This window comes from Pelobates fuscus, chromosome 3, assembly GCF_036172605.1.
Source record: "Pelobates fuscus isolate aPelFus1 chromosome 3, aPelFus1.pri, whole genome shotgun sequence".
Classification (NCBI taxonomy): domain Eukaryota; kingdom Metazoa; phylum Chordata; class Amphibia; order Anura; family Pelobatidae; genus Pelobates; species Pelobates fuscus.
Window position 1 is genome coordinate 377,327,104 of NC_086319.1, and position 72,089 is coordinate 377,399,192.

Consider the following 72,089-nt stretch of genomic DNA (forward strand, 5'->3'; position numbering starts at 1 on the left):
ATTTTATCATCTTCTCCAAGTCTCAGTCTAGCTATTTCCTCTTACCATCTTGTCCCAGTCTGTATCTAGCCATTTCCTCTTACCATCTTCTCCCAGTCTGTATCTAGCTATTTCCTCTTACCATCTCCTCCCAGTCTTGGTCTAGCTATTCCCTTCTACCATCTTCTGCAAGTCTCGGTCTAGCTATTTCCTCTTACCATCTTCTCCCTGTCTGTATCTAGCTATTTCCTCTTACCATCTTTTCCCAGTCTGTATCTAGCTATTTCCTTCTACCATCTTCTCCAAGTCTCAGTCTAGCTATTCCCTCTTACCATCTTCTCCCAGTCTGTATCTAGCTATTCCCTCTTACCATCTTCTCCCAGTCTGTATCTAGCTATTTCCTCTTACCATCTTTTCCCAGTCTGTATCTAGCTATTTCCTTCTACCATCTTCTCCAAGTCTCAGTCTAGCTATTTCCTCTTACCATCTTCTCCCAGTCTGTATCTAGCTGTTTCCTCTTACCATCTTTTCCCAGTCTGTATCTAGCTATTTCCTTCTACCATCTTCTCCAAGTCTCAGTCTAGCTATTTCCTCTTACCATCTTCTCCCAGTCTGTATCTAGCTATTTCCTCTTACCATTTTTTCCAAGTCTCAGTCTAGCTATTCCCTCTTACCATCTTCTCTCAGTCTCAGTCTAGCTATTTCCTCTTATCATCTCCTCACAGTCTTGGTCTAGTCATTCCCTATAACCATCCTCTCTGTCTCAGTCTAGCTTTTCCCTCTCAACATCTTTTCACAATCTTGGACTAGCTATTCACTCTTACCATCTTCTCCCAGTCTGTATCTAGCTATTTCCTCTTACCATCTCCTCCCAGTCTTGGTCTAGCTATTCCCTTCTACCATCTTCTGCAAGTCTCAGTCTAGCTATTTCTTCTTACCATCTTCTCCCAGTCTGTATCTAGCTATTCCCTCTTACCATCTCCTCCCAGTCTTGGTCTAGCTATTCCCTTCTACCATCTTCTCCAAGTCTCGGTCTAGCTATTTCATCTTACCATCTTTTCCCTGTCTGTATCTAGCTATTTCCTCTTACCATCTTTTCCCAGTCTGTATCTAGCTATTTCCTTCTACCATCTTCTCCAAGTCTCAGTCTAGCTATTCCCTCTTACCATCTTCTCCCAGTCTGTATCTAGCTATTCCCTCTTACCATCTTCTCCCAGTCTGTATCTAGCTATTTCCTCTTACCATCTTTTCCCAGTCTGTATCTAGCTATTTCCTTCTACCATCTTCTCCAAGTCTCAGTCTAGCTATTTCCTCTTACCATCTTCTCCCAGTCTGTATCTAGCTATTTCCTCTTACCATCTTCACCCAATCTGTATCTAGCTATTCACTCTTACCATCTCCTCCCAGTCTTGGTCTAGCTATTCCCTTCTACCATCTTCTCCAAGTCTCAGTCTAGCTATTTCCTCTTACCATCTTCTCCCAGTCTGTATCTAGCTGTTTCCTCTTACCATCTTTTCCCAGTCTGTATCTAGCTATTTCCTTCTACCATCTTCTCCAAGTCTCAGTCTAGCTATTTCCTCTTACCATCTTCTCCCAGTCTGTATCTAGCTATTTCCTCTTACCATTTTATCCCAGTCTGTATCTAGCTATTTCCTTCTACCATCTTTTCCAAGTCTCAGTCTAGCTATTCCCTCTTACCATCTTCTCTCAGTCTCAGTCTAGCTATTTCCTCTTATCATCTCCTCACAGTCTTGGTCTAGTCATTCCCTATAACCATCCTCTCTGTCTCAGTCTAGCTTTTCCCTCTCAACATCTTTTCACAATCTTGGACTAGCTATTCACTCTTACCATAGTCTCCCAGTCTGTATCTAGCTATTTCCTCTTATCATCTTCTCACAATCTTGGTCTAGCTATTCCGTCTTACCATCTTCTCCAAGTCTCAGTCTAGCTATTCCCTCTTACCATCTTCTCTCAGTCTAGCTATTCCCTCTAACCATCTTCCCGCAGTCTCAGTCTAGCTATTTCCTCTTATCATCTTCTCCCAGTCTTGGTCTAGCTATTCCCTCTTACCATCTCCTCATAGTCTTGGTCTAGCCATTCCCTATAACCATCCTCTCTGTCTCAGTCTAGCTTTTCCCTCTTACCATCTTCTCCCAGTCTTGGTCTAGCTATTCCCTCTTACCATCTTTTCCCAGTCTTGGACTAGCTATTCCCTCTTACCATCTACTCCTAGTCTCAGTCTAGCTATTTCCTCTTATCATCTTCTCACAGTCTTGGTCTAGCTATTCCGTCTTACCATCTTCTCCCAGTCTCAGTCTAGTTATTCCCTCTAACCATCTTCTCCCAGTCTCAGTCTAGCTATTCCCTCTTACCATCTTCTCCCAGTCTTGGTCTAGCTATTCCCTTTTATCACCTCCTCACAGTCTGTATCTAGCTATTCCCTCTTACCATCTCCTCCCAGTCTTGGTCTAGCTATTCCCTCCTACCATGTTCTCCCAGTCTAACTATTCCCTAATACACTCTTCCCCCAGTCTAGCTATTCCCTATTCACCTGTTCTTTCATCCTTTATCCAACTATTCCTTAATCCCCTCTTCTCCCAGTCACTTTTAGTGATGTCGCGAACATAAAATTTTCCGTTCGTGAACGGCGAACGCGAACTTCCGCAAATGTTCGCGAACGGACGAACCCGGCGAACCGCCATAGACTTCAATAGGCAGGCGAATTTTAAAACCCACAGGGACTCTTTCTGGCCACAATAGTGATGGAAAGGTTGTTTCAAGGGGACTAACATCTGGACTGTGGCATGCCGAGGGGGATCGATGGCAAAACTACCATGGAAAATTACATAGTTGATGCAGAGTCTCGTTTTAATCCATAAAGGGCATAAATCACCTAACATTCCTAAATTGTTTGGAATAACATGCTTTAAAACATCAGGTATGATGTTGTATCGATCAGGTAGTGTAAGGGTTACGCCCGCTTCACAGTGACAGACCAAACTCCCCGTTTAACGCACCGCAAACAACCGCAAACAGTCCATTTGCACAACCACAAACTCCCCATTTGCACAAGGTTGGATACCAAGCTAGCCATGTCCCGTTCCTTGTCCTCACTGATGTAATTGAAGGTCTCTTACTCCACCCAGCCATGTACAACACCAAGGGTCCCCGAAAGGTGACAACAAGCCCCCTGTATTTTTTTTGTAAATGTACACTACTGTTACACCAGATATGAGTTGCACTGGTGTGACACTGTGCCCTGGCAGGCCCTGAAACGCACACGTGTGAAGGAAAATGACTGCTATTATTTCACAGTCAAATTTCTAGTTTTTTTTTTTAATGTACACTACTGTTACACCAGATATGAGTTGCACTGGTGTGACACTGTGCCCCGGCAGGCCCTGAAACGCACACGTGTGAAGGAAACTGACTGCTATTATATTACAGTCAAAAAAGTTTTTGGTTTTTTTAAATGCAAGCTATTGTGACACCAGATATGAGTGGTGGCACTGGGACCACCTTAAAAATATTGGATATCGCTAAAAATCATGATCACTATATACTTTCTCTACAAACCTCTAAAACGAACCCAACTAATCCATCCGCTATACCACTTTATCCCACCTAGAACTAGTGCCCAGTTAAAATACTTGACTCTTACTTACTGTCAGGATCGGGACAGGGATCCAACACGCAGAGTACAAACAGTAGCCAGATACGTATACCGGACCTTAGAATGGCCGGACTAACGTAAGTAGTACAGTATAGAATGGTCAAAGACAAGCCGAGGTCGAGGGTAACAGAAGACAGGTAAGCGAGAGACAAGCCGAATCAAGGGTAACAGAGATAAGCAGAGTAAGGTAAACAAGCCGGGTCAAAACCAAAAGGGATAATAGAATACACAAGCACTGAGTGACTAGAACAAGCTAGAACCACGACAGGGCAATGAGCTAATGAAAGAAGCTCTGTTAAATACCCTGTTCAGAGCAGTAACCACGCCTCCAAGGCGTCCTGATTGGTCCTGCAGCCATTGACTGACAGGTTGTTCCGGGGGAGTGTCCTGATGACTACTTCCTGCCTAGATGCTGTAAAAGGCAGTCACTCCCTCGCGGCCGGCCTAGCATGACCGGATAGACTGCGGGGAAGGGAGCCATCAGACCGTCTGGATGGAGGAACAGCTAAGTCTCTACCTCTTTCGGAGGTAGAGACCACAGGTACCCTGACAGTACCCCCCCTCTCAGATACGCCCACCGGGCGGAATGAACCGGGACGAGATGGGAAGCGAGAGTGATACGCCCTGCGGAGACGGGGAGCATGAACATCCTCCTGAGGTACCCAACTCCTCTCCTCAGGACCATATCCCTTCCAATCAACCAGATATTGTACTCTCCCCCGGGAGATTCGAGAATCAATAATAGAGTTAACCTCATACTCCTCCTGACCCTCCACCTGAACGGGGCGAGGAGGGGCTATTGTGGAGGAAAATCTGTTACATATGAGTGGTTTCAGCAATGAAACGTGAAACGAGTTCGGGATGCGTAAGGTATTAGGAAGAGCTAAACGATACGCAACTGGATTGATACGGGTCAGCACCCTGTAGGGTCCAATATAACGAGGAGCGAACTTCATGGAGGGCACTTTTAAACGGATGTTCCTCGTGCTCAGCCATACCCTATCACCTGGAACAAAGACCGGAGCCGCCCTTCTACGTTTATCAGCGTGTTTCTTGACCAACATAGAGTTGTGCACAAGGATTTGTCGAGTTTGATCCCACAACTTCCTCAAATTGGCAACATGAACATCAACCGACGGCACCCCCTGGGAAGGGGAATCCGAAGGAAGAATAGACGGATGAAAACCATAATTCATGAAGAAGGGGCTTGAATGAGTAGAATCGCAAACGAGATTGTTGTGTGCAAACTCCGCCCAAGGAATCAAACCGACCCAATCATCCTGGTGTTCAGAAACAAAGCATCGTAAATATTGTTCAATTTTCTGGTTGGTACGTTCAGCAGCTCCGTTAGACTGAGGATGATAGGCAGAAGAAAAGTTTAATTTAATACCAAGTTGAGAGCAGAAGGACCTCCAAAAGCGGGAAACAAATTGGGAGCCTCTGTCCGATACAATTTGAGAGGGTATCCCATGTAGGCGAAAAATCTCCTTAGCGAATATCTCTGCCAATTCGGGAGAAGACGGGAGTTTAGGCAGGGGAATGAAGTGTGCCATCTTAGTAAACCTGTCAACCACGGTGAGGATAACAGTCTGTCTTTTAGAGATAGGTAGATCGACAATAAAGTCCATGGCCAAACAGGACCATGGTTTCTCTGGAACCTCCAAGGGTTGCAGGAATCCACATGGAAGCGTATGGGGTTGTTTGGTTTTAGTACAAACTTCACATGCAGCGATGAACTCCTCAATATCCCTCCGTAAAGCAGGCCACCAGAAGTCCTTAGAGATCAACGCGTAAGTTTTGCGAATACCAGGATGTCCCGCCATCTTGCTATTATGTAAACACTGTAAAAGTTCCAGTTGAAGAGCAGGAGGAACGAAATGACGGCCCGCAGGAGTCTGTTTAGGTGCTAGATGTTGCAACTTAATGATCTCGGCCAGTAATGGAGAATGAATCCTGAGATTCGTATTAGCAATGATATTGCATTTCGGAACTATAGAAGAAAGAACTGGTTCAGGTACAGTAGAAGGTTCATATTGGCGAGATAATGCATCGGCTTTAGAGTTTTTAGAACCAGGTCTGTAAGTCAGTACATAATTGAAGTGAGTCAGGAATAAGGACCAACGAGCTTGTCTAGAGGATAAGCGCTTAGCCTCCCCAATATAGGACAAGTTTTTGTGGTCCGTCAAAATCGTAATAGGGTGTAGGGTCCCCTCCAACAAATGTCTCCACTCCTTTAAGGCTTTAATGACTGCTAACAGTTCCCTTTCCCCGATGTCATATCTGCTCTCAGGCCCAGAAAATTTCTTAGAGAAGAAACCACAAGGGTGTAACGGTTTATCCACCCCTAACCTTTGAGACAGAACAGCCCCAACTGCTGTCTCAGAGGCATCGACCTCGAGCAAGAAAGGCAGAGTCGTATCAGGATGGACTAGAATGGGAGCCGAGGCAAAAAGTTCCTTGAGAGTCTTGAAAGCACCCAGAGCTTCCTTAGACCAGAACTTAGTATCAGCCCCTTGTTTGGTCATATTGGTAATAGGCGCAATGATAGAGGAGTATCCTTTAATGAAGCGCCTATAGTAGTTGGAAAAACCAATAAACCTTTGGATAGCCTTGAGTCCTTTGGGCAAGGGCCAGTCTAAAATAGATTGGAGTTTTACAGGATCCATTTTAAAACCCTCCCCAGAAATCACGTATCCAAGAAAGTCTACCTGAGACTGATCAAAACTGCACTTCTCCAATTTGCAATATAGACCATGTTGCAGCAGCTTGTGTAATACCTTTCTGACCTGTCTATGGTGAGTCTCAATCTCCTTAGAGTGTATTAGTATGTCGTCCAGGTAAACAATAACACAATCATGCTGAAACTCCCTAAGTACCTCATTAATCAAATCTTGAAATACTGCAGGAGCATTGCATAGTCCAAATGGCATAACAGTGTATTCGTAATGGCCATACCGGGTATTGAATGCCGTCATTCACTCATGACCTTGCTGGATTCTCACCAAATTGTAAGCCCCTCTGAGATCTAACTTGGTGAAGATTTTGGAGCCCTTAAGACGATCAAATAACTCGGTAATCAGTGGGATAGGATAGGCATTTCTGACAGTTATTTTATTCAAGCCTCGGTAATCGATACAAGGTCTCAGCGTGCCATCCTTCTTCTTAATGAAAAAGAACCCAGCCCCGGCCGGAGAAGAAGACCTTCTGATGAATCCCTTTTCTAAATTCTCCCGAATATACTCCTCTAGAACCGAGTTTTCCTGAACAGACAAAGGATATACATGGCCCCTCGGAGGCATAGTGCCGGGTAGAAGCTTAATCTTACAGTCAAATGACCTGTGTGGAGGCAAAGAATCGGCATTCTTCTTGTCAAACACTGCCCTTAAGTCTAGGTAAAGGTCTGGTATTTGTCTTTCTGTGGACTGAGTAGGATTCTCCGGTATGTTAATATTAGCTAATGGAGAAACCTTGCACAAACACCGATCCTGGCAGCCCTGGCCCCACGAGAGTATCTCTCCTAACTCCCAATCGATAATAGGGTTATGTTTTTTCAACCATGGGTACCCCAGAACTATGGGAACGGAAGGAGACGAAATGAGCAGAAGAGATAAATTCTCCACGTGTAGGATACCCACATTTAAATTAATGGGTATGGTCTCACGAAAGATAACAGGGTCTAGTAGTGGTCTACCATCTATGGCCTCAACGGCCAAAGGTGTCTCCCTTAGCTGGGATGGGAAATTGTTCTTACTAGCAAAGGCTTGGTCGATAAAATTCTCAGCAGCACCGGAATCTATCAATGCCATAGCCCTTACTACTTCCTTCCCCCAAGTTAAGGAAACTGGTAGCAGAAGCCTGTGATCTTTATAATCAGGAGTAGAGGACAAAATAGAAACACCCAAGGCCTGTCCTCTAGAGAGACTTAGGTGCGAGCGTTTCCCGGGCGGTTAGAACAGTTCGAGAGTAAATGACCCTTGGCTCCACAATACATACACAAACCCTCTCTTCTCCTGTGCTGTCTTTCCTCCTCAGAGAGGCGGGTATACCCTATCTGCATAGGTTCAGTAAGCAAAGATATCGTGGAGTCAGGACTTGGAACAGCGGGAGCTAACCTAAAAGAAGGTCTCTGGTTCCTCTCTCGAGTGTTCTGTCTCTCTCTTAGACGTTCATCTATACGAGAGATGAACGAAATTAAATCCTCTAAATTCTCAGGGAGTTCTCTGGTAGCAACCTCATCAAGGATTACATCAGATAGGCCATTCAAAAATACATCCATATACGCCTGCTCATTCCACTTGATTTCTGCCGCCAGAGACCTGAACTCTAGTGCATAATCCACCAGTGTTTGGTTCTCCTGTCTCAGGCGCAACAGTAATCTGGCTGCATTAACCTTTCTACCTGGAGGGTCAAATGTTCTTCTAAAAGCAGCTACAAATGCGTTATAGTTATAAACTAATGGATTATCGTTCTCCCATAGTGGGTTGGCTCATCTCAGAGCTTTCTCAATGAGTAGGGTGATAATAAATCCTACTTTTGCCCTATCTGTAGGATAAGATCGAGGTTGCAATTCAAAGTGGATACTAATTTGGTTTAAAAAACCACGACACTTCTCAGGAGCCCCACCATAGCGTACTGGGGGGGTAATGTGAGAAGAAGCACCCACTGTGGCTACCTCTAGACCTGAACCGACAGGAGAAACAGGGGTATCACGTATCTCCTCTGGTGGGTTATTGGCACAAGCTAATAGAGCCTGTAGCGCAAGCGCCATCTGATCCATTCTGTGATCCATGGCTTCAAACCTAGGATCAGGAGCAGCCAGCTGACTGTTTGTACTTGCAGGATCCATTGGCCCTGTCGTAATGTCAGGATCGGGACAGGGATCCAACACGCAGAGTACAAACAGTAGCCAGATACGTATACCGGACCTTAGAATGGCCGGACTAACGTAAGTAGTACAGTATAGAATGGTCAAAGACAAGCCGAGGTCGAGGGTAACAGAAGACAGGTAAGCGAGAGACAAGCCGAATCAAGGGTAACAGAGATAAGCAGAGTAAGGTAAACAAGCCGGGTCAAAACCAAAAGGGATAATAGAATACACAAGCACTGAGTGACTAGAACAAGCTAGAACCACGACAGGGCAATGAGCTAATGAAAGAAGCTCTGTTAAATACCCTGTTCAGAGCAGTAACCACGCCTCCAAGGCGTCCTGATTGGTCCTGCAGCCATTGACTGACAGGTTGTTCCGGGGGAGTGTCCTGATGACTACTTCCTGCCTAGATGCTGTAAAAGGCAGTCACTCCCTCGCGGCCGGCCTAGCATGACCGGATAGACTGCGGGGAAGGGAGCCATCAGACCGTCTGGATGGAGGAACAGCTAAGTCTCTACCTCTTTCGGAGGTAGAGACCACAGGTACCCTGACACTTACCCACACTCATGCCACACACATTTCACCACTTCTCTCACTGAATCCCTCTGACTACGGCTAAATTCATCTTCTACATCAGAACACTACTCCTAAGATTGGGTTGTATCCAGGGCCGGTGCTAGGATTTTTGCCGCCCTAGGCAAAAAAATTTTTTTCGCCCTAGGCAAAAAAAAAAAATATGAAACTCTATGGGGACCATTCAGCAATTTCACGGAGACAGGGCTGTATCTACCGTGAGGCAAACAAGGCATTTGCCTTGGGCGGCACTTTCCAGGGGGCAGCAAAAAACACCATCCCCATTTGCCCAGGCTAATGCCTTGTTTGACTTCTTTTATGGGGGCACAAGAATTGGCCGGCTGGCCACCTTTGGGCCGCCCCCCCCCCAAGGCAGCCAGCTGTTTCCCAGGCGGGCGGCGAGGAAGCACTTTCCCCTGAGCTCAGCTCCCTCGCGCGACCCACAGTAATGCTCCCGGCATCACTCTGCGGCGAGCGAGGGAGCTGAGCAGGGAGATCACAGCTCCCTCGCTGATAGCTTAGTGGAGCCACCCGCCAGTCTGCCTGCACATCCGCCACCTTCCTGCTCAGCAGACCCCCTGGACCCCAGGTGAAAAATCCACCCAGCTCTCCCAAAAGTAGGGAGACTGGGTGGATTTGAATAAAAAAAACAAAAACAATTGTGTTTGGGGAAAACGTGTGTGTGTATGTTTTTCAGTGAGTGTGTGTGTGTCAGTGAATGTAAGTGTGTGTGTCTGTCAGTGAGTGTCTGTGAGTGTGTGTGTCTGAGTGATTGTGCATGTCTGTCAGTAAGTGGGCGCGTCTGTCAGTGCTTATGTGTATCTGTCAGTGCTTATGTGTGTCTGTCAGTGAGTGTATGCGTCTGTCAGTGTGTGTCTGAATGATTGTATGTGTCTGTCAGATTGTGTCAAATCAGTGAGTGTATGACTGTCTGCCAGTCTGCATTCCTGTATGCATGCCTGTCTGCCTGTATGTCTGTCTGTATGCCAGTATGAATGTGCATGTGTCTGTGTATATATATGTGTCTGTATGTATGTCAGTGTGTATGTTTGTATGCATGTGTGTGTGTCTGTATGTTAGTATGCGTCTGTGTGTCACTATGTATGTCTCTGTGTCTGTACATTATACACTATGTATGTCTCTGTTTATGTGTGTGTGTATCTGTATCCTTTTGTATCAGTACGTGTGTTTGTGTCTGTGTGTGTATTCCTATGGGCGAGATTTGGAGGCGGGCCCTGGGGGCGGGGTTTGGGGCCGGCCCTGGGGGTGGGATTTGGAGGCTCTGCTGGCCTCTGACCACCAAGCACAGATAGCCCCACAACTGGGAGCAAGGGAGATCCGGCTAAAGTGCCAACAGCGCAGCAGAGTATTACTAATCTCTGCCCTCAGGTCGTGGTGATGCTGGGCAGTCGAATGGCGGTCACCGGGGCTGTCAATCCCCCATCAGCGAAAGTGCTGGCATCAGGGCAGAGTGCCGCTGGCCTCTGCCTTCCCTCATCAAAAGCTTGGGAGGGACTGTACAGACCCAGCATTGAGGGACTTTTGCCCAATACAAGTGGATGAACTGTGGTCACCACCTGTGGTCCCCGGGGATGCTGGACAGCTGGCCCTGAATCACTACACTTGGCTAAAGTGAGCACCTGGCTTTGGCAGAGTGTTTGGTATCAGGCCCTAGTTCCAAACTCTGCAGGGCCGTTTGTTGATTATGGGTGGGCAACTGGGGGCAACCAACGGGTCCCACTCTTGCAAAGCACAGAGGGCTTAAAGTGGATAAAGGGGTCCTCATACAAGCTGGGGAAGAAAAAAACTGTTGAATTGCTGGATTACCCACAGACTACGGGCCAGTCCTCTGGGCAGCCTCTTACCCCAACAGTCTATGTGGACACCCAGGACAGCCTCTAACGAACCCGTTGGGGTCACGAGGGGTCTGCTGCATTTGATTTGGGGGGGAATGTGTGACGGAACGCTGGTACGCTGTCACTTGGGCATATAGGGCTCCTTTGTTTGGGTGGGCTCTGGTGGGAAGTGGACATTTAGACCGCACAGTCTTAGACCTAGCCACAACATGGAGAGACTAAATGGCGCAAACAAGAGACTGTATGAACTCGTGGGTGAGGTTGGGACATTCCCCTTTGTGACTCAGGGAGCTGAGTCACCTATTGTTGAATGTGTGTTAATCCCTTTACCTAATGCATAATGTTTTCCTGTGTATGCAAAATAGGTGTTCTGTGATGGTGTGTCCTATTGGTTATTAATGGGTTTAGTGTGATTGGCTGTTTGTTTAGGCCCAGTCTGATTGGTTGCGGTTCCAAACCTTTGTGTGTTTACTAATGAGTTTACTTGTATACAAATACCTGGGTGTGTCTAATAAAGATGAGTTCCTGTTCTACCCTAAAGCTGTGTGTTTCTTCTGTTCTTGGGGGAGAGGTGTTAGCTAACTGGATCTTCATGAACGGGCTGACATCTGTGGTTTAGCGGCGGGAAGAAGCTGTTAGGACGGGTGTGCTCAGTCGGGCACAGGGGAACCGTCACACTGCTCAACTGGCTGAAACCCACCACTCCCCCGATAAACATGGTCCTTCAAAAGCTTGGGGAAAGTTCTCATGGACAAACTGACGGCGCACATTCGGGGGTCCATGAAGGCTTTCTCTAGGGTTTGGGAGCCATGGGAAGACTATAAGAATAACTAATAACCACACCCCCGACATTGCAACTAAGGCTACTTTTGCTCACTCTACCTCCCACCAGCCCCCCCCCCCACTCGCCTAACTTTAGATAATACTGATTCCGTCATAGCCATAACTTCTCTCTCTTCTTACCCGAAACCCACTCTTGGGTTTCTTAAAAAGTAAAATCCTGGGGCGGGGCGTTTTCACCCTGAAATTTTGTTTTTACGTAAAGGATGTAACTGTACTTGTATGTATACTGTCTGTACGCCCCTAACGTCTATACGATATATTACAATGGGGTAACACAACTCTGTCTGTAAACTGCAATGCATGTCATATTGTAACCCCAAAGTCTGTTGTCTATGAGAAAAATAAAGAATGAAAAAAAGCAGTATATAAATTCAATTTGGTTGCCCTCAAAAGTGCAAATATGGCATGTGTTAACACACAAGTGCAAACAAAAAGTGTGTTTACCTTGAGGATACAACTACTAGCATAATGCATATATAGGGAAATGGAGAGGAAAAAAAAGAAATACAAGAACACTTGTAGTGTAGTTTTTAATACAACATAATAATCAAAACAAAAGATGAGACGAGCACTTACTGTCAGGACAGTCCTGTGGCCCAAGAAACCGAATTAAGTCAAACACTGAAAAATAATAAACTAAGGAAAAACATATTACTGGACCTTAGAATGGCCGGAATCAGAGTCGTAACTAGAAACCACGGGACCCCGGTACAAAGTGAATATGTGCCATAAGAGAACTGGGAGCAGATATTTGCCTCTTTTGTGATTTAAAATACTTACAAGAGGAATTTATTTAATTAAGCATTCTAAATTAGCTATAAATTATCGTTTACCTAAGATCCAGAAAAATAAAAAAGTAATCCTCCAGGATGTCCCATTGTAAGTGGTATCAATTCCCTTACATGTACTATGTCTGAGCACGTGGATAATTTTTTACATAAATATGCCCAACAAGCCCCTCGTATCTTAAAGGAGTACTATAGTGCCAGGAAAACAAACCGGTTTTCCTGGCACTATAGGATTATTAGGTCCCCCTCTCCCTCTGGGCTGAAGGGGTTAAAACCCCTTAAGCCACTTACCTTAATCTAGCGCCAGGCTCCCTCGGCGCTGATGACCTCTCCTCCCGAGAGGAGCCGAATGTGCATGCGTGGCCAGAGCCGCGCGCGGATTCAAACCACCCATAGGAAAGCATTACTCAATGCTTTCCTATGGGGATCTGAACTAATGCTGCGTGACTTCAATGCGATTTTCACACTGAGAATCGCGGAAGAGGCCTCTAGTGGCTGTCAGGGAGGCAGCCACTAGAGGCTGGATTAACCCTGCAGTGTAAACAAAGCGGTTTCTCTGAAACTGCTATGTTTTCAGCTGCAGGGTTGAAACTAGGGGGACCTGGCACCCCGACCACTTCATTAAGCTGAAGTGGTTTGGGTGCCTATAGTGGTCCTTTAAAGGCTTGTCCCAGGTCATGAGAGAATTGTTGTGTATCCCCTGAGTCTGGAATAGATGTGGTTCACGATGGATGTTACTTCGTAAAAAACATCTGGAGTAATAACATCTGTCCCATAACCTAGTGCTTTGGAGTTACATTGATGAAGTCGTCATGATCTGGAGGGGAGATGAAGAGAAATTGGAAGAGCTTTTATCTATCAGTAATAAGAATGCGTATGGTTTTCACATTTTCATCTAAAATAAATGAGAATACTATATTTTTTTTTAGATATTACTTTTTTTTTAATAGAAGATTTTATTCTAAATTATTAAATAATATTTTCAAAAAACAATTTGCCAGAATAAAACGCAATTGTTCTAAACAGGTTGATTTTTAATAAACAAGACAAGATTTTAGTGGATAGGTTTATTAAGAAAAATTATCCTAAAGATTTATTAGAGAGGCCAACAAACAAAATGGCCGTAATAAAAAGGGAACATATACTAATACCAAAAAAAGGGTAAGAAAAGAAGCCTTAGTAAGTAAATATAATAAAGAAGCCCATTTAATGAAGCAAACTATGATAAAATATTGGCCTATATTATTACAGGGCCCTTTTTTAGACAAAGCTTTAACGTCAGTTTTTTAAATGAGCTAATATTTAAAAAAAAAAAAAAATTGTCCCCTAGTGCTCTACCTAAGATGAAGAAAAAGATTAATCAATGCAATACTTTGAATACATTTTTTTTTTTTATAATTTTTTATTTTTGCGTGCATAAAGTGTACAAACATGCGGGTGATGCCACAACAGCAGACACCAGCAACATATGGCTAACATAGGTTGAAACTGCACATTTATTTTTTTTGGTATAACATTTAGGTTTGTCAAAGGCTACATGGTGGACATGTCGGCAGTTAGGCAACATCTACCCTTAGATTTACGCCATTACAGCTTGGATACTGTCATTCTAGTATAATGTTGCATATTTACTATTCTAAATACAAGCTTATATTGTCTGACATGTCACAGCTTCAAAGGGTTTAGGTGCACGGGTAAGGGGACCCGCTTGCGTGGATGCTTAAGTGAGTAAGCGTAAGGCTTTAGCAATAGGTGTACCTCCGTGGACATAGTGTACATATGTTTAACTATGTATAACCTCGGCCGTCCAGGCAGTAAGCAGAGCTGTTCTAACAGTGAGTTAGTCAGGGATTGGCGGGATCGCTAACTGGTGGAACATATTGCATATATAGGTGATACGATATGTGTCACAGTGCTAGCCGGGTTTACTTTGGTGTGTGACAGGTGTGTATGCGGTAGCTTATCCAGCTTAGGGAGTCTGATGGTCGGTTAAGTTGTTTTGTTTTGGCATATTAAAAGGGCCGAGCTTTGTGTCAAGGAGCATGTTCATAAAACTTGCAAGTTTGCATCATCGGTTTGGGTCATCAGAGCTTATGTGCCACCGTCTATGTTTCTGGGCAGCGTCCGTGCACTGTTCAAATGCTAATAAATGATTTCCATGTACTATGCATAGTATAACAAGTGGATAGACGCATCTCAACAAACCAGGAACACACCTCTTTTATTTAAGTTTATTATAACATTTTACCATTTCCATTGAGTGACCCATATGTGATGCACAGTGAGAGCTCATAGTAAAACCCCCAGGGGACAGAAAAAGAAGACAATAGAAAAGAAAAAATATTTATGATGTTATGTTAGATATTGATAGGACAGCAGCAAAGGGGGAGGGGGGGGGGGGGGGGGGGGGTTGCCTTAAGCCACCTCAAGGATGCCACAGATTAACTTCAGGACAGTAATATGTTTAATGCATCCCCAGTGTCATAGTGTCGGTGTGTCTGAGTGTATAACAGAGCTCCACAGCAATAATACTCCCAGTAATGTGTCTGAGTGTATAACAGAGCTCCACAGCAATAATACTCCCAGTAATGTGTCTGAGTGTATAACAGAGCTCCACAGCAATAATACTCCCAGTAATGTGTCTGAGTGTATAACAGAGCTCCACAGCAATAATACTCCCAGTAATGTGTCTGAGTGTATAACAGAGCTCCACAGCAATAATACTCCCAGTAATGTGTCTGAGTGTATAACAGATCTCCACAGCAATAATACTCCAAGTAATGTGTCTTTAAACTGCAATAAATGTGTTTGGAAATCAGTCTGTGTGAATAAGATACATTGTTCTACTAAATTACATTTTACTTTTATAAATTGTTATTAGTAAGTCACCTAAAATGTCTCAGTACAGACCCGCCCTGGCCACATCCCCACCCACACCCCTAAGATTAAAGTATCCCTCCTTGTCCATTTGAAATGTTGATTGGTATGCTGGTGCTTTTTTAATAAGTGTAGACATTAAAAGTGAAAATTCCTATCTGAGTTAATACAAATTAAACGCTGTCTCTTTACTTTAGTAAGTATCTTTCTTCAAGGAAATGCGACATTCATAAACTGCAAATAATAGTATTAAAAAGACACTATAGTCACCAAAACAACTTTAGCTTAATAAAGCAGTTTTGGTGAAAAGATTATGCCCCTCTTAGTTTCACTGCTCAACTCTCTGTCATTTAGGAGTTAAATCCCTTTGTTTATGCAGCCTTAGTCACACCTCCCTGCATGTGACTTGCACAGCCTTCCATAAACACTTCCTGTAAAGAGTCATCTAGTGTTTACACTTCCTTTATTGCAGGCCCGGACTGGCCATCAGGCACACCGGGCAAATGCCCGGTGGGCCGCGGTGGCCATGGGCCGAGGCCGGCAGGGGAAGGTCCCAGGATCTCCCCTGCCGGTCTATGCAGGGCCGGCACTATCTGAGCGCCGGCCCTGCTGTTTTCAATGAAGGGCCGGTGAGGAGATAAAAGATCTCCCTCACCGGCCCACTTGGAAAGACATGCGGCTGGGGAGGGAGGGAGAGGACCCGGCGGAGTTCTATCTTGCAGCTCCACCGGGTTCCTCTCGCGAGATCCGGCGCGTTGCCATGGCAACGACCGGATCTCGCGAGAGTGAACTCTAGCCTCGCAGGCTAGAGTTCACTCACCCACTGGACCGCCAGGGAAGATACCAGCGTGCCGGTCCCCCCCTCTCACTCACCAGCGTGCTGCCCCCCCACCTCCCAGGCTACAGGTAAGAAGGGAGGGGGGGCATAATGCTACATTTTATTTTACCCCCCCAACACTCAATCCCTTCTAACATGCACACACAGCACTATCACACACAGCACTATCACTCCCATCACACACAGCACTCTCACTCCCATCACTCTCACTCCCATCACACACAGCACTCTCACTCCCATCACACACAGCACTCTCACTCCCATCACTCTCATCACACACAGCACTCTCACTCCCATCACTCTCACTCCCATCACACACAGCACTCTCACTCCCATCATTCTCACTACCATCACACACAGCACTCTCAAACCCATCACACTCAGCACTCACACACATCACACTCAGCACTCACACACATCATCCACAGCACTATCACACTCAGCACTCTCACACACATCACACTCAGGACTCACACACACATCACACTCAGCACTATCACAAAACACATCACACTCAGCACTATCACAAAACACATCACACACAGCACTCTCACACACAGCACTCTCACACATCATCCACAGCACTATCACACTCGGCACTCTCACACGCATTACCCTCAGCACTCACACACACATCATCCACAGCACTATCACACTCAGGACTCACACACATCACACTCAGCACTATCACAAAACACATCATACACAGCACTCTCACACAGCACCCTCACACACATCATACACAGCATCCATCATACACACATACTGCATCCCTCACATACACACAGAACCTCCCCAACACATTGCACCACACACATACACAATACTTCCAAATAAATATATATATATATATATATATATATATATATATATATATATATATATACGCACACACACACTACATTCCTGACATACGCACTCTGGATCCCCTATACACACACTAGATTCCTTGTAAGCAAACGCATACTACACCCCTAAACACACACTCTCTACAAACACTACATCACATATATACACACACACACACTATAGCCTGTATGCACACACTTGCTACATCCCATATACACACATTCTCTACAGCCCCTAGCCACATATGCATTACATTACACCACAAACACAACACGACTAAAACCGACCTTATTACACAATACCACACAACAATCAGCTTACTCTATACACACACACACACACAATCCCACAAGCAGGCTCCAAACACAGCACAATACTCTTTCCTGGCATGTTTGTCTCCTGGTATCCATTTATAGAGACACCAGAGACAAGTTGCAAGGAAACACAGTGCAAGCATGTTATTAAATTTGCTTGCACTGTGCAGAACAAATACAGGGCTTTTTTCTCATGCTAGAGATCTTTAGCAGAGCTCTGCGCATGGTCTGCCCTGGCCTGCACTTTGAGAAGGGGGCGTGTTTGTCGTTAGTGACGACAAAACACACCCTCTCTGCCCCGCCCCTTCTTAGTGGGCCACTCTGATAAAAAAATGCCCGGGACGAATTTTTATCCCAGTCCGGCCCTGCTTTATTGCAAGTTCTGTTTAATTTGGGATTTCTTGTTTACTGATCCGTTAATAGCTTGCTAAACCCTGCAAGAGCCTCCTGTATGTAATTCAAGTTCAATTTATAGAACAGGAGATAAAAACTTTTAAAGTAAATCACATCTGATTGAAAATTAAACCATTTCGTTCTTATGCAGGCTGTGTCAATCACAGCCAGGGGAGGTGTGGCTAAGGTTGAATTAAAGGGACACTATAGTCACCTGAACAACTTCAGCTTAATGAGGTTGTTCAGGTGAGAACTATAGCTCCTTGCAGACTCTCATGTAAACACTGTATTTTCTGAGAAAATACAGTGTTTACATTGAAAGCTAGTAACACCTCCAGTTGCAGTCACTCAGAGTGAACTAGAGGAATAATATGCCTCCATCCACTCAGATCTGCTGTGCACGAGCATCCTGTGATTCAGTATCTCCTCCCTCTGCATGCAGACACTGAGCTTTCCTCATAGAGATCCATTGATTCAATTCATGAGGAGATGCTGATTGGCCAGGGCTGTGTTTGAATCATGCTGGCTCTGCCCTTGATCTGCCTCTTTGTCAGTCTCAGCCAATCCTATGGGGAAGCATTGTGATTGGATCAGGCTACCACTTCTGATGATGTCATCAGACTGCTTGTTTTTCCTAAGTCTAACAGCATGCAGATTTACAGCTTCTGGCTTGAATACAGTAAGAATTTTACTATATTTATGGAGGCATGAGGGGCCCAGGGGGGCTAGATGTTCATGTTAACACTATAGGGTCAGGAATACATGTAGTTGCATTGGTGACTATAGTGTCCCTTTAACTGAAACAAAAGTGATTTAACTCCTAAATGGCAGATAACTGAGCAGTGCTTTACAATAAAAAGGGGAATTTACCAAATGAGACAATAAGAAGATGTAACAGGAACAATAGGTAGTTGCTCAACGAGCTTACAGTCTAGAGGAGGTGGGGTGTAAAAACACAAGACGAAGGGTATCTGTAACGGACCGTTTCACTTACAAGAGGATAAAACCCAGTTTAGGCGATAATCCCCTTTCCAGATGCACAGGCAGCTACTGCAAACACCATTCTCCCGACTGGAACCACACGAACACTGGAACAGCTGAACAAGAAAAGCAGACATCGGCTTACACTCTTGGCAGTCAGCATACAATCCCATTCCCCCAAAGACCGAGACGACACATCGCTTTGAGGGTTAAGCAAGAACTCTAGACTGGGACACCCAGTCTGGCTTTTATTTCCAACTCACACATACAGGACACTCCCAGGGGGAGGATGAATTTAACCAATCACATGGATGTACCTCCCACACATTTCCTCCCCTTAGATTAGCACTTAACATAATTAACAGGGACACATTTTTACCCAAGTTTTGGATGTACCCTAAATACTTGGGGTACATCCACAAATCCAATATCTCCAGATAGCCCTAGTCTGGAGGGACAACATATGTTAAAATCAGCCCATTCGGATAAACGGTTCGGGAGTTATGGGACTTTAAAGTATTGACCGACCGCATGGGTAAAGTATCCGAAAACAGTTCCATGCATTTTGGCCCTGCGGTCGGTCACAAACAAGGGAACGCAAACAGACGAATTGCCTGTGTTATAGAGACTAAGGGGGATTCGTATGAATCCCCTAGTTCGTACGTTTCTTTCTACCGAACGGCGGGCCGTTCGGTAGTTTCCCCACGAAATCCTGGAAGTCTGGAGGTCTCAGCGGTGTTTGCCTAGTCGAGTGTCCGATTTCAGTTCCAGACACTCGACGGCAAAACACCGCTGTTCGGCAGTTAAAGATGGCCGCCGCCACGTGGTTGTTTCCCGAATGGCGGCCACCCAGAGGACACATAATACATTACATGGATTGCCAATTACCTGTTTGCAACATTGTTGCAAACGGTAATTGGAGGCACACTTAGTCCTGGGTGGTCTGGTTGTTCGGTAGTTTCCTCCATACAATGAATGGAGTGATTCTACCGAACAATCAGATGAATGCTGTACATATATATAACCCAGGTTAACTGCATACAAAAATACATACATGACATGAAAGTATTAAAGGCAGGATTACTGTACTACGCTCCACAGTCTTAAAGGTACAGTAGTCCCAAAAGTTCCAATATGTCCATCGCTGCTTTTAAAGGGCCAGCAGCAGCAATACAAATTATTACATGCCCAAATATAGTTTCTAAAGTGCAACACGTCCAGGGGCCATAGTCAGCGGGCAGGAGGCCAGCAGCCAGGCCTCTCCAGTTCACAGTGGCGAAGCTGGTTTCGCCACAGTATCTATACACCAAAACTGCTTTATTAAGCTAAAGTTGTTTTGATGACTGTAGTGTCGCAACAGAGGGGGGCATTATAGGAAGCTTTAGTGCCAGCACTATAGTTTCCCTTTAACACGGTTATAGTGCCCTGCTCATGGTTTTAGTGCCCTTAGGTAAAGAGAACGCATATAATGATGTGCTTGTGGTATACTGTCTGCGGACTGTTCCCTGGTGTCCTCAAAAAGTGGGACACAACCTGGGAACAAACCTTGCAAAAGACCCTGAAATCAGGACTGTCCCACCAAATTCAGGACAGTTGGGAGTGCTGTGATAACTCATACATTATAATGGTGGGAGGGATATCCCAGTTTAATTTTTGTTTTTTATGGTGTAGGGGGAGGGGTGTTCCAATGGTGACAATCTCCCTCTATTATAGGGATGCTTGAATAGTTTTTCATCCCCCTTCCCGCCTACACCTGGGGCGAGGAGAGACTAGGAGGAAGCTCTAAGATAATCGGCTCAAATTCAAAAGCAATGCGGACAGATTTATTCAATCAAAAGAGAATTGTCTAAAATTCAAAGTGAATTTCAAATTCTAAGATATATTCGCCAAACTGTTAGAATTCCTCAAGCCAGCTGTTTTCAGTTTGGATATTCACTGACGTGAGAATTGTCAGGAATTCCAAGTGAATTTAAAATGTAAAGGTAAAGTTGTTTAGCCTTGGTGAATGAGATTGACATGTTTTAGAACAATAGCCAAATTTGCATCCAAATCAAATTGCATGCTTTCAGCCAATTCCGCTATTTTACACTAGGTTTGCAATTCAGATGCAAATTTCCAGATTAGCATTCACCCTTGTGGTGGAAATGTGTCTATGATGTGTCCACTAAACAATTCTAATTAATTCACAAATAGCGAAGTTACTGCATCTTTTCCAAACTGACAATTCTGCCTTCAAACAAAGTTACCTATAATTCCATGCCTAGTGATTGAAACCCTCTCATAAAACGCAAGGCGTCTTTTTATTGGGTGGGAGTCTAGTTTGATATTTTCTCACCAGAGTTTTCAGAGGGAATCATAGAATATTCAACAACATCAACACATTGGGAGAGGTGGGGGGGGGGGTTAATGGGAAGCTTTATTATTTTGTATACTGAATTACATTCAGATATATTCTTAGTTGATATTAACAGGGTTATTCAGTAAAGTTCGGATTGTCGGGAATTCAAAGTACATTAAAACAGTTTTAGGAAAAAGTAGCCAAAGTGGAAAACATTCTCTAAATCAGTGATGTTTTCAGTGTCTGTTTTTTGCCTAGAATTTAAAATTCACTTTAACTTGCAGACAGTTCACACTTATTAGTGTACAGGCCTGTCCGAATTAGAATAACACGTTTGAAAGTCATGAAAATAATACATTGGCAATGGAAACTAACACAAGGAGAATGAATGAACAGCTACATGCCCAACAGGAAGTAATTCAGAAAAAATTGGGACAGTGAAAAAGGGGTGTATTCTGCAGTATCAACTTTAAGACTGTAGGTAGTGCTGTTTAAAAAACAAACTAACAAAACACTTCCAGAAACCAAGGGCAACCAAGAGTCACAATAGAAAGTAATAGTCTAAAATGGCTTGCTGCTAGAAGGGTTTAGGAAGGCATGTAAATCTTTAAACTGGAAAGACTCCTCTCTCCCTTGGAATATACGATTAACCCTTTTAGAGCCAGTGGAATAGAGTTTAACGGTGCGTGGGTTCATCTCTAGAATGTAAGCTCATGGAGCAGGGCCCTCCACCTCTCTGTTCCTGTACGTCCAGTTGTCTGGTTACAATTACATGTCTGTTAGTCCACCCATTGTACAGCGCTACGGAATCTGATGGCGCTATATAAATAATAATAATATTAAGCAAGCGTACAAGGAAAGCACTTGGTTAATGCACCAGTTTATGACTCCTCTTGTTGTGAAAGCAGTGCTGTGAGCCATTTTACTCCTGCCCTTGGTTTATCAGAATAAGCATTTCCAGCTCTCAGTAATGTCTGTGTTTGTGTGTTTCGTCTACAAAATCAATGTGGTTATTATTATTGGCATTTATATAGCGCCAACATATACCGCAACGCTTTACAATATTATCAAGGGGGAACTTGATAAGACAGTTACAGAATGGTACAGAAACAATAGGTTGATGAGGACCCTGCTCAAATAAGCTTACAATCTATATGGTTGGACTGCAATTCCCATCACTGAAGTTGAAAACTAAGACCGGTCTAGTTTGTCAAACATTTACCCTCTCTCCCTGTACATTCAGCCCGTCTTGTTGCAGATACACCTCTGTTAGTTCTATTGTACAGCGCTATGGAATTTGTTGGCGCTTTATAAATATTATTATATACTAAAGCTTGGCCTGTGGTTATGTTTAAACTAATGCATGTTTTTGTTTTTTTGTTGGAGACCAGACTGTGAGTTAAGGGTAAACCCCAAGCCATTATAAAACTACAACTCCCATGATGCTGTGTCAGTCTCTACATCCAAGACTTTTATTTTCTGAATATTGAATCACGTTGGACCCTTAATTATTTAAATGGTTATCCACTAAAAAAATAAATAAATTGTGAATTCGACGTTAATTTAACATTTTAGGCCAAAGTAGTCGATCTGGAGACACAGATCACCGGAGAATGTTTCCAGTTCGGCTAGTTTGGTCTGAAATGTGAACCCGAAATACCGACAATTCTGCCTATCTGGAGAGACTAGCCCTGCGTGGCCCCGGTACTCCCGCTGTAACGTTGCCGGGCTCCGGCTGTGCACTCGGCGCTTTGTTTCACACGCTCTCCCCCTATCCTGCGTCTCACGTCCATTGTTCTCTCGTTGTATTTCCCCAATTCCTCCTCCTTCCTCTCAGCCGGCGACCAATCACAGCCGACCTGCGCCTCAAGCCTCGTCTTCAACCTTAATGACGAAAAACCCACCGCCGACCAATCGCAGCCGACGTGGGCGTGGCCCGCGCGGCTCACTATAAGTACCTGCGTCCCGAGGCGGCAGTCTTAACCATCTCTCTTGCCGGGCGTATTGCTGCAGTTCGCGCCGGGGGTTGTCTGCAGCCACGTGACACGTAACAGCCAATCAGCGAGCGGCCGCTCCTCCCACCCCCCCGTGTCTCATTGCGCATTGAGGCCGTTACCTCGCCGCTCGGACTCCCACCGGTAAGTCGCCATCACCAACCTCGCCGGGCCGATCCTCTCCGCCCTCACAGCTCCCCGTGTGAGGCCCGGAGCGGGGCGGCCCCCTCTCTCTCTCTGTGTCCCGGGTCGCCATGGCCGCACTGCGGCGCCATTTTATCTGCTGCCGGTCGCCATTTTGTTTACCTTGTCCTCCGCTCTCCCCTTGTTCTCCGGCCGGGCTGGCGGGCGGGCTCGGGGACCGGATCGGATTTCTATCCCCGTTCCCTCCACTCCTGGTCTCCCGCCTCCTCCTGTGCCGGCCCGGGGGCCAGAACATGGCGGCCGCCCGGGGTCTCCGTGTGAGCAGCGCACGGGCTGCTCGGGGGCCTTTGTCTAGCGGAGCACGAGATTCATGGCAGCGTATTCACTAAACGGCGAGACTTTACACCCAGTGTGGGAGCCGGTACCATGGGCCATCACATACTGTGACCATAACCACTGACATGCAGTCTATTAAAATAATATCCCCCAGCCCTGATAGGGAAATATTAACTAATATCCCCCCAGCCCCGATAGGGAAATATTAACTAATATATCCCCCCCCCAGCCCCGATAGGGAAATATTAACTAATATATCCCCCCCCCAGCCCCGATAGGGAAATATTAACTAATATATCCCCCCCCCAGCCCCGATAGGGAAATATTAACTAATATATCCCCCCCCCAGCCTCGATAGGGAAATATTAACTAATATATCCCCCCCCCAGCCTCGATAGGGAAATATTAACTAATATATCCCCCCCCCAGCCCCGATAGGGAAATATTAACTAATATCTCCCCCCCAGCCCCGATAGGGAAATATTAACTAATATATCCCCCCCCAGCCCCGATAGGGAAATATTAACTAATATATCCCCCCCAGCCCCGATAGGGAAATATTAACTAATATATCCCCCCCCCAGCCCCGATAGGGAAATATTAACTAATATATCCAGCCCCGATAGGGAAATATTAACTAATATATTCCCCCCCCCAGCCCCGATAGGGAAATATTAACTAATATATTCCCCCCCCCAGCCCCGATAGGGAAATATTAACTAATATATTCCCCCCCCCAGCCCCGATAGGGAAATATTAACTAATATATTCCCCCCCCCAGCCCCGATAGGGAAATATTAACTAATATATTCCCCCCCCCAGCCCCGATAGGGAAATATTAACTAATATATTCCCCCCCCCCCCAGCCCCGATAGGGAAATATTAACTAATATATTCCCCCCCCCCCAGCCCCGATAGGGAAATATTAACTAATATATCCCCCCCCAGCCCCGATAGGGAAATATTAACTAATATATCCCCCCCAGCCCCGATAGGGAAATATTAACTAATATATCCCCCCCCCAGCCCCGATAGGGAAATATTAACTAATATATCCCCCCCCCAGCCCCGATAGGGAAATATTAACTAATATATCCCCCCCCCAGCCCCGATAGGGAAATATTAACTAATATATCCCCCCCCCAGCCCCGATAGGGAAATATTAACTAATATATCCCCCCCCAGCCCCGATAGGGAAATATTAACTAATATATCCCCCCCCCAGCCCCGATAGGGAAATATTAACTAATATATCCCCCCCCCAGCCCCGATAGGGAAATATTAACTAATATATCCCCCCCCCCAGCCCCGATAGGGAAATATTAACTAATATATCCCCCCCCCCAGCCCCGATAGGGAAATATTAACTAATATATCCCCCCCCCCCCAGCCCCGATAGGGAAATATTAACTAATATATCCCCCCCCCCAGCCCCGATAGGGAAATATTAACTAATATATCCCCCCCCCCAGCCCCGATAGGGAAATATTAACTAATATATCCCCCCCCCAGCCCCGATAGGGAAATATTAACTAATATATCCCCCCAGCCTGATGGTCCAACTAACCTAAATATTGTATACATCTATATAATGAATATCCCAGTTTGTTTTGTTAAACTGCTTTTAATCTTACATTCAAAGTATGTTGAATATCTCCTCCTTATGGCAACAAAACCTGATGTGTAGTAAGTGATTAGGTTATAGAGTGAGTGTATATCCTCTATTTATCAGTCTCCCCAATCACCAAGCAAAAAGGATTTTGGCAACCCCTCAACTTGCATTCACATTGAGATCAATTACTGTACTTGGTTTTCCTAAAGTGTTGGGATAGCTTCTGGTGTTACGTTCCCTCCATTTTCACAGCTTTCATTGATTCTCTATCTCACATTTGTAGCCAATGTCTGGTATAAACTGGAATAAAATCCAAGTGAAGTAAATGTAAAGTCTTGGGTTTGCCCACCTGCTGCATGAAGTGGCTGAGACATCAAATTAATTTTGGGGTCCACGTGTTTTTTCGAGCACTGTGTATTACTATGGACTTTGCTGATATGGAGGTTCATTGTGTGTAGTAGTAAATGCTGTATACAGTAGACTTCTTAACATGTGGTTGAAGATTGTGTAATGTGTGGCAACTTTATCGACCGGTTTATTCAACTCAAGGAATGAATGAAGCTACTCACATTGTTAGATGTTACTGCATGTGTTGTATGAAATACTTCACTAGCATTACTCATTGTGTGTGTAAGAACTCTTCCAGTTTTACATTATAGTTGGGTCTAGCATGTTCTTGTATATTACTTTGTGGTAACACTGTAGGCAACTTTTATTTATCTACAATCTATATTATAAACAAATGTTTGTTTGTTTTTTCCCCACACGGTTTCCTCCGTGGGAAGGTGCAAGTGTGCCATTCCCTTGTAACTTGTGTCCCTCCTGCTAGAATGTTCTTATTTTGTTCTAAAAAACCTTTGTAGAAATGACTTTTTTTTGAATTGCAAGTTCAGGTGAATGTAGATCATGTCATTTGTTGTAGTAGCCCTGAAAAGGTTACTGGTGCGCTACACTTGATCTGTGGTTCGCAAATTAGTCTTCAAGGCAGGCTTTTTAAAAAAAATCTTCTTTTATTTTGCATGCTCATTGGATTAATTGGGGAAATGCTCAAATCACCCATTGTTGGTGTGCCTTGAGGAGTAGATTTGGGAAAAATAAACCTACACCACTTTTTAAACAAGGGTGTATATAATCTTAAATGAGTTTTACTAGTACGTACTTTCTATTTAAACAGAAATGTTTTCTTAACAGAATTGTGATGGATTAATATGTTAAAATAGAGGAAGATGTATTTTAAGGCTATAGTTCATGAGGAAGCGATTTATGCAATACAGTAAAGTGTCATAGTGCTTGGAGTAACGCTTGAAATTCACATGCTCTATGACCACTTCAGTGATTTGAAGTGGTCATGGTGGTTGGAGGCTGCATGTTCAGCATTTTAATATAATTATATTGCTACCTCCGATGGCATAAAGTACTCCAAGCTTGCTAAAGCCAATCATTCACTTGGGGGTGGGTCTTTCATTGGCAATTAGCTGACTTTCTTTCAATGAATGACTTGTGTTCTGTAGTGGTAATTGTACTTAAGGTCTTTCTTTAAAACCACGTAAAGGTGCAGTTATGTTTTTAGGGGCTTTATAAGTCAATTTGTTGCTTTCTGGAGCCATGCTTTCTCATAACGGTTAAATTAATTACTTGGAATTGTTGGACTAACTGAATACAAAGTTCGTAGGTCTCCTTCCAACCCCCCCTTCTAAAAAGGACACATGTAGCAGTCAGAAAGAATTCTGTAAGCAGCATAACCACTACCACTCATGGCTTTTAAAAAAACAAAACAAAAACTAGATTATGCACAATCAACATTTTTTAGACAAAGTTTATAAAAAAAATGTTTTTGGTTTAGCATGCTGGAGTGTTTTAGTGGTACCAGAGAGCGCCAAAACTAGAACCTGCTGCAGTTAGGTTAGCCAACAGCTTTCATTGAAGCTCTGTGTTGGCATATAATTGCTAAATAAATTGGCACCTTTATCAAACGATAAACAATCAAAGTAGATATATTCTCATTCACAAGGATATAACAAAATTGCTTATGCAGTTTATTATGACTGTATGAAGTCTTGTATTTGTGTGGATGAAGCGGTCTGTGACTTGGTCTGTTAGTACCAGGCTTAATTAAGTTTTGGACTTCTGGTATCTGAAGTGGCCGTTCCTGTGCCTTTGCATTGATGGAAGAGATTGTCTTTTACAAATACATTGTTGCTATATAGCGGACCTCTTGTAGCTCAGCTTTTAACGAGGTCTCAAGGTTGCTACATTATGTTTTGAAAAATAATTTTTGATCAGATTGAATGAGGAACAAATACTGGCTTTATTTTTGCAGCTATAATTAGTGGTTAATACATTATGTGCATTTCTGCCACCTTTCATTGTTGTAATTCTTTGTAACTTTGATCTGTTAAATTAACAAACTAAATAGTGACACTTGGTGTTAATGGGACAATCTTGGTTCCATAATTAATTAGGGCATGTCCTGAGTGTGGCTGGAAGTATGTGGTAGCCTGAGGGTAGGCAACTAGAGTTGGCCAAAATAATCTGGTGTAGATATTATGTGGCACCATGCAGCTTAGTTAATGCTTTTGTATCTTTTGTCAAGATCATCTTTGTGGCCTATTTGCTAAAATCTGAGAAATTCGACTGTGCTACAGGTACAGCTTGGCTGTTACTTGAATTTTTAGAATTTGGTTTTTAACTTGCTTTCATTTTGGAGTTTAGTGAATTAACTTCTTTCTGTAACATTCTGCACAGTGCTTTTTCTTTCAAGTATCTGTTACTGACCCTTAATTCTCAAGGTCCAACCCAGTCAGATTTAAAAACTTCCCAGGTTTGTTTGACTTCTGATACAGGCAAGACCTGGGTTGGAAACTACTGATTGACATAGATATATTTTTTTATTTTATTTTTTTAAACGTCCAGCAATGACCGTGGCTGAACTAGTAAAATCAATTTGTGACTTTTGCCAAGCTAGCTTACTGGTATGTCTGTTTACAGAAATGTTTTTTTGCCTCTTTTGCAGTTACCGTTTTCAGCGAGTGAACAACTTCGCCCATAAGTTTCACAGACACTTCTTGCAACAATGGTAAGAATCTGTACATTAGATACCACAACAATTGCCACGTTTTATGAAAGGTGCTAAAATTTCGTTCTTACCCTCACAGCGTCCCATGCGCATCTTCGTAAATGATGACCGCCATGTGATGGCTAAGCACTCCATGGTGTATCCAACTCAAGAGGAACTTGAAGCTGTTCAGAACATGGTGTCCCACACAGAGAGGGCGCTCAAAGCTGTATCTGACTGGATTGATCAACAGGAGAAGGTTCAAGTTGGCGCAGAAGCTGTACTACCAGAAGAGGATGTGGTTATTGAGGATTCAACAGATGATACCAAGGACAGGTAAAGACTGATTGTCAAGCATTACCTTTGTTTTGTGCAGGTTTTCTGTTGGCTCTGTACGATCCTAGGTTCTGGCACACAATTTAACAACAATTACAATGTGTAGTTATGCAGAAAAACAGTTCTATTCTCTGTAGCCATCCTCCAATTTGCAGTAATGTAATTATTCTCTCCCCCCCCCCCCTTTTTTTTAAAGCACTGAAATTAAACCCGGTGAGAACCCAACCAGGACACTCCGTGGTGTGATGAGAGTTGGCCTTGTTGCAAAAGGACTTCTTCTCAAAGGGGACTTGGATTTGGAGCTTGTCCTGCTGTGTAAGGATAAACCCACAATCTCTCTTCTGAAGAAAGTGGCTGAAAACCTGGTTGTCCAGTTTGCGGTACGTTCATATCGAGCAAAGTGATCACTCTAAAACGTACGAACAGCAAAGTATGTGGATTTTTGGTTTAGGAAAGTCCACTCTTATATTTTCTCAATTTTTGTTCTCACACTTCTAAAGTGGGGAGAAGAAACTTAAATTTTCTCCCCTTGCCATACTTGTCCAATGAAGTATTTACTTGTATTAGCTGAATAGATCTACACAAGTGAGTAGGGGTATGTTCTTTGTAGGCTTGTTACATCTACAACCCTGTATTTTTAATCCTGTTAATTTGTATCTTCTCATGTTTTCTTCTCAACAGTCTGTTTCTGAAGAGAAGTACGAAGTGATCCAGAATGTCAGAGAAGCTAGTATAGTAATCCAAAACACTAAGGAACCTACCCTAACCCTCAACATCCGCCTCACCTCCCCACTTGTTCGAGAGGCAGCTGAGAAGATGAATTCTGGAGGTATGAAAGAAAGAAAATGGACTGCTAACTTAAAAACAAACACCTTTCATCCATTTCTCACTCCTTGGAATTTGTCCTGGCATTCAGTTTACTTACCAGTGTCTTATGAAGGATCAGAACTGTAGTCTAGCCACACTTAATGCTGTAATACCTACCTTTTGGGCCGGCTGTTGCTAATCTTATAACCCAGTGGTCCCTTTCTGTGGTTATTACAGTTGACTCTATACAGCACCAGAGAGGCATGTGGCTTCTGTTTAGAGGACTCGCAGGCCCCTCTGGTGATTGTATACAGTTGTCAATGTGTTTTTGCATGTATTCTGTATCTTTTGTCGTGTGTGTTGCCGCAAGAATGACTGACACAACACTTTAATAGGGGTCAGCCAGTATTTTTGCGTTCCTGGAGCCGATATGCAGAGTTTTGGATAAAGTTAAGCTCCATCCTTGGATGTTGGCACAAGTTTTCACTTCCAGTTTGGTTTCTAGCATTTCCCTCAAATTGGCTAGCCTTCTCTAAAACCCTGGTTGTCAGACATAATCTTGCTGCAGCACAAACGTCATCCTGAATTGTTATTGCTTCTATGAATATAATGCAATATGGTTCTGACCTCTGATCTCGTATCAAGACTTCTAGTTTGTCGATTTTTAGGGACGCTGGACCTTTGACCAACAGGACTCTCTCTGTCATGGGCTGTGGCCAGGGCAGTCGAGCTGGGAGGGAGGGTTTGCTTATTATACTGCAGCTAGCAGATGAGTGACCTTTTTTGTTTTCTTGCTAGACTCTGCTCTTTAAAGCCGCAGTCTGTCAGTTGTCTGATGCCAGGATATTGTCTGTCTGTAATCTGTGTACAAATTGTATTGCTGTAATACTCCTCACTAAATTGTCTTATAAACTGTTCAGTGACCAGAGGGTGCGTATTGATAAGGGCATCTCAAGGTAACTTGATATGGGCAGACTGCTGCTTTATTGCTTCTGATAGGTCAGTGTAGCTGTTATGTAGGACAGGGCATAATCACCTTATGTTTAGGTGGGTTTTTTTTATTTGAATGGGGTTTTTGTTGCGCATGGGAGTCTTGTTAGGGAATTCCCTCTATTCCCCCAACAGCATAGGTCAAGTAGTAAGAGTATTTAGCTATTGTCGGAGAGCCCCACTGCCCTCTGGAAGCTGCCTCATCCCCTGTCCACCTGACAGACACCCCCTTGGTCAAACCGTGCCTTGTCTTCTTATCCATGAATAGAAACGATATCAGTCAGCGATCCTCCGGACGTTCTGGACAGGCTCAAATGCCTTGCTGCATTGGCGTCACTCCGACACGCCAAGTGGTTCCAGGTTTGCATTTTATTATTTCTGTCTTAAAGTAGTAAACGCATTTTTTATTTTTATTTTACTTAAACTCTAAGTCACATGTTAAACTTTAAATATTTACAAAAACACCAGAGCAGTATCTGTGATGAGCTTGGCACCTGTCACACTACAGGCCGCTGGGTGAGCACACAGTGGAGGTACACCTTTCACAAGGGAACGTAATGCCTTGCGCATAGTTGCTGCTTTGTTTTAAGAGTAATTTTAATTTTTATTTCTACACTAATTGCTAACTTAACATACATAAGGCTTATCCTTAATCATAGATTACTTTTTACCCTTGACAAAGTAGCACTGCAAAACGTTTTTATTTTCTTTTCCTGCTTGTGTGAGTGTAGCTTTGAATGCTGACCTGTGTTCTCGTTGTCTCAGGCTAGGGCAAATGGACTTAAATCTTGTGTGGTAGTCATCCGTGTGCTCCGGGATCTTTGCACGCGTGTGCCTACTTGGGAGCCGCTTCGTGGATGGGTAAGCCTCTCCTATGATTTTTCTTTTTTTTTTTTTCACAAAACTATGCACATTTGTCAAATTAATCTGCACCAAAGCTACATCCTGTAGTTATCGTATCCACCTATTTTTCATATCCGGAGTCTCTAGATTTGTATAGCCAGCATACCACTTATTTTCCCTTTCCATTATTTTATTGTTGGGAATACAGGTGCACCAGTCTAGCTGTCGTGGTTTTTTTTTTTTGAATCACTGCTGTCCTATAAACTCTGGTTGAGTAACTTGTGTGGGTTTTAACTTTTTTTTTTTTTTTTTTTTTTTTTTTTAGCCTCTAGAGCTTTTATGTGAAAAGGCCATTGGAACAGCAAACAGGCCAATGGGTGCAGGGGAGGCTCTCAGAAGAGTTCTTGAATGTCTTAGTTCTGGAATACTTATGCCAGGTCAGTTTGACTCTTTATTTTCTGTAGTATGTTTAACATAATTTTGGTTGGCACAACCTAACTTTTCGCTCTACTTCCAGATGGCCCTGGACTCTATGACCCATGTGAAAAGGAAGCCACTGATGCTCTTGAGCATCTTGAAAGACAGCAACGGGAAGACATTACACAGAGTGCACAGGTGACTTGCTGACCTTTTTAACATTTTCTTATTGTCTTTTGAATGACACCACCAAGTGGCAGTCATTTATTGGAAATCTCCACTTGGAAGCTTAATGGCCTAGATTAATAGAATACATTTGGAAGTGAATATTGCAATATGTTAATGCTTTGTTTAAGGCTTTTATGAGCTCTTGCAGTAAACATATAGGTTGGCATAATGAATCTTATTCCTTGTTTGACTGTTGCAGCATGCACTGAGACTGGCTGCATTTGGACAGTTGCACAAAGTTTTGGGAATGGACCCTCTGCCTTCAAAGTTGCCAAAGAAACCGAAAATTGAAAATCCAATTGACTACACTGGTAGGTCATGAATCTGGAAGCTTAAAAGTGTTACCAGTATTACACATACTGTTATCTAATTCTAGGTTTTTTCCTCCCCTCAGTCCAAATTCCTCCCAGTACAACATATGCAATGCCGCCACTAAAGCGCCCAATTGAGGAGGACGGAGAAGACAAATCGCCAAGTAAGAAGAAAAAGAAGATTCAAAAGAAAGGTATTTAAGGATGGGAGAGACTCAGGCAGGGTACACTGTATAGTGAAACTCCTTGTACATAGCTGTAGTTTTCAAATAAAGCTATGTTACTGCTTCATATACAAAGTGGTGTCCCTCTCTGAAAATTTCTCTAGCTTGCGCTTACAGTAATAGACCTTGCAGCAGTGATGTCAGAATAGCCCTACAATCTGCTGACTTTCATGCACTGGGAATGACTGCTCCTTATTTTGTAACCTCTTGGAGAACTTGTGTATACATATATTCCTTCAGTAGGAGGTTAGTTTGTGTATGATTACATGACAGTTTAAGTTGCTGCAATTTATTGGTTTGCAGCATGTGTATTCTGAGTGGGTAGAAGGTGCCATTCAGTCCTTCTGGAAATGTCTCTGAGAATAAAACTTGTAGATTGGAGACATTACTTTTTTTTTTTAGTGGGTATTCCGCAGTTATTGCCCTTTGTAAAGAATTGATGTGATCTTTAAAACTTGATTTGGGAGCCTTGTGTTCATTTTATGCAGATGCTTTTGTACGGTTTTTGATTAAAACTGATTTTCTTACAGATGAGAAGAGCGAGCCTCCCCAAGCAATGAATGCTCTCATGAGATTAAACCAGCTAAAACCAGGTCTCCAGTACAAACTTGTATCCCAGACAGGACCCGTACACGCACCTATATTTACAATGTCTGTAGAAGTGGATGATAAAACATATGAAGCCTTTGGACCATCAAAGAAAACTGCTAAGCTTCATGTTGCTGTCAAGGTAACTGTCATCTCCCCCCACACCTCCATGTATTTACACAAGACCAGAATGGTACTCTTCATGAGACTGTTCATCGTGCACTATATGATGTGTTTATTTTTAATGTAGGTATTACAAGACATGGGACTTCCAACCGGAATGGAAGAAAAGGAGGAACCTGCAGAGGAGGTAGAACAGAAGCCAGTAGTTGAAACTCCAGCACAGCAAACCGACTCTACACCATCAGAGTCAGCAGATGCTGAGGTATGTCATGCGTTCCTTATTTAGTCCCAGATGTTTCCATGTATTGCTTCTTGTTGAAATCTTTAATGTGTTTTACTATAGGAAACTGATTATCTAAACGGAGTGCTGAGAATTATTGGAAAATTTTGAAAGCCGTATAGACTAGTTCCTATTTCCTCTCATGTAAAAAAATCTGTTTAGATTTTAGTATTATACAGAACCCTTTGTCCCATGTTTCAGCAACTCTAGGCTTGAATCTGATTTTTAGCCACTTGGATTAATCTTTTAACCCGTTCATGCTAGGGTTCAAAGCAGCAAGGTCCTATTCTAACAAAGCATGGAAAGAATCCAGTCATGGAGTTAAATGAGAAGAGGCGTGGCTTGAAATATGAACTGATCTCAGAAACTGGTGGCAGCCATGACAAGAGATTTGTGATGGAGGTAAGGTTTCTTTTGCACTTCACAGTAATACAACTTTAGGGACCCCCAGCTGGCAGAATGCACATAATCCTGCCAATCTTATTGGTTATTCACTAACCATGTAAATGAATACAATCTTCTAAATGCCACACTTGGCTGCTCTCTTGCAAGCCAGTATGTCAATATAGCTACTTACATTTTTTGTATATGGCTTGTGACGGACTGCCTGGCACCCCGACTGGGTGCCTCTGCCAATCGATGCTTCCTAGTGTTAAGAGTACTCCAAGCACTTCACCAGACACAATAGCCACAATGAACCCTGCAGCCATTGTTACAGCTTGGTTGGGGTCTGGCTGTCCACCCACTCTGGACCCAAGACCAGGATCCAGCTTCCAGTGGGGTAGACTCCTCCCAATCCAGAGGGTAAAGCAGGCTGCTCTTACAAGAGCTAGTGATTATAATCCAAGGGAGTCCAGTGCTAAAGCAATCCCCAGAGTGAATATAGCTGTCCCCTCCACACATGAGACAAGGCTCTGAGGGTGAAGAGGATTTTTTTTTTAATGGCAGCCACAACTGGCCTTATGTGCAAATCCCCGAACAAAGTGTCTTCCATAACACATGCCAGGGGCATTCCCCATTGGAACTGAGAGGGGACTGTGACAAAGTACACACTGTAATTACATTGGCTCTCAGGTTCAGGACACTCCCACACAACAAGATAATCCCTCCCTTGTGCCTGAGAGATAATTGAGTCTAGAACTGTACTAAACTGTCTCCAGGCACCAAGCATTTATTATAACCCAAAAGTAGCCTAAAACACATGGAAACCCCACAAATATATCCCCTTATCTGCGGGACACACATCCAAAAATCACCCAGATCGGGTTATGGGGTCGGGATTTCCATGGAAGTCATATGGACAGCCTTTAAAGTGCATTGAGCAAGGTATATTGCAGGCCACTCAAAGAGCCAGTGACTAGGTTCAGTTAGTCACATGGCTTACTTGTAAGGCCTAATCTATGTGACCGTATCTTTCTAGCCATGTACTGTTCAAAAATCGTCCTGAAATGTAACCTCATGTTCCAGGTTGAAGTTGACAACCAAAAGTTCCAGGGTTCTGGTTCAAACAAGAAGGTTGCTAAGGCTTATGCTGCTCTTGCTGCACTAGAAAAACTTTTCCCAGACTACAATACATACACAGAGGCACCCAAAAAGAAGAGGCCCCCCATGATGCCCAGGGGTGGTGGGCCAAAGTTTCCAGGAAAGGTAAGGAACCAATAACATTACAGGGTAATATTTAAAGTACCAGTACACGAATGGTGACTTGTGTCTGCTTTTTTGTGTGAAGTGCCAAGTATACTAGATGCAATTTGGGTGCTTTTATTTATTTTTATTGTATCCATGTAATTGGCTGTAACAACCTTCCTTGACTCCTTTGCCTTGCTTTTCTTTGATTCTCAGTTATTTTAAAGGAACTGTGTATTGCTAGGAATACAAAGCTGGCAAGCGAAGGAATTCTAGTGGCAATGTGGTAGACTAAAGGCAGTCTTAACCCTGCTATGTAAACACGGCAGTTTCTCTAAAACTGCAATGTTTTAACTTGACAGGGACACTTGAACCCAGACCAATGAAAGTATGTGGTCTGGGTGCCTAGTGTCCCTCTTACCTGGACACAATTGATCCTGTGAGTGAACACTACTGGTTGCTCTGTTACTAGCTTCTGAGATCTGTCCATTGTATCGCAGTTGTCAGTTGAGTTTCGCAATGGCTACTGATCTTGTGAAGCATGACAGACTGGGATTAACAGACATTTGCTAACAGATGCTATACGAAAGACAAGCTGACAGACTAGCCTTTAGAAAATCTCTTCTAGAAAGCATACTGAAATCAGAGAAACCATTGGAATAGTACTAACTCTTTACACTGTTTCTTCTCCTGCAGCACAACCAGGGATTTGGGATGATGTACAATGAAGTTCCACCACCTCAGGCAATGCGTGGACGTGGTAGGGGTGGAATGAATAGAGGTAGAGGGCGTGGACGTGGTTTTGGAGGTTACATGAATTCAGGTAAAGCATTGGATTGTAATTTTCACAACACTTGTGGATAAGTTGGCTCTGCTGCTTTTGACACTTTGTGACCTAAAAATTTTTTTGTCTGCTTTATTTAATCTGGTTTCTGATTAACAGGTGGATACGGTGGTGGCTACGGTGGAAACTACAACTATCAAAATTCTGCTACAGCTGGATACAGTGAGTGATCACTTCAGAAACTTTCACCACCTGCAGATAATTGAGCATTTTTCTGTTGACCTCTAGTGCTTCTGTTAAAATCTAGCTTCTGTGAAAGTGCTACTGTCTAATGAGCATACATCGGACAGCTACCTCTTATCAAGGGGCTTGGTTTAGGCCTCAAATTTAGTTTATATGAATGTAATGTAAATGTAGCCATTATAATTTTAAACATATCTTCCATCTGCCCCAGCCAACAATCTTCAGCTATGGAAAAGTGCAGTTGTCACTTTTTTGCACACATACTTAATGCGGTAGAACAGGGATTGGGAGGAAGAACTATGCCAATCTTTGCCACATGTCTGCAAAAAGCAACCACATCGGAGGTGCCTGTGCTCCCCTTTAACCTGTCCTAGTTCTTCTACAATATACACCGACCAACTAGACATGCTGTCAAAGTCCCTCACCTGTGTAAAATATTAATTTGTCCCCCCTTTTTTTTTTCAACCTGAGGAGCCCACTCATGGACAATGTAGAATCTGTTTTAGACCTTGGATATATGATCTAGTTCTTTACACAACTTTATTCAGACTACCCGAGAAATGGTGTCAAGCAGTTTGTACATGCTGCCCTCATGTGGCTTTTGCTGGTTTTAGTGCTTGAATGTCAGTATGAACTGCATATCTTCCTATCCACTTTCTCTACTATGGAGACAGTGTTTGCCTTCATTTTGGTAGCATTTGTGGTGTGTAGCTGCATACAGTAGAGACTTTAATCTGTTCCTCACTTTCTGGTTAGAGTACTTGTTCCTCATGTAGCAAAGTTCCAGTTTAAAGCCTTGCGCACATCTGACACATGCCTTGACTTGCTAAGCAGCCAGTGGAGTAATGAGTTTCAGTATAGATCAAATCTGTGTAAAAATACTGGAAAGCAACCACTGCATGTCAGATCTCCGCAACCTGTCCACTCGTCGCATGTCACTTGACCTCACAGGAGTAACTTATTTTAATTTTTTTTCATTGTGAGTGTTTACTTAGATGTTGGCATACCGCTTTTTTTCTGAAAGCCTTGCTCTAGTGTTTTGATGTCTTGAGACAGGATAAACATGCATTATGTATATACTTTTTTACATTTCTCTGCTTTGGTTTTACAAAGTGAGACAACATGCAACTCACATTTCCTGGTTTATACGCATCCCCCTTTGTATCCAGCTGGAGCAGCATCAACACTTTTTTTTGGGGGGTAGGGGGGGGAGACGGGAGCAGAGAAATCTAAAACTTTGTACAAAAACTGTGGCACAATGGCCCTGTTTACAAAAGAATTCTAATTCTTATTTTCTCTCTGCTGTCTCTCCCCCTTTTTGTAGGTGACTTTTTCACAGACTGCTACGGTTATCATGATTTTGCATCTGCCTAGACCATCTGTAGCGTACTGTTCCCACTCACTCAAAACCCACAAGCTCTTTACTCCAGTCTGTCTTGAACTCCAAAAAAGATGAAAGTTCTCCTGATTCTATATTTTTAATTTGCTCATCACTGAATTTTTGGACTGCTCACTTCAAGCATTCAGACTGTAGACCACGGCAGTGTATAAAACGGGGCTGTTTGAACCTTCCCATGGGACATTTTTTTAATTTTGTGCAGAAATGAACTCTTTTTGTCTGCCGTTGAAGTGTAACTTGGCCAGTTTTTTGCTCTTCGGTTTTCTGTAAATTGAAGCTGCCATATGGTTTTTTTGTGTGACTGAGGAGAAAAAGGGTTTCTAGTCACTTTTAGAGTTTTTACCGGTTTTAATATTGCAACCATTGTTTTTGTTTTCTGTTTTGGGCGTGGTCATAATGTTTTAATAAATCTTGTAAAAATGACATTGTGGAAACTTTTGTACAGATTATTTTGACAAATGTTTTTTTTTCACAATGGGCTTGCTTATAACCAATGTTCCCCCTAAGCTATGTACACCTTATTTATGATGCTGGCATTGACAAGAGTACCTCTATTCCATTGAACTGGTGTTTATATTTTTTTATTGATCATTGGACCAGGTCTGTTACATCTATATATCTATCAAAACTCCCTCTGATTGGTCTAAGGGGCATAGTCTAAAGATGTAACAATTATTGACCTATATTGTGTATGCCATGATCTCGGTTTAATCTTTGCAATGAATGATGGTATTTGCAACCGCTGGGCAGCTCCATATTACAGTAAGGCAGTAATGGATAGCCTTTTGGCATGCAGCTGTTACAGGCTTTAATAAAGTGATATCGTATAACTGCTGCCAACAATCCATCCATGCACTGCATTTCTGTACCATATTGCTGCAGGGTATACCAGTTTACTTTATGGACTGTAGGTATCAATTGGACCACTGCAAAAATTGTAAGCTAAAATCACATGTATTCTGCGCACAGCCTGCTGGATTTAGAGGGAACATGGTTTATAACCGTTAACTTTGCCCATATTTACCCCATTAGTATAGGGTTTTAGAATACCTTCACTGGCAAAGTAGAGATTGATGTAAATGTGCCAGTCTGAGGTTTTTCTGTTGAAGCCCTCAATGTTGGGACAGTTTCTCAATGTTGGTCCGCAGTCTAAACTTTGAGCCTCTATTATTTTTAAAAGCATGGCTTGATGTCATATGGCTCACTGCAATGTTGGACTTTACAAGGAAATTCTTAAGCACTGTAGCAACCTATAATCACACAGGTTAGTGTAAGGTTTAATTTTGGTGCCTTTTTATTAATGCAGATAACTAGTTATCTGCAAAAATCACTAGCTATAGGCCAACACTCCTTGATTCAGATGTTGCAGGAGAAACTGAATTCTTCAACTAAAATTACAGCTTTCTGGGTGGAGCAGCTGTAAATGTTACTATGTGCAAGATTCATAACTTTCAGTATATCAAAAAGATCTCCTTTATGAAATACTGATCAAATCTACATTGAGACTTCAATGCAGTCCTAAGGTTGACAAAACGTTCTGTCATCAACTTTTGTCCAATGTCAATAGCTGTCATAAGTGATGGCTGTCCGATTCAGCCGTCGATATATGGAGGCTCGCATAGACCTCAGTGTTGTACTTACGACTCCTGGCAACTGTAGCTCCAGGATCTGAAGAGTACCTGCAAGACTAAAATGGTGGCCACGTGGGACAGATTGAGGTAAAACTTGTCCTGTGCACCCAACGAACACTGGATCCACATCTTATGTCATTTTTGGTGGTCTTTGTGCAATGGGAAGTCTCCTCAAAAGTGACAAATCTGCTTTAATGTGAGTAAGTCTATTATAGTAAAGTTCACTAAACTAAATAGAGCTGTCTGGCAGTTCCTTTTTTGGTTTGTCATGATTGGCTCAACTAAAAAAACCATGAGGGTATCCGAATTTGTTTCCAAAATGGAGTTTGCAGATCTACAGCTATAGCAGGATTGGAGACTGTTGGTCCCCCAGCTTGGGATTCAGATATGCCCCACTGTCATCCATCTCTTCTCTGCTTGCACCAGCATAATTCTTTATTGGGTATCAAGCCAAAAACAGGCAGTTATGTCTTCTGACGCCTCATTCTTCTAGGCTGAGTGCTCCTGACAAATACTCTTGGCTTACAGGCCCACTCTATTTTTAAGCTTTCAGTAACTGGTACAGACTTTCTGCATGCACCACAAAAAACAGACCACTATTTGGTTTGAAGGTCACAAATGCTCCAAATAATTGAATTCACAACAAATGGTGTTCAGCACATCAACTTATGGTGAGAAATTTCAGACGCAAATTCTCTAGTGTAAGCCTTCTCACAACCGTGGAAATAGGGAATGACTTAAATGGCACTGTGAGGACTATCCCAATAAAACTGTAAAATCTGGAATCTCAAAAGTGGATATTTGTGGGAGACCATTCCCTCCTGCAGTGCCCCTTTTTGAAGTCACCGCTGTTCAAAAACGTTATTGACAAAATATTTGAAAGTTTGCTACTCTGCAGATAAAGGTTTGTTTTGCTTTTCAAAATCTAAAGTATCTTAAGCATTTGAGTTTTCACATAATTGAACTAGTAAGATAAGGTGTTATAGTACATTTAGTGTTTTTTTTTTTAATTTTATTTGTTTATTTTTGTCTTGTTATAAGTTTTTGGGCCGAATGGCATAGCAAGCTTCTTGGGTTACTATCATATTCTAAAACTGCAGGAGTGGTTCTGGAACAGCTTTGATTTAAAAGTTGCCTTTGTCTCACAAACCTTTTTAAATGATTTGTACATACTTTTCAGAGGTTATATTTTTTTTTTGTGCTTTAATGGCTCTGCAATGCTTCATAACACTACCTGGCCTGATATGTTATGCATGATTCTCTTGGGTTATAAATAACAGTGATACTTCCCCATATTTACAATTCTGAGCGGTTTCCTGTTAGAAGGCAGAAACAGAATACACATTCTTAGATGAAGGCCTAAAACAGGTCCACTGAGAGGTGAAATTAAAACAAAGAATGCTCACATGTTTAGCTTCCACAACACATTCTCAAGCTAAAGTGTACACAAATATTAGCACTTTATTTTTAAAAAAAAATTTCTCCTGTGGTGGTCCAGTAACTTTGCACACTGAACCAACTTGGCACACTGCTACAATACTTGTACTATATTTCTATATCTTCATTGCTTGGTAGCATAGCCTTCAACACTGCATCTGCCTCTTCTGTTTCTAGGCCAGTTCTACAGTAATGGAGGGGGTTCCGGCAACCAAGGTGGGGGTGCTGGATCTGGTGGCTACAGTAACTACTATCAGGGAGAAAGCTACACACCACCCACACCACCCAAACCTTTTGTGAGCAAGAAGCCCCCACCTCAACAGCCTCCCCAACAACAGTCTGCACCTTCTCAACCGCCACCACACGTAGCTGCACAGCCTAAGCAGGCCTACAACCAAGGTTACCAGTCTCACCAAACGCAGCCACAGCAGAGTTACAACCAAGGCCAGTATGGAAACTATGGCCAAACTCAGAAGCCTAAAGGTGGCTACAATCAGACTTCTCAGACTGGTGGTGGAGGAGGTGGCTCTTACACTTATCCAAACTCCTATACAGGAGGTGCAGCTTCTACAGGTGAGCTATAAAAACCTGGTCTTGTCAATGTATTTGCGGTTTTGTTTAAATTTTCAGTTTCCTCCTCCTCTCAAATGCTAAATCTTCCTTTCTTATCCCTAGGTTATGGTGAAGGCACTGGTGGCCGTGGCGGCAGCTCATACACTGCACAGAGCTCTGGTGGTTACAATGCAGGTACACATGCCGGCTATGGTAGCACCAGCAATACCTCTTCTTACCAAGGTAATGCTATGCTTATTATCTGTGGAAGGATGGAGACTGAGATGACCTTTTCTGTGCTAGAGCCTCTAAACCAGGGGTCCTCAAACTCTGGCCCCAGATGTTGCTGAACTACAACTCCCATTATTCTTTGGCTATCGATGTAATTCAAAGAATCATGGGAGTTGTAGTTCAGCAACATCTGGAGGGGCGGAGTTTGAGGACCCCTGCTCTAAACGCAGGCTTCCACAAACTCCGGCCCTCAAGATGTTGCTGATTTACAACTCCCATGATTCTGTGAATGAAATGGATAGGCTGAGAATCTCGGGAGTTGTAGTTCAGCAACATCTGGAGGGCCGGAGTTTGGGGAAGCCTGCAGCTTAAATGCTGTCTTACATGTGTAAAACAGATGTGTTGGAAATGTGGCTCTTCCACTTTTGATAGCGTTTTGGCCTTATGCTAAACACTCTAATGGCAAATTGCAATAATCTAAACTTTATCTTTTAATACAATAACTTGAGAGAAGTGTTAAAATTAAGTCAGATTTTTTTTAATTCAAATCTTATCTTCCAGGCTACACACAGTCAAATTACAACCAAGGACCTGGACAGAACTACAGTGGTCCACCAAGCAACTTTCAGCCTCCCCAGGGTGCGACTGGAGGTGGCTATGGCAGAAACACAGATCATAATATGAGCTACCAATACAGATAAACTCTCTATTCCCAAATGCCACTACCCTCTTCCTTTTTGTCCAATCTCCCTTCAGTGAACATCTAGCTTTTGTTACCATTCTTCTGGATTTATGGCATCTACGGGAAACTAAGGGGGTTATCCCTCTTCCCCTTGTTGCAGTGCTATTGTGATTACTCGCTCCTTCATGGCAACCTCTCTGTAATTCCACTGATTTTTTTTTTTTTTTATAATCGGTTCTACCGTTGTATCTAACACCCCAGATCGCACCAGAAGGCCTCTTGTGCGTATACTGTAAGTTTGAATTGTGTATTTTTTTTTTTATTTCCTTGGTTCTCACAGCCCTGTCTTTAAGTTTGTGGTTAGGTGAGTTAATTGGGGGCTGCAGCAAGCAAATCCACTCTAGTCACAATCCCTTATTCCTTCTGTCGGGTTTAGGCCTACCTTTGTTCCCTCTCCTTCTTGCAACTTTCCAGTCCTGGTGTTTAATATGGCAGTGAAGTGACTTTTTTTGTTTAGTGTATTATGAACACTTTCTTGCAGACCAAAACTAATGTTCAGGTGATTCCATAAAAGTCTGAGCATTCTAAAGTTTGTGACTGGTATCTGCTACTGGAAGTGTTCTGTGAAATGACAGTACAGCATCTGTAACTGAGCTACAATCTGCATTGTGGGATATTGTGCATGTTGGCACATCCTTCAATTTTTCTGGCTTATTTTAATTTGTGTAAATTTTGTATTCCTTCCTGTAATCTAGATTGTTTCACGCTTTCACTGCCAAATTAAATCATGGTAAAGTTGTCCGAGCTGTTTAGTCTTTGGGAAGCAGTAAGCCTGGTCAGAGTTAAGTTGTTGCTCCACCCATTTCTTGTTTGTTAAAATAATTCTGTGAAGTGACTTAACAAGCTTTATGTATTTTAATGCGTTTAGTGTTTTTTGAATTTTTTTTCCCTTTTGGAACTTTTTTTCCTGTTTTATAAGTGAAGATTTTATTTTAAAAATTGGGATGCGTCAAAAGGGTTCTTTTTGTATGTCTCGTATCATTCAGGCAGTATCTGGAGTGAGCCGAAACATAGGCGAAATAAAATTGAAACTGAACTTCACCTGTCTGCATTGAGTGTAATCTATTATTTTTTTATTTTTTTTTAAGTTTGAGTGAAATATATCTGAACTATGTGCAAACAGACTATTAAAGTAAGATTTTAGACACCATTTACTCCCCTAAAGTAAAAAATAAAACCTATGCAAATTTGATGTGTTGGGTTCATCAAACCTGTTATATAGGCTCAAAGGAGATTTTCAACTTTCTCACATCTTTTTGCTCTTGATCCAAAAGAAGGCAAAAAACCCAACTGGGTTTTTAAAGTATTCATAGAGTTGCTGTTTATATACCCTTACAGACTCTATTGAAAGGGCTCTTGTGTTCTCAGTTTTGCAAAATGTAACGATTTGAAAGGTTATGTTTTTTTTTGTTTTTTTTTTTTAGCTCACAACTTGTCTTTCCAAACAGCCTCAGTGTGCTGGCAAGTAAACAGACAACGTTCCATATCCTCGAAGTGTTGTAGTGTTTATGGTGCCAGAATTCCCCCTGGCAGTGTCAGAACGACTTGATATGAAACAGTCCCTTCCTATGCATATATTTTATGATTTAGTGACTCTTGTATGTCAGCAATATAAATTGATTCCAGTTTGGGATGTCATTATTGCCATTTATATAGCGCCCACAGATTCCGTAGCGGTTTACAATATTATGAGGTGGATTTAACTATAAATAGGACAATTACAAGAAAACTTAAAGGAACGATAGGTTAAAGAGGACCCTGCTCAAACAAGCTTACCTTCATTGGTTGAGTGTCGGCTGACTCTAAGCCAAAGAACTGTGGGTGGAAATTTTACTACCAATGCTGAAGTGGATCTTCTGCATTAGCAATGCGTACAGTAGCTGACATCCGGAGTGCCTGACTAACACATTCATAAAAAGTGACCACTTTAATGGTTTAATTGGAATAGTGCACACACAACAAATCCATCAGAGTATAATGAAAGAAGCGTTTCCAAGACTTTAAATCTTTACATGTAAAGATTTAAAGTCTTGGAAACGGTTCTTTCATTATACTCTGGATTTGTGTATGCACTATTCCTATTGAGCTGGCACCGCAAGGAGTGCTTCCCTTATTTCTTTATGCATCTACTGGAGTGCAGTGTACATACTTTATATTTTTCCATTTGGATCTCAGGAATTTAAAATGCCAGCACTGGGGATTTGAATAAGCATGGGAGTCTTCAAAGTAAGTGGATACTTCTGTATAAATTTATAAAGTTACATCTTCCTGATTAAGACGGGGCAGCGGCTTAGAAAAGTGAACTTTAAGTGGCAATGCTGACAAAAGGGAGGGAAACACATGCCATGAATTAATCCAGGAAAATTATGCTTGGTATGAATTGCCTATATTCCTGGACAAGTAATGGCAGAATCTTCATAGAATAATACTCATAGTAAATAACACAATGGGTAGAAGCCAAATACTTAATTGAGTAGAAAATGATGAATCAACATTTTGATAGAATATCAAGGCATAGTGCTTAAAGGGACATTAGTCACCAGAACAACTACAGCTTAATGTAGTTCTGGTGAATCATTATATGCAGTGTTTACATTGCGCCTAGACACCTCCAGATTGCAATTGGAGGTGCTTCCTGGCTCAGTGCTGCTCTGCATGGGGATGCTTAATTTTCCTCAGATGCATCTCTATGAGGAGGTGCTGATTGGCCAAAATGGTGTTTGGCCACACCCCTTCACTATTTTATCCAATCCAATGCTTTCCCATGCGGTGCAGGCAGACCTCCAAGGCGCTGAAAATTCAGTGAGTTTTTAATGCTTTTTAAGGGGGGGCAAGCCACCTGAATGGTGGGTGTTGCACTATAGGGTCAGGAATACATGTTTGTTTCTTACCCTATAGTGTTCCTTAAAAGACACTAGGCACCCAGACAACTTTAATAAAATTAAGTCTGATTGCAGTGTCCCTATCTCATTACCCCTGCAATGTAAAACAGAGAAACTGCCATGTTAACTTTGCAGGGTTAGAGGCGCTTCCTGGCTTGTCAGAGTTTAACACTGCTGTGAGGATGTCCTATGTAATTTCACAGGTGCTGCTGTGGAACCTTGGGTCCTAGCATGGTATTTTGACACTTAGAACCTTAGAACGCATAGAAGCCACTGCCATCAGTGAACACTATTGCCATAAAAGGGTTTTCAGCAGGATATTGCAAAAAGTGTCCAGTGATGGTTTTTAGAGCATGACAGATGCCAAGGAAGCACCTTGAACTTTAATTCCTGACATCTCAATCTGGGCATCTGTGGGATGTGCTAGAACCATAAATCTGGCCCATGGAGGCTCCACCTCACAACTTGCAGGAATAAAGAAAATTAAAGTATCTGCTACAGCAGCGTCTTGATGCCAGATAGGATATGTTCAGAGGTTTTCTGCAGTCTATACCTCGACTCATCAGTGCTGTTTTGGCAGCACAAAGGCGATCTGCACAATAATAGGCAGGTGGTTTTAATGTTGTGGCTGATCAGTATAGGTGTAAACACTACTAGTAGGTCATCCTCCCACTAGGGATCGACCGATATTGATGTTTTAGAGACGATCCCGATGCCGATATTCTGTGAACTTTCAGGCCGATAGCCGATCTAATTTGCCGATATTCTGTACATTTACCATTTCGAAAATAAAAACTATTTCTAAAGGTAAATGCACAAAATATACATGCCACGTGTAGTGGATGCAGTGTGTTTAGACAGGGGAGGTGTGTGTGTGTGTTTGTGTAGTGTGTAGTGGATGTAGTGTGTGTTGTGGATACAGTGTGTTTGTGTAGTGTGTATATAATGAAAGCAGAGTGTTTGTGTAGTGTGCGTAAAGTGAATGCAGTTTTTGTGTAGTGTGTTTATATAATGCAGAGTGTGTTTGTATAGTGTGTATATAATGCAGTGTGCATTATATAAACACACTACACACACTACACACACTGAATTATATAAACACACTACACAAACACACTGTGTATATAATGCAGTGTGTTTATATAATGCAGTGTTTGTATAGTGTGCATTATATACACACTATACAAACACACTGAATTATACACACTATACAAACACACTGCATTATATACAGTGTGTTTGTGTAGTGTATGTGTGTATATAATGGAGTGTATGGGGGCATTTTTTATAAAATTATTAAAAATTATATTAAATTTTTTTTATATTTAATTATTTATTTATTTTTGTTGTCCCCCCTCCCTGCTTGTTACCTGGCCATGGAGGGGGGATATAGCAGTCCCTGGTGGTTCAGTGGCATTGGCTGAGCTGGGGGGGCAGGCAGCAAGCGCTTACTCACCTCCCAGGAGCTCCTCCAGCTCCTCAGTGTAAGTCTCGCGGCCAGCGGCCATGGTAACCCATGGCAACGCTCTGACGGCTGTGGGTCTTGCGAGACTTGCACTGGGGAGCTGGAGGAGCTGCTGGGAGGTGAGTAAGCGCTTGCTGCCTGCCCCCCCCCCCCAGGACGGCCGGCTTGTAATGAGCCTGGCAGCCCTAGGAGGTATTATCGGCAATATCGGTATCTGAATTGTCCGATACCGAATATCGGCCGATTATATCGGTAAAACCGATAATCGGTCGATCCCTACCTCCCACCCTCCCATACTCAAATCCTGACTGCTGTAAAATATTGCCATCCCCATTTCCTTAGTCTTGTAATGAGGCCTCAATTTATTCACAACTACTGGAATTTAGAGGGGGCAAATGGACTGTTGACTTGAAGTTGAGAATGTATAACGTGGAGAGAAGCGAGGATGTAATAACTCTGAAATGCCTCACAAATTAAAATACATATATCTACCTGAAGGTGAACTGATCCACATACCTTGTGACTTTGCTTGCTATTTCCTGTCCTAATGTGTTTTATACCCCACCTACTATAGACTGTAAGCTCGTCTGAGCAGGGTCCTCTTCAACCTATCGTTCCTGTAAGTTTTCTTGTAATTGTTCTATTTATAGTTAAATCCCCCCTCTCATAATATTGTTAAGCGCTATGGAATCTGTTGGTGCTATATAAATGGCAATAACAGCTTTACTTTCAGCTTGCTCAGTTTAGTTCAGTAAGTGTAATGATCAAATTTGACCACAAGATGGAGTTCACCACATGTGCATCAAAGACATGCTAGCTGGAACTGCACACTTGAATGTACACTTAAAAAAAAAAAAAGGCATTCTTGAGCTTGCTTCCTTTTGCGGGATCCTCCAGCCTCACCGGTGATGGCTGTTGGGATTGACACGTAGATTCTGCCCGGAGTCGAAGTCAGGCAAAGAAGAAATACAGAAACAAAGTTTTCCCTACTTTTTTTTTGGTATTTATTTTTGAGTGCATGGATAGACAAGACAGCTTACTCTGCCACAATAGCGTTCGTAAGCATAGACATATCGTGTTGATGTTACCGTTATGGCATTTGCGCAGTGCACATTTTTGTATATAAATGCATAAACAAAGTGAAAAATACTGTATCCTGGAAATGAGAAGTCATATTTATCTATATAGCGGTATAGATCTGTAGCTGGGAAAAAATAAATATATACACTGCTCAAAAAAATAAAGGGAACACAAAAACACATCCTCAATCTGAATGAATTAAATATTCTTCTGAAATACTTTGTGTTGTCAGCACATTCAATTATGTAAAGAACAATCACACAAAAATAAAAAAAAATAAAAAATTTTTCAACCCAACCCAAAATTAAAGTGGAAAAACACTACAGGCTGATCCAACTTTGATGTAATGTCCTTAAAACAAGTCAAAATGAGGCTCAGTAGTGTGTGGCCTCCATGTGCCTGTATGCCCTTCCTACAACGCCTGTGCATGCTCCTGATGAAGTGGCGGATGGTCTCCTGAGGGATCTCCTCCCAGTCTGGACTAAAGCATCTGCCAACTCCTGGACAATCTGGTGCAACGTGACGGTGGATAGAGCGAGACATGATGTGGGTGGGTTGTAGACTCCGTCTCATGCTACCACTACAGTGAAAGCACCGCTAGCATTCAAAAGTGACCAAAACATCAGCCAGGAAGCATAGGAACTGAGAAGTGGTCTGTGGTCACCACCTGCAGAACCACTCCTTTCTTAGAAACATAGAATGTGACGGCAGATAAGAACCATTCGGCCCATCTAGTCTGCCCAGTTTTCTAAATACTTTCATTAGTCCCTGGCATTATCTTATAGTTAGGATAGCCTTATGCCTATCCCACGCATGCTTAAACTCCTTTACTGTGTTAACCTCTACCACTTCAGCTGGAAGGCTATTCCATGCATCCACTACCCTCTCAGTAAAGTAATACTTCCTGATACTATTTTTAAACCTTTGTCCCTCTAATTTAAGACTATGTCCTCTGGTTGTGGTAGTTTTTCTTCTTTTAAATATAGTCTCCTCCTTTACTGTGTTGATTCCCTTTATGTATTTAAATGTTTCTATCATATCCCCCCTGTCTCGTCTTTCCTCCAAGCTATACATGTTAAGATCCTTTAACCTTTCCTGGTAAGTTTTATCCTGCAATCCATGAACAAGTTTAGTAGCCCTTCTTTGAACTCTCTCTAAGGTATCAATATCCTTCTGAAGATATGGTCTCCAGTACTGTGTACAGTACTCCAAGTGAGGTCTCACCAGTGTTCTGTACAATGGCATGAGCACTTCCCTCTTTCTACTGCTAATACCTCTCCCTATACAACCAAGCATTCTGCTAGCATTTCCTGCTGCTCTATTACATTGTCTGCCTACCTTTAAGTCCTCAGAAATAATCACCCCTAAATCCCTTTCCTCAGATGTTGAGGTTAGGACTCTATCAAATATTCTGTACTCTGCCCTTGGGTTTTTACGTCCAAGATGCATTATCTTGCACTTATCCACATTAAATGTCAGTTGCCACAACTCTGACCATTTTTCTAGTTTACCTAAATCATTTGCCATTTGGCTTATCCCTCCTGGAACATCAACCCTGTTACATATCTTAGTATCATCCGCAAAAAGACACACCTTACCATCAAGACCTTCTGCAATATCACTAATAAAAATATTAAAGAGAATGGGTCCAAGTACAGATCCCTGAGGTACCCCACTGGTGACAAGCCCAAGCTTTGAATATACTCCATTGACTACAACCCTCTGCTGCCTGTCACTCAGCCACTGCCTTACCCATTCAACAATATTGGAATCCAAACTCAAAGATTGCAGTTTATTGATAAGCCTTCTATGTGCAACAGTGTCAAAAGCCTTACTGAAATCTAGGTAAGCAATGTCTACTGCACCACCCTGATCTATAATTTTAGTTACCCAATCAAAAAAATCAATAAGATTAGTTTGGCATGATCTCCCTGAAGTACAACCCTCTGTTGCCTGTCACTCAGCCACTGCCTAACCCATTTAACAATATTGGAATCCAAACTTAAATATTGCAGTTTATTGATAAGCCTTCTATGTGCAACAGTATCAAATGCCTTACTGAAATCTAGGTAAGCAATGTCTACTGCACCACCCTGAACTATTATTTTAGTTACCCAATCAAAAAAATCAATAAGATTAGTTTTGCATGATCTCCCTGAAGTAAACCCATGTTGTCTCTGATCTTGAAATCCATGTGTTTTTAGATGTTCAACAATCCTATCCTTTAACATGGTTTCCATCACTTTCCCCACTACTGAAGTAAGGCTTACTGGCCTATAGTTGCCCGACTCCTCCTTGGGGGTATCTTGCTAATTGCCTATAATTTCCACCTGTTGTCTATCCCATTTGCACAACAGCATGTGAAATTGTCACTCAGTGTTGCTTCACAGAAGTGTGATTGACTTGAAGTTACATAGTGTTGTTTAAGTGTTCCCTTTATTTTTTTTTTTGAGCACTGTATACATATATATTTATAGTAAAGTATTTTTCCTGGCCATTCATGGCAGCATCACTAATGGGTTAGCTCCGCCCCTAACATGAACAGGACAGGAAACAATCAAATCAATTAATCAACCAGACTATAGGTATAAAAGGTCCCTCCTCCTTCCACCCCACAGTCTTTTTTTCTGTCCTTAGCAGGACAAACAGGAATTATACCTTTAAATTTTTATTTTTGAGGCCACTTCCCCATGTTTACCATGGGTTCCTTCCAGATAAAGTTCAGCCTCTCTTTATCTGAAGAACTCAGTAATCAGCCTGCAAAAGCAGGACTAACTGAGTTAGGGTACATTTTAGTATATGTACCTCTTTAAATGGAAGGGCTGTATAAACATTAAATGATGTGGGGTCGGTGTATCCTTAAAAATTCCCCATTAAGCATCAATAACCCCCCCCCCCTCAGAATTGTGACAGAGGAGAAGCTGGGTAAGTGACCGAATTAATCTTACCCTAAATACAGGGATTTTCTGTGTATTCTCCTGTCTCAGGCTGGTGCCTGGGATCAATATCTGTGTGGTTTGTGTTCCCCTGGAGTAGTTAGTTGCTTCTATGGCAGCTCGCTCAGGGGAGCTAGATCGGCACCCACTTCCGGGTTCGGAAGGCTGGCGTCGGGAAATCACTATTGCGCATGCGCGATCTGCCAGGGCTCTTAAAGCGATATCGCGCCAAAATTCAAAAAAACGGGAAATCATAAATAAGCGTTTTTTGAATGTTCACAAGACCCTGGCTGATGTTTGGGAACTGTTTTGGTGTGTTTAAGGCTGCCCTAGACTGAATTCCGCTGAAGCAAGGTAAAATATTTTTTTTTTTTTTTTTTGTAATTCTTTATTTTGCAATGACACAAGATAAGACTCGTACAGTTTGGCTCGTGCAAGAGCCCCACATTTCGTTGGGTTATGGTTACATAGTTTGCTGAAACATTAATACATGAGCCCAAAGAAGGGCAGCTCTTATTTGCGTACCTGCAACCTGTACCAAGCATCATCGTTTTAGTAACATACAAAACAAAACACGTAATATTTTGCGATGACACAAAGCATGACATGTGTGGTTTGGCTCACGCAAGAGCCCCATTTTACGTTGGGTTATGGTTACACTTGTTAGCTGATGAATTAATACTTGAGCCCAAAGTAGGGCAGCTCTCGTTTGCGTACGTGTGTCCTGTACCAAGTGTCTTCGTTTTAGTAGCATAAGAGACAAAACACATGATAGTTCCAGGTGTCTTTGTTTTGTTAACAGAAAAACTAACACAAGACAGTAACACGTGATATTCTGCAAGTGACATAAAGTAAGGCTTGTATGATTTGGCTCACGCAAGAGCCCCATATACCGTTGGGTTATGGTTACACAGCTTGCTGGTGTGTTAATACATGAGCCCAAAGTAGGGCAGCTCTCAATTGCGTGCCTGTGTCATGTACCAAGTATCGTCGCTTTAGTAACATAAAAATAAAACTAAACAAAATTTGTGCAAACAGAACATAACTTTGTAAAAGACCTGGGCCGGGGTACCGGTATCCCGGACCCGTGGAGGTCGAGTGGGTTGGGGGAGGAGGGGAGGGGGGGGGGAGGGGTGCATCCTGGTCGCCAGTCCGATCATGGCAGTAGATCAGTCTGGTTATGGAGCCTATCTATTTAGGTAGTCTTCCCATAGTTTCCATGTCTTGGCAAAAGCTTTTGTGGAGCCATGTACTCTGGCCGTAAGGTCGTCCATTAGGTGGCAGTCTTTGATTTTGGATATAACTGTGGATATTGGGGGAGGGTCTGGCTTTAACCATGTTTGGGCCAGGGCCCTTCTGGCTGCTAGAGTCATTTTGTTGAGCAGGCGTTGGGCCGACATGGGCCAGTCATCTACAGGCCTGGCTAGGAGAAAGGTCCAAGGGTTTAATACGATATGTCTGTCTATGACTTGTGAGATCAATGCTTGGATTGCTGTCCAGTAGGGTTTTAGCTTGGGGCAAGTCCACCACATGTGAACATAGGTCCCTTTTTCACCGCAATTGCGCCAGCATAGATCATTGGGTGTCTTTTTCATGTGGTAGAGTTGCACCGGGGTGGTGTACCACCGGAGCATTGTTTTATAGGATTGTTCCTGCATTGTCACACATATTGAGGTTTTAGTATTCGCCTCCCATATATCCTGCCAGTCAGTGCCTTCTAAGGTCTCCCCTAAGTCAGATTCCCACCTATCAGTGTAGTGGAGTGTTCCCCATTCTTGGGTGGAGGAGCAGAGGTGGGAGTACAACTGTGAGATCATGCCCTGTTGGTATCGTTCTGCGTGACAGATCCTTTCGAAGAAGGTCTGTTTGGTTTTAGCGGCTCTTTTCACGGTCTCTAGGGTGGCGTAGTGGCGCAGTTGGATATACCGAAAAAAGTCGGCTGGGGTTAGGGTAGTTCTGGTTTGTAGGTCTGCAAAGGGGACTATCGTGTCTCCTATGTATAGGTGAAGGACCCTTTGGAGGCCCGCTCTTTCAAGGCCTTTAAAGTCCCTGGGTCGCATACCCGGGGTGAAGGCCCTGTTTCTTAATATAGGGGTGAGGGGGGAGGTGGTGGTTGTCAAACCATATTTTATGGCCGTTTTGTCCCACAAGTGAATGGAGTTAGTGATGGCTGGGCATGATGTTCTGGGGAGTGCCCTGTCTTCCCTGGGTGTCCAAATGTAGAATTGCGGGAGATCTGATTGCATTAGTGCTGATTCGAGGTCCACCCATCTTCTGGTATCTGGGGGGGTGTGCCACATCGCTATTTGGGATAGTTGGGCTGCTAAGTAGTAGAAGTAGAGGTGGGGGAGTCCCAGGCCTCCTCTCGGCTTGGGGCGGTAAAGTATGTTGCGGGCTACTCTGTGCCTTTTGTTTTGCCATATGAAGCGGTCTATTGTCCGCTGGAGTGGTATTAAGTCCTGTTTAGTGACTGGTATGGGCAGGGCTTGAAATAGGAATAGGATGCGGGGTAGGACATTCATCTTGATCGAGTGGATCCTCCCTATCCACGATATTGGTTTGTCTGTCCATGTTTCCATGTCCGTAATGAGTTTGGCTATGAGCGGTGTATAATTTAGGTTGTATAGCATTGTAGGATCTGCCGGTAGCTTTATACCGAGGTATGTGAGTGCGGTGGTCGACATGCGAATGTGGTACTCTGATGCGATTTGGCGTATGGCCGATTGTGTAAGATGTAAAGGGAGGGCGCTGGATTTCTCCATGTTGACTTTGTATCCCGATAGCTCACTATACGTCTGGAGGAGGGGCAGTAGAGCTTGCATGGAGGGGATAGGGTTGGTTAAGGTGAGGAGTACATCGTCCGCGTACCCGGAGACCAGAAATTCCTGGTTTCCTATCGTGGCTCCTGTTATTTCTGGGTGTTCTCTGATTGCTTGGAGGAGGGGTTCGAGGGTGAGCGCAAATAGTAAAGGGGAGAGTGGGCAACCTTGTCGGGTGCCATTGCTTATGTCAAAGTGAGGACTGTGTGCCCCTGTTATCATTATTTGTGCCGTGACGTTTGTATAAAGTGCACGAACTGCTGTTATGTACGGAGGGGGGATGTGTAGGTGGTCCAAGAGGGTGAACATGTAGGGCCAGTTCACGCGGTCAAACGCTTTTTCGGCGTCTAAGGAGAGGACTAGGGACGGTGTTTTGGCTGCGGTGAGCGTCCAGATGGTGTCTATGTTTCGCCTGGTGTTTTCGAATAGTTGCCTGTTGGGGATGAACCCTACCTGGTCTGCGTGGATTAAGTGTGTCAGGTGAGGATTGAGCCGTGTGGCCAGTATTTTGGCTAGTATTTTGCTGTCGTGATTTATGAGTGATATTGGTCTATATGCCTCTGGTTGGGTGTGGTCCTTGTCTGGTTTGGGCAGGAGTATGATGTTGGCTTGTGTCATGTCTTTGGTGGGGGCTGCTCCGTTCATGAGGTCCCGAAATAGGGTTTCCATATGAGGGAGCAGTTCCTCTCTAAAAGTTTTGTAGTAGCTTCCCTCATAGCCGTCTGGGCCCGGGGCTTTATTGCTTTTTAGGGAGGATATGGCTAAGTTAATTTCGTCTATGGTGATCGGTGTTGAGAGTTCTGCAATAGCTGTCGTATGAAGTTTCGGGAGGTTCAGCTTTGTTAGGAAGTTTGAGGTATCCTGATGGGGGCCTACGTCAGCACGGTCCCTGGTTGTGGGCTGGTTGTATAGTGCTTTGTAAAAGGATGTGAATGTTTGCGCTATCTCTGATGGTGAGGTTTGTAGCTTTCCGTCTGGGGTTCGTATGGATGTGATGTGGGAGCGATGTGTTCTGGGTCTCAGTGTGCGGGCGAGAAGTGTGTCCATCTTATTAGATTTGTCATAGTATGTCCTTTTGGTCCAGGTCAGTGCGCGGGCTGTTTCGTCCAACAATAGTTGTCTGATGGTCCTGCGAGTGTCTAGTAGGTGTTGCAACGTCTGCGGGTCTGGGTCTGTTTTATGTCGTTGTTCTGCTGTGCGTAGGGTGTCTAGTAATTGTGTAAGTCGTTGGGTTTTTAGTTTCTTTTTGTGTGTCGCAATTTTGATGAGATGGCCGCGAATTACGGCTTTGTGGGCGGCCCACACCGTTGCGATTGGGACATCTGGAGTCAGGTTGTCTGCGAAATATGTATTTATCTGTTGTTTAATGTCGTCTACGACTTGTTGGTCTTTTAAAAGGGAAGTGTTAAGTCTCCAAGTCCATGGTGTGGGACCGCGAAGGTCTGCCAGATATAAGGTAATATCTGCATGGTCTGACCATGCTATGGATCCGATCTCAGTTTTTTGGGTCTTTGCGAATCCGGTGTGGTTAGTGAGGAACAGGTCAATGCGGGAGTAAGTGTCATGGGGAGGTGAGTAGTATGTGTAGTCTTTGCAGCTAGGGTGTTGCGCCCTCCATGCGTCAATGAGTTTGGTTTTCTGGAGGAAGTGGTGTAGGTGTTTGTCTTGTGTACCCATACCGTGGGATCTCAGGAGTCCCGGGCGTGTGCTTCGGTCAATGGCTGGTGCTGGTGTGGCGTTCAGGTCGCCCCCTAAGATTAGGATTCCTGTTGGCAAGGACAAAACCGCGTCTGACAGGTTATTCCAAAATTGTAGCGATGGGCTGTTGGGAGCATATACATTAATTAAGTGGATGGGTTGTGCGTGTATGTGCCCCGTTGCAATGATGAACCTACCCTCTGGGTCTATAGTTGTGTGTGTGAGCTGTATTGGGCACCTTTTGTGGACTAGAATCGCCACTCCATTTCGTTTTTGAAAGGCACGAGCCTCAGCGGCTACCTGGTATATGTGGTCCCTGAGAGAGACCTGTGTAGATCTGGGTAGGTGTGTTTCTTGGATGAATGCGACATCCGGGCTTAGTCTTTTTAATTCCCTAAACAGCGTCCGTCTCTTGCGAGGCGCGTTGAGGCCCTTGACGTTGAGAGAGGATATCTTCATGGCCATGTTAGTGGTGTGAAGCTGTCTTCTGATGTGGTGTTAGTGGCAGGGGGGGGTCTTGGGCTAGATCTGCTCCCACCTCTGCTCCCTTGTTCTGAGCTGGTGTTAATATAGGTGATCGGTAAAAGGTTGTTAGGTCGATGGTTGACCAGGATGCTGGGTATGTGGGGTTGGGATGACCAATCTTGGTATGTGGGTATGGGTAGAGAAGAAGGGGGGAGGAGGAGGGGGTGGGGAGAGTGGGGAGTGAATCGCCTGGTCTTAGTTCTTGCCAGGCTACTGGGGGGTACTTGAGCCCTAATCTCCGGTCGGGATTCTGCCGTCGTGGGGGTTAGGGACATGAACCTCGTCACTAAGGATATATCCCCGTTACCTTTGGTACTTCATTTGGTCTTTAGTGTAATGCGGCCAGGATCTGCTATGGCCAGGCTCAGGTGAGCAATATTGTGCCGCTTGGGGTGGTTGTTTACGAATCGTGGGTAGGGGGGGTAGGGAGGGGGAGGTCTTCGTGTCCTAGTCGTGCAGGGTTTAATTTTTATTTATTTTTATTATTTTTTATTTATTTATTTATTTTTGTGGGAGTGTGAAGATTGGATAGGTCGGGGTAGCAACGAAAGGATCCCATCATGGACCCATATGTCTAAACAGAGCAGATAAGCCGCTATGTCCGCTGAAGAGATGCCGGTTTGGGTGCCAGCGTTTTTTCCCCTTACCAAGAAGAGTAATTTGTATTAATGTTGTGTTGTTTATTTAGTTTTTCCCCCTTTTTTTTTTTTTTTTTTTTTTTTTTTGGGGTTTTTTTTTTTTTTTTTATAGCTTTTTTTTTTTTTTTTTTTTGGGGGGAGGTGGCGGTGGGGGAGCGGGTCAGCCTGTTACTAGGGTGGGGTGAGTGGGGGAAGGGTCGGTTCATTGAGCGTGAGCGGTGATCAGCGTGACATAGGTAGAAGCATAGTTTGGTAGCGTAAGCATGCATTAATACAAGGCATATTTGGACAACATATATTTGGTTATATAAAACGTTCATTCATTCCGCAGAATACTGCGGTCTTGTCCGTGTGGAATTGTTGTAGAAATAAGAGTCCGGGTCTTCGATCTCTTGCCTCTTTGCGCTCGATCATGTTGTCAAGCTAGAGTGTCAGGTCTTTTGTCGTTATGTTGCTATATGATCCGCTAGGTCTTTTGCATGTGTGTTTTTGTGTTTGTTTTTTACAGTGTTTTTTTATTTTATTTATTTTTTATTTTTTTTATTTTTTTTTAATTTTTTTTTTTTTTTTTTTTCATTATTTTTTAATTATTTTTTCCCTTTTTCCCATTGTCTGAGACATGCAGTCTTAGTATTATATATATTTGTTTCTTTTTTGTTTTTTTTTATTTATTTATTTATTTATTTATTTATTTATTTATTTATTTTTTTTTTGTATTTATGGGTGTCCCAAATGTATCGTCAGGATGTTTTGTCTGAGGGTGTACTATAGGTGTTCTCTGTCTGTGGTCGAATATGGAATCAGTAATGTGCCCAGGGCCCACTAGTGAGGTGAGCGTGGGGGTAAGTTACGTCAAGGCAAAGCCATGCGGAGTCGTATCAGAATAGTGAAATAGCTTACGAGGCCTTTACCAAAGGCTCGTTCACGCTTAGCCGGGTTAGCGTTGGTGGGGGCACATATGTTTGATGTGCTGTGTGTGCCTAGCGGTTTTATCTAGGTGTGTGATCAGTGGTGTCTGGTATCTGGTGCATCATATGACCTTATACATTACAGTTCCGGTGAGAGGCCGATCAGTCCGGTCCTGATGGGCGACAACATCTTCCTAATCCATCTATCGGGCAGTGAAGGTCCGTCTATGTCCGCTGTGCTGCTGAACTGTGCTGCTGGGCTGTGCTGCTGCGCTGTCCGTTGGTGAGCCCCCCAACTCCTCTCGCATTGAGAGGGTGCTGCGGTGGACCGCTGTGGTATTCGCATGGTGAGTTGGAATATCAGGGGATTCTGCAGCAGGTGTCTCAAGAAGGATCTCAGGGGAGGCGGGTGGTTGAAGCGTTGGGGCAAGTGTCGATCGGGGCTGCTCTTTCTCTCGTTGCCGGTCGTCTGTGATGTGTGGAAAAGAGTGTCTTGCTGAGTCGCAAAATGTCTATGAGAGAGTCTGCGGGACTGGAGTCCTATGCAGGGGTGGGTGCACGACTAGTTTGGTAAGTCTGAAGTACAGGGAGGGCACAGGATTGCGGGCGGAGAGGTCTTACTCGGCTGCATCATACCAATCTCGAGGTAGTGCTTGCAGGGCCGGGAGCGCAGAGGTTGGTAGAGTGATGTTGTCGGGTGGTATGATACCCAGGCTTCGTAGAAAGGGGGTTGGATTTGCCCCTGGTAGGAGGACGTGGGGTCTGCCCTGTTTGAAAACTTGTAACTTGAAGGGATGACCCCACGCGTACCTCACTGCGTTAGCCCTTAGTAGATCTGTGACCGGTCGCCAGTCTCTCCTGCGTTGGAGGGTGAGCGGAGTTAGGTCTTGATAGAAAGCCAGTTCCGCATTGTTGTGTTTCACCGGAATCTCCCGGGCCCGTCGCAGCACCGCTTCCTTCGTTTGGTAGTGGAGGAAGCGCACGACGACATCCCTGGGCCTCGTGTTATCCTCTCTTCGAGCGCGTAGGGCCCTATGCGCCCTATCGATGTGCCAGTGCTCATCCGGGATGTCTGTCAATAGAGGTCGGAGAATTGCGAGGATGGTGGCTGACAGTGGGCCTTCATCTGCTTGTTCGGGGAGGCCACGTATGCGCACATTGTTGCGGCGTGAGCGGTTTGCTAGATCGTCCAGCGCTGCTTCTGAGGCCTCCAAGCGTGTGGTAAGACGGTTGATGTGGTCTGTGGCCAAGTTGTGAGCTACCACGGTGGATTCGACCCGTTGCTCTAGTTCAGCGGTCCGGGCCCCTAGTGTGTGGATCTCTGCCATTACCGCTTTAGAGCTGCGTTCGATTTCTCGGGCAAGGAAGGTTTTCATTGCAGCCATCTCGGCTATAATGTGGGCCGTTTCCGATGTTGGGGTATGCTGTAGTTGGTCGGGTTCGCTGTCCGTTGGTGAGGCTGAGGCCCTCGGGCTGGTCCGGCCGCCATCTTGGCGGGTTTGCCGCGAGGCCGCGAAAAGATCTCTCACCGTGGCCATCCCGCCTGGTTGCTTTTTGGTTTGTCTGCGAGGCGTGCGTTTGTCCATGGTGTTTGGGGAGTAGGGTGGGTAAGGTGATGTACCCAAATTCGTGTTATTTTCTGCCTTTATGAGCTTTCTGTAACGGGGTTAGTGAGGAGCGCTAGACAGATGCGTCCAGCTTGGTTCCCGGTCAAGCCACGCCCCCCGGTAAAAGATTTTTTTTCTTGAAAAATTTAAGTTTTTTTCTTTGGTGACTTAGTTGTCCAGTATATTAGGATAACAAAAAATAATTTGTTTTTGTTGAATAGATGGCTTCTCACTCTGCCTCAAGATCTGTGTCTAGAAAACATAGGTGAGCCTCATATATATATATAAGTTATCCCGTATGGGAGGGGGTTAAGAGTGCCACTATGGGCCAAAAATATACGATTATAAATATGGCTCTTGTTTTTACAGCCCGAGCAATCCACAAGAGGATTCACCTAGAAAACATAAAGAGAAAACGAATAGGTGTGTGAACTGCAATCAAGTTGCACCTAGTGGACGTAACTTATGTATAGATTGTCTGACGGAAGCCGCTGAAGGAAGGGAGAGAAGAAAGTCTCCACAGACAGAATTGAAAAAATGGATTGCAGAGGCGATCGCAGAAGGGTTTAAAACCACAAGCAAGATGTCCTCATCTAAACACCTGAGAAGAGAAAAAAATCTCCTCGGAGTCCAGTGATAATATGGAGATGGAGGATATGTCAGACGAAGAAGAAGCTGATAATGCTTCAAGAAGTCTGGATTCTAGAGCAGTTGACAAATTGATCAACATAATCAGAGATACCCTGAGATTCCCAGAGGAAGAAGCTGAAATAAAGGAATCTGATAGATACTTTGAGGATTTGAGAGCCAATAGACCTACTTTCCCAGTACACGCTACCATAAAGGAGATAATTTCTCAAGAATGGCAAAAACCAGAAAGAAAAGCAACACTGAAAAGTAAGGTGTTCAGATTGTATCCTTACGCTAAGGAAGACTGCAAAACCTGGAATTCTGTACCCAAGATTGATGCCGCAGTCATTCATATGGCAAAAAAGACAGCCCTTCCTATTTTCTCCATGGCTTATTTGAAAGAACCTATGGAAAAAAGGCTAGATGCCAGCCTGATAAAGTCGTACCTGGCTTTAGGATCAGCACTACATCCAGCAGTTGCATTAACATCGTTAACAAGAGCTTTTAAGGTATGGCTAGACAACTTAGAAGAAGATATCTCTAAAGGAGTTCGCAGAGAGCATCTACTGGAAGGAATGAGAGATATGAAGCTGGCAACTGAATTTTGCTCAGAAGCATCGCTGGATGTTACCAGAATGGTGGCAAAGAGCATGGGCCTCTCTGTAGCAGCAAGAAGAGCCTTATGGCTACATTCTTGGGGGGAAGACTACGCTTCAAAAGCATCCCTGTGCGCACTTCCTTTTCAAGGGGATCTCCTGTTTGGGAAGGTGTTGGAAGAAGCAATACATAAGGCTGCAGATGGGAAGAAAGCGTTTCTTCCTCAAGTCAGAAAATATGGCTCTACAACTTGGAAAGATAGGCGATATAAAGACCGGGCCTTTCGAGAAAGTAGAGCATATAAACCAGGGAAAGAATATTCCAGACCAAACTGGAGAAACAACCAGCAAAAATCTTCCAGAGGAAGGGGAAATAGACAAGGTAAAAATTTCTGAACGTGTGCCGGCCCAGCCAGGGATTACAGGGGGAAGACTACATCTTTTCTATCCTGTCTGGGTCAGAAGTGTGACGGACGCCTGGGTCCTTTCAATTTTGGAAAAAGGATACAGGTTAGAGTTCGAGACCATGCCAACAAAAAATGTCTTTACCCAGTCTCGGGTAGCAAAAGGAGAAAGCCATGAAAGATTGCATCTCAAAACTCCTGAAAGATCAAGTAATAGAATGCGTCCCAAAAAGAGAAAAGAAGAAGGGTCACTATTCTACTGTTTTTCTAGCCCCAAAACCTCAAAAGAAGTGTGGAGGCTTATCCTGGACTTAAAGAAGTTGAATTTAACACTAAAAAGAAAATCATTCAAGATTACTTTACTTTACATTACTTGGACGATTTCCTGATTATAGGACCATCCAGCCAGACGGTAGCACTCCACACCAATTGGGTCGTGAATATACTTGTAGAACAGGGATGGAAACTAAACTTGGAGAAGAGTATGATGGTTCCCTCTCAGAAGATTATATTCCTGGGGGCTACCATAGATACAGTAATCGGGCAAGTGAATCTATCAGTGGAAAGAATGGAGAGGATTCAGACAAAGATAAGAAATCTTCACTACAAGAGTTACATTACGGCACGGGAATTTATGAGCCTTATAGGTTCCCTTACATCAACTATAGGCCTGGTGAAATGGGCACAGTGGAAGATGCGCCCGATCCAGTCGCAGTTTCTGCAAGAATTCATGATGCAAGAGGAAAACTGGGATCGAAACATTCCTATTTCCAGAAGAACATTAGACGACCTGACTTGGTGGGAGAATACCAAAAACCTTTCTGTGGGGTTTCCCCTGGAGGATCCAACCTGGATCACGGTAACGACAGACGCAAGTATGTGTGGTTGGGGTGCACACTTAGAAAGGGATCCAAGGATCCTGGACTCAGAGAGAGAGAGCAAGCTGCACTCAAACCTAAGGGAACTGAGAGCAATTGTATATGCCCTGCAAGGGTTTCTACACGTAATATCGAATTCTTGGGTGAAGGTCCAGACGGACAACAGAGCAGTGGCCTCATATGTAAACAGACAAGGCGGAACCAAAAGCAAGGCGCTGTTACGAGAAATAGCTCCATTGATGGAATTCGCTCAAGACAAATTGCAGGGCCTGAAAGCAGTATATCTACCTGGGAAAGAAAATGTTCTGGCAGACTATATGAGCAGAACAAAAATTCTTTCGGGAGAATGGCAATTAAACCCAGAGGTTTTTCAACAGATAGCATCAAGGTGGGGCACACCCCAGGTCGATTTGATGGCTTCGTATCGGAATGCTCAAGTCCCGAAGTTTTTTTCTCTGAAGGCAGAATATCAGTCAGCAGGACAAGATGCCTTTTCCCATCATTGGGACTTCGATCTGGGGTATGCATTCCCTCCCCTGCCGATGATTCACAGGTTATTGAGGAAAATTTGGAAGGAAAAGAAGACAGTGATTGCTATACTTCCGAGTTGGCCGAGAAGACCATGGTTCCCCCTCTTGAACAAGATGTGTGTGGGTCCTCCATGGCCTCTTCCTCTAAGAATGGACCTGTTGATACAAGGTCCAGCGGTGCATCCCAATCCGAACCAATGGAACTTGGCGGCATGGCTCTTGAAAAGCAGAGACTTTTAGAGCAAGGAGTGCCAGAGCCTGTGGTGAATACTTTACTGAAATCCAGAAAAAGTTCTACATCTGCATGTTACCACAGGATATGGGATGTGTTTCGTGAATGGGCGAATAATAAGTCCAAGAATTTCCTACAGCCTTCGAATTTGGATGTGTTAGAGTTCCTCAACGAAGGTCTAGAAAAGGGCTTAAGCTTAAGCACTCTGAAGGTGCAGTCATCAGCCCTATCAGCCCTGTGTAACACCTCCTGGGCATTAGACCCCATCATTGCGAGGTTCTTTAAGGCAGCTATACGCATAAGACCTCCTTCTAGGAACTATGCTCCTCCTTGGGATCTTCCTTTGGTACTGGATGTGTTGTCAGAAGCCCCCTTTGCTCCGTTGGATGAGTTGGGTGTTATTAATCTGACGTACAAGACTTTGTTCTTGGTGGCAATCACGACAGCGAAAAGAATGTCGGAGATTCAAGCCTTCTCCAGTGATTCTGACCACGTTCAGGTCTTTCATGATAGAATTATCCTAAGACCTAAAATGGAATTCCTACCAAAGGTGGTTTCTAGTTTTCATTTGGCTCAACAAGTGGTTCTTCCTTCCTTTTACCAGAACCCCTCTTCTGAGGAAGAAGCTAAGCTCCATCAGTTGGATGTGAGGGAGTGTGTCATGAAATATATTGAAGTCTCAAACAAGTTTAGAAAATCGGAGCAATTGTTTATTATCCCGTCAGGATACAGACAAGGGGAGGCGGCATCAACAGCTACTTTAAGGCTTTGGGTTTCTAATACCATCATTATGGCATATAAACTAAAGAAAATATCTCCTCCGGAAAAGATAAAGACGCACTCTACGAGAGCATTGGCCACCTCCTGGGCTAATTTGGCAGAGGTTCCTTCTGATGACATATGCAGGGCAGCCACCTGGTCGTCACCGGTAACTTTCATTAAACATTACAAACTGGATGTGGTCCCTTCCTTATCATCCTTCGGTAGAGGGGTTTTGTCCTCAGTGAATCTATCGTGAATAAATTCTCCTTTGAAGCATGATTTTGCAGTCTCGTCTTTTATTTACCCTCCCTTGATTACGGAGCTTGGGTATTACCCATTAGTGATGCTGCCATGAATGGCCAGGAATATAGAAAATTTTCTCCATACTTACCGTAATTTTCTTTTCCTGGCTATAATTCATGGCAGCATCAGCGACCCTCCCAATAATTTTTTAAACTTTATACTAGACTGTGGGGTGGAAGGAGGAGGGACCTTTTATACCTATAGTCTGGTTGATTGATTGATTGTTTCCTGTCCTGTTCATGTTAGGGGCGGAGCTAACCCATTAGTGATGCTGCCATGAATTATAGCCAGGAAAAGAAAATTACGGTAAGTATGGAGAATATTTTCTATAATATATACTAAATGCATTTTTAGTCTGTGTTGGGAGACTGACAGTATGTGGGGAGGCTGTGTTAAACACATTCTTTCTCACTCACCACCCCTGGTGGTCTGGTGGGCTGCTGGTGGACTCTCTGGTGGTCCAGTGTGTTGTTAGAGCAGCCGCAATCCCTCGCGGTTCCGGCGCTCTGTGATGATGTCAGAGTGCAGGCTGGAACCCGGCGCGTGTGCTCTGACACTCACAGTGCGCGGGAACCGCGAGGCAGTGCGGCTGTTTTAACAACACACTGGACCACCAGGGCGTCCACCAGCAGCCCACCGGACCACCAGGGAGTCCATAATCTAAGAGCAGGCAGGGTCCGGGGTGGCAAAGTGCCGCCTGGACCCATTGCTCCAGTCTGTCCTATGGACGGGTCAGCCCTGTATATATCACATCCTGTTAGGCTTGAAAATCACAACAGGGTCTGGAAACCCTTATGTTGCCATGGTCTTATGCGTAATCAAATAAATTTCTGCTTTCCCTTATCTCTGTGTAATCAGCTGCTGGGAATACTCAATGAACACCATTCAAAGGTTTAATGCGTTGTACATCGTATATATAAAACACAGTTTGTCTAGGGGTGTATACATCAAGGGAAACAGTAACCAATCATAGTAGTCTCCGAACCAAAAGTATAATTTTTCATATAACATATAAGTATTGCTGTTAGTTAGTCTCCTGTAAACTGATGCACATGGCAGTCTTTGATTTAATTAAAAATTGCAGGTGCTAAAAAGGAATGCCATTTATTTTTTTCAAGTGCAGGATGTTTATAAAAGATAGCGAAAGCTGGTGTCAGGCGCAAGAACACAAGAACAGAAAAATATTGCATGTTTAAAAATGTGAGTTTAACCCTTTCAAAGTATGGGTATCTTGTGTTGTAATCAGGCCTACTGACCATTTGGTCAAGCTATGTATACAGTAATACTTTAGCTACGTAATAAGAAATAATGAAGTAGAAAGCAGGACATGAGACTGACACCCTGTAATATATATATATATATATATATATATATATATATATATATATATATATATAGTGCTCTGTATGTCTAGGGGAATATCCACTAAGCATTGCATAAGTAAAAGAATTTGTTTCTATCACAGTGTAAAAAACAGAAAAAAGAGTCACTAATAGAGATCTACAGGTTAAGTAGGATCTTATGTGGTGAACCTCAGAGCACCACTTAAACAAGATAAAACAAAATCTTATATGAAGTATAAGACAAAAGCAAGCTCCACACTTGGAGAAAATAAATACCACCTGATAATACAATATCTAGAAAAAGCAAAAACCGCATGTAGCGGAGAGCTGATTTCTCACAGCTTAACTCCACCAGACTACAGGGCGCCACAATCACTAAGATATATAGTAATATAATTCAGGAGAATCCCATAAATGAGTGACAGTAGGTGGAAATAAAAAAAGTCCACTTTATTGAGAACAATAGTACACAATAGTGCAACAGTTAGACAAATCAGACAAAGAATCACACAACTGGAATCCAGAGAAGCACTCCTCCTTACATCAACAGAGGCTGCCCCGACCATATTAAGACTGGAACAAAACATCAAAGAGTACAAGACAGACCTCATAAGGTTTAAACGTGAGAAAAACAGGAGAAGGTGAGGAGTGATTACGCCGAACACAGGGTGTACAGGTGGTTGAGTGGGCAAAACGAATTACCACGTTTTGCAAGGAATAGACGTCCTATCCGAAAACCACGACAATACACCATTGATAGAGCCTCAGGGGAGTCCACCTCAGACTCTGATAATCAACAAAGACCAGCACAGACCCAAGCACCAGGTCGTTTTTTAGAGAGTGGGACGACATCAGCAGGAATAACCACGAGACAACAGGCCAGACAAGACCAAGAACCAAACGTTTCGTCACTAGACGAGGACAGCGAGGCGGTACATATCGGTCTGAGAGGGAGACCACCTCGACGAAAGTAATCCCAGTATTCAATTTATCCACACGGAAACTCAATGGTGCAGAGGTCCAATTGCTGACGAAAGGACTCACCTTTGTGCCCACGACTTATCTTGTACCACTCACCCAAGAAGTCGAAAACTATAAGTTTGGATGGTCTTTAAGACTCAAAGATTTCTTTAAAACCAATAGTATCACGACAGCACCAATGAGCCACTTTAAACCTAAGAACACCTGGGATCCACTACCTAACCAATCCACCATCAAGACTTTCTTGAAATCACAAAACCAAGAAACACAACATCACCTAATACACGGCCATAAACCAAGACCTAATATAACGAAAGAAGAGCGCCAGATCATCGCCTCATTGGCCAACGACCCAAGCCTGGTTATTCGTCCGGCAGACAAAGGTGGAGGAATTGTCCTGATGAACTATAGCGATTACAGACAGGAAATTCTGACCCAACTGGGAGATGAAACCACCTATCTAAAGTTGACAGCCGACTCAACACAGGCAATCATGCTCATAGGCGTGCGCAGCCTATTGCATTAGGGTGTGCACCCTAAAGCACAAACACGCCGCATGTGTATATATTTATTCTATTTTTATTTTTCTATTTTTACTATATATATATATATATATATATCTATATATATATACACACACACACACACACACATACACTGCTGTATTGTACTGGGTGGTGTTAATGGGATGTGTGGGTGAGGGTGCTGGTAGTGTGCTATGTGGGTGAGGGTGTTTGTGTGGGTGCTGTTTGTGTGTGAGGGTGCTGGTAGTGTGCGAGGGTGTTTGTGTGTTTGTTAGGGTCCTGTTACTGTGCTGTGTGAGGGTGCTGTTTGTGTGATGGTGCCGTTTGTGTGATGTGTGTGTGGGTGTTGTGTATTTGTGAGGGTGCTGTTAGTGTGCTGTGTGTGTGTGTGGGCTGTATGTTGGAAGGGATTGTGGAGGTGGGGGCAGATTAGTAAATATCCCCCCTCCCTACCTTATGTAGGGAGGGGGGATCCTTGCTGCCATGTGCCATCCCTGGTGGTCCAGTGGAGAGTGAACTCTAGCCTGCGGAGCTAGAGTTAACTCTCGCGAGATCTGAGTGTTGCCGTGGCAATGCTCAGATCTCGTGAGAGGAACCTGGCAGAGCTGCTGTCTAGAGCTCCCCGGGTCCTCTCCTGCCTCCCTCCGTGTTGCTGTGGGTTGGTGAGGTAGATCTTTGATCTCCCCGCCAGCCCATGGAGGCTAAGAGCAGAGCCGGCACTCAGATAGCGCCGACTCTGCGTGAGCCGTCAAGGGAGATCCGGACATCTCCAGAGAAGTCCTGGGGAATAAAGTGTGGGAACTCTTTTCCCACTCCCCCCCCCCAAAAAATATACACGTGTGTGTGTGTGTGTGTGTGTGTGTGTGTGTGTGTATATATATATATATATATACTGACACACAGATATATATACGCGTGCACACACATACTCAGACACACACACACACACCCACCCACTCAGACACACACATACTCACACACTTACAGACACACACACACACTTACAGACACACATTCACAGACACACTTACAGACACACATTCACAGACACACATACAGACACACACACACACACACAATCACAGACACACATTCACAGACAGACTTACAGACACACACACATACAATCACAGACACACATTCACAGACACACTTACAGACACACACACATACATTCACAGACACACTTACAGACACACACACATACATTCACAGACACATTCACAGACACACACACTCAGACAGACACACACACATACATTCACAGACACACAGACACACACATATAAAAATATTTTTTTTTATTAAAAAAAATGTCCACCCAGCCTCCCTACCTGGAGTGCTGGCGTGGACTTGTCCCTGGGGTCCAGTGGGTCAGATGCCTGTGTCCATCTCAGACGCGGTGAGAGAGCTGTGTGCTCTCCGCTTCCTCTCGCCGCGCGGGCTGTCTGCTGTAGCTGGGAGCCGGAATATGACGTCATATTCCGGCTCCCAGCATCAGCAAACAGCGCGCGGCGAGAGGAAGCAGAGAGCACACAGCTCTCTCACCGCGTCTGAGATGGACACAGGCATCCGACTGGGGGGGGGGGGGGTGTCCTTCACCTCTTGCCCCCCCCCCCCTCCCGCCATGACAGGGGGAACATGGAGGGAGGAAGGGGGCATTTGCGGGCACTGAGTGCCCGCAGGAACAGCGTTCCTGCTCAAATAAAAGTGCAGGAACGCTGTTCCTGCAGGACTCAATACATAGGCGTGCCGCGGGGATAAGGGTGTGCCCAGGCACACCCGGCACACCCCGTGCGCACGCCTATGATCATGCTTCATATCCAACAAATACTACAACGAGGTCTAGATGCATCCTATATCACACAAGAATTATATCAATTTCTATTACAAGAGAAACCCTGGACACCGATAATATATACACTACCTAAAATTCATAAGCACCCCACTCTACCACCTTGTAGACCTATTGTTTTGGCAAAAGGCGGGGTACTAGAACCCATTGCCAAGTGGCTGGATTCGCTATTTAAAGAACCAATTGAGAAACTGTCAACATGCATCAAAGATACCCCAAGCCTGTTAACCCAACTCAAACAATTCACCCATCTGGATAAAGAAGTGACTTTTATTACATGCGATGTTAAGAGTCTGTACACAATCATCCCGCATGACACAGGCATCGATGCAATGAGGAAAATACTAACAGCATCGCCTTCCTACATGGGACCACCGATAGAATATACACTGGAACTACTCCTCTTGGTGCTCAATCGAAACTACTTCAGGTTTGAACACACATGGTATATACAAAACACAACGAGGGAACCGGCTGGTAGCCTAAATAGAGATAAATACAAAATAAATATAGTGTAATAAAGTTTTACAAAAATGACATTGCGCAATATGAAATGCACTCACAGGATCTTGGACAGTTTCAGGCATATATGGTGCCTCCCCTGATGGTATGGGGGGCTGGGGGAGTTCCCCTGGACACTTCCCTGGATATTTCCACCAAAAAGCAGGACTCCGGGTGAAGGTATGAAAAAAAGCGGCTTTAATTTTCAATAAAATATATAAAATAAATACAATAAAGGGACCTTTATTGTATTTATTTTATATATTTTATTGAAAATTAAAGCCGCTTTTTCATACCTTCACCCGGAGTATTTTCAATAAAATAGTGTCCAGGGGAACTCCCCTAACTCCCCCTGAAACTGTCCAAGATCCTGTGAGTGCATTTCATATTGCGCAATGTCATTTTTGTAAAACTTTATTACACTATATTTCTTTTGTATTTATCTCTATTTAGGCTACCAGCCGGTTCCCTCGTTGTGTTTTGTATATATCTGTATTGAAGTTGATTGCTATCTGGGAGCGATCTGAGGGAGGCTGTATTTCACCTACCACTGCTAAGTATCATTGTATATAAGTGTGTGTATAAGGTGCATTTCTTTGTTGTATTGAGCACACATGGTGCCAGCAAATCTCTGGAACATCGATGGGAGTGGCCATGGCACCTATGTATGCAAATAGCTTTATGTATGTGTTTGAGCAGGAGCACATTCTCACGCCATTTCGAAATAACATATTGTTTTATAGGCGCTTCATTGACGATATCATCATACTGTGGAAGAATGAAGGTACATCACCAGAAGAGATGCTCGAGACCATAAATAATTTGAATACACCGGTACGGCTAACCATGATCACCAATGATCAATCTATTGATTTCCTAGATGTACGCCTATACAAGGAGAATGAGAGAATAGCTTTCACACTGTACAATAAACCCACGGACAGAAATACCATACTCCATGCCGACAGTTACCATCCCAGACATCTCATTAACTCTCTACCACAATCTCAGTTCATGAGAGTTATTAGGAACAACTCTAACGAGGCTAACACCAAGTTACAGCTAAATTTGATGTGGGACAAATTTCTGGCCCGTGGATACAGCCCATCCATTTTGCAACTAGCACTCAATAAATGCTTTGAGGACCGGCCCTTACAACCACCTAAAGAGGAGAGATTGATATTTCCGGTGACATACACCACCAGTTCAGATCAGATCAAAGAAACTGTTAACAGCAACTGGCGGATGATGACCAATGACAATAGCCTACCAAGCCAATTCAAACATCGGCCTATGATGTGCTACCGGAGGGGAAAGAATCTGAGAGACCTACTGGTTAAGACAGACCCTCTTCATTGCTACAATCAACCCTCCCCTCATTTGAATTTGGGTTGTTACAGGTGTCTGGGGTGCGTTACATGTAGCCACATGCTACCAAGCAAAACTTTCACCCACCCACACACCGGCAAGACTTTCACCATTAAGCATAGACTTACGTGCACTAGTGATTTTGTAGTGTATAAACTTGTCTGCCCTTGTGGATTGACATACGTGGGCAAAACAGACCTACCCTTGAGGGAGAGAATGCTGAACCACCGATCAAGTATACGGGTGGCATACAGAGACAAGGGGTCTGAACAACCAGTGGCGAAATTTTTTTGGGAAAATGGCCATCCTCTACCATCAAAGAAGTTCATTGCAATTGACCACGCCCCGCAACCAATGAGAGGAGGTGACCGCAAGAAAATTCTGCTCCAGAGGGAACTGCACTGGATTAGGACTTTGGACACGGTGCAGCCTAGGGGCCTGTGGCGAAACCAGCTACGCCACTGTAAACTGGAGAGGCCTGGTTGCTAGCCTCCTGCCCAGCGATTATGGCCCTGGGAGATTGGGCCCTTTAAGAACAGTGTTCGCCCATTTAATGACTATGGGAGAAGGATTGGCACTTACTAAAGGGCACTTCGGATGCAGCCGAAGTGCCGAAGTCGTCGAAGTGACCGGCATCGGACAAAGGACCACATGGCGGCGGCCATTTTAACTCGAACACCGCCGACCCGTACCATCGACTGCACTTCGACACTTCGACTAAAGTCGAAGTACCGAACACACTTCGAACGGGACTTAGTCGTTTTTATACCAGGAAGGGACCGACCGCACAGCCCAAATCCATGGAACTATTTTGGGCAAGAAAAGGTGCTTGCGGTCGGTCATAAAAGGACTTCCGTGTAACTTTTTATTGACTGAAGGGATTGGTATGATTTTTGAGAGTGTTTATGTTTAAAGTATGCTGAGTCTGAATATGTGATTTTTATGTGGATGCGATGAAAGTTGTGTAAAAGTATATTTTTAACTGTATGCATAATGGGATTATGTGTCACACTAAGGGGAGGGGATGTGTGGGATGGAACATCTCTGTCATTGGTTATTTTATGCCTCCCCCTGGGTGTGGCCTGTATGTGTGAGTTGGAAATAAAAGCCAGGCTGGATGAGCCAGTCCAGAGTTCCTGCTTAATCCTCAAAGCGATGTGTCGTCTCGTTCTTTGGGGGAATTGGATTGTATGCTGACTGCCAGGAGTGTAAGCTGATGTCTGCTTTTCTTGTTCAGCTGTTCCAGTGTTCGTGTGTCTCCAGTCGGGAGAGTGGTGTTTGCAGTAGCTGCCTCTGCATCTGAAAAGGGGGATATCGCCTAAACTGGGTTTTATCCTCTTGTAAGTGAAACGGTTCGTTACAATTGGTGGCAAGCGGCGGGATCGTTCCTACAACCAGAGGGACAGCTACAGACAACACCATTCCTGGATTACAAATTGAGGGCAACGCTAGTACCCGTACAGCGACCCTAGCCACGAAGGAATTTGGGAAAATGGGGTTTGTGGACCCCTGGGCAACACGCACACCTGAGGAAGAGAATGAATTAGAATGGAGAGATATTGCCCGTACAGAATTGTGGTATGATGCCCTGGAGGAAGTCCAGTATCAACGGCAGCAGCGCTTTCCTGGTGCCGCATACCAGTTGGAGGAACAAATGGCCTGGCGGATGCCGCTTCTGGGGGACCAACCCGGAGGGGAGCGGGTAAGACAACTTGAGTACCTCGTGGAAAGGGAACTGAGCCTGGACGCCTCATACCGGGCACTGTGGTGGTGCACTGTCCAGCCAGAGACGTGGAGGGCAGAGGGCATCCAGCCGGAGGGGGATCACTACACTAGCCCTGGCCTGTTGTGGAAGGCCCTAACAGAAGACGTCGACTTCGGCAGTCCAGCAGAGTCACGGTACTGGGCTATCGTGCATTGCCGGAGTGAGTTGTTACAGGGCCCGAGATCTATTGGACTGGGACCAGACCACCACCGTTTCGCTGCCATGGAACGAGAGCTAGAGATGGATTATGTCAAACTACTAAATTCCTGCCAGCCGCAGAGCAGGGACACAGACCGGGAAGACTGGGTGGCAGACCCAGACCTGCTAGCCTACAGCTGGGAAAACGGGGCCGAGGTACCCCCTGCGTCACTACCAGCTGCAGAAGTGGGGGAACCTCATGGACTGGCCCTGGAGAGACCCACAGATGGCAGGGGGAGATGGGACCGAGATCTCTCTACCGGCCCTACAGGGATGCTGGGCAGTCGGCCCAGATCCCCAGCGGCAGTGTGTAACCCAGGGAGCGGAAGGTATCGTCCTTCCTCCCCAGCGGCAGGCTGAGTTACAGGGGGCAGAGGTTGTTGTTCCTGCCCCCCAGCAGCAAAGTGATATGCCAGGAAAGCAGTGTGAAGTGAAGGGAGAGGAGAGCAGCGTCCTCCCTGCCCAGCGGCAGTGTGTACCCCAGGGAGCTGATGGTGTCGTCCTTCCTCCCCAGCGGCAGTGTGTACCCCAGGGAGCGGAAGGTGCCGTCCTTCCTCCC

General features: G+C 43.9%; 1 protein-coding gene across 2 annotated transcripts; it reads left to right on the forward strand.

Moving 5' to 3' along the window:
* Positions 1 to 23,134: 23,134 nt before the first annotated feature.
* ILF3 (interleukin enhancer binding factor 3) lies at positions 23,135 to 43,143 on the forward strand. Of its 2 annotated transcripts, XM_063449490.1 has the most exons (20): positions 23,135 to 23,307; positions 28,269 to 28,331; positions 28,411 to 28,646; positions 28,843 to 29,026; positions 29,328 to 29,475; positions 30,712 to 30,803; positions 31,209 to 31,304; positions 31,612 to 31,723; positions 31,804 to 31,901; positions 32,131 to 32,242; positions 32,326 to 32,436; positions 32,997 to 33,196; positions 33,305 to 33,439; positions 33,722 to 33,859; positions 34,925 to 35,104; positions 35,780 to 35,906; positions 36,027 to 36,089; positions 40,755 to 41,150; positions 41,253 to 41,372; positions 41,922 to 43,143. In XM_063449490.1, the coding sequence occupies exons 2-20, from the start codon at positions 28,329 to 28,331 to the stop codon at positions 42,059 to 42,061; spliced, it is 2,691 nt and encodes an 896-aa protein (XP_063305560.1). In that variant the 5' UTR covers positions 23,135 to 23,307; positions 28,269 to 28,328; the 3' UTR covers positions 42,062 to 43,143. The 2 variants fall into 2 exon arrangements, with proteins under 2 accessions (XP_063305560.1, XP_063305561.1); XM_063449491.1 differs by lacking the exons at positions 40,755 to 41,150; positions 41,253 to 41,372; positions 41,922 to 43,143 and adding an exon at positions 37,435 to 37,932.
* Positions 43,144 to 72,089: the final 28,946 nt, after the last annotated feature.

Coding starts and splice junctions, on each gene's coding strand:
- ILF3 (XM_063449490.1), top strand. Junction 31,724..31,803: donor TTCTGGAATACTTATGCCAG/GTCAGTTTGACT, acceptor CTCTACTTCCAG/ATGGCCCTGGACTCTATGAC. Junction 35,907..36,026: donor TGGAGGTTACATGAATTCAG/GTAAAGCATTGG, acceptor TCTGATTAACAG/GTGGATACGGTGGTGGCTAC.